At 35.6% G+C, this 72,089-nt stretch overlaps 3 protein-coding genes across 3 annotated transcripts; all 3 read left to right on the top strand.

Annotated features, from left to right (window-relative positions):
- The first annotated feature begins 36,007 nt into the window (after positions 1-36,007).
- On the top strand, positions 36,008-38,468 carry LOC127138086 (polygalacturonase QRT3). Its single transcript, XM_051064492.1, has 3 exons — positions 36,008-36,495; positions 36,579-36,815; positions 37,204-38,468. Exons 1-3 carry the CDS (start codon positions 36,277-36,279, stop codon positions 38,233-38,235), a joined length of 1,488 nt encoding a protein of 495 aa, XP_050920449.1. The 5' UTR covers positions 36,008-36,276; the 3' UTR covers positions 38,236-38,468.
- Positions 38,469-39,094: 626 nt separating this feature from the next.
- LOC127138095 (protein MAIN-LIKE 1) lies at positions 39,095-41,031 on the top strand. The gene is made up of 3 exons (XM_051064500.1): positions 39,095-39,424; positions 39,514-40,169; positions 40,264-41,031. Exons 1-2 carry the CDS (start codon positions 39,374-39,376, stop codon positions 40,090-40,092), a joined length of 630 nt encoding a protein of 209 aa, XP_050920457.1. The 5' UTR covers positions 39,095-39,373; the 3' UTR covers positions 40,093-40,169; positions 40,264-41,031.
- An 11,305-nt stretch (positions 41,032-52,336) lies between these two features.
- On the top strand, positions 52,337-57,484 carry LOC127138081 (cellulose synthase A catalytic subunit 4 [UDP-forming]). The gene is made up of 12 exons (XM_051064488.1): positions 52,337-52,574; positions 52,690-52,888; positions 53,229-53,347; positions 53,471-53,537; positions 53,741-53,891; positions 53,978-54,590; positions 54,867-55,004; positions 55,139-55,264; positions 55,355-55,567; positions 55,654-56,169; positions 56,267-56,617; positions 56,717-57,484. Exons 1-12 carry the CDS (start codon positions 52,506-52,508, stop codon positions 57,296-57,298), a joined length of 3,144 nt encoding a protein of 1,047 aa, XP_050920445.1. The 5' UTR covers positions 52,337-52,505; the 3' UTR covers positions 57,299-57,484.
- The last annotated feature ends 14,605 nt before the right edge of the window (positions 57,485-72,089 follow it).

The raw sequence follows: 72,089 nt of genomic DNA, 5'->3' as shown, positions 1-72,089 counted from the left end.
TTAAGGGGCAAATTGGGAATATGCCTTTCTGAGGATGTATAGCAACCAAGGATGTTAGGAATGTATTGTTTAATATCTCTAACTATTAAACAATTGAAAGTGTGCTCTGATTGGTCCACAGATCATAGCTATGTCACTTGCAGTAAGTGTGTTAACAAGATGTTAAGGGGATATCCTAACATGAGACAGCCTATGTACCTGCTGGAGTTCAAGAACGTGTTCATGCAGGAGTGGTTCAAGATGTCAGACTCAAAGTCATGGCATCTGATATGGGTGTACCTGTTGTGAAGCAAGAGTGTGTGTCTACTTGATCAAAGCTGTGAAGCAAGATCAAGTAGGTGGTGTCTTGATCAAAGCTGTAAAGCAAGATCAAGAGGGGGTATTCTTAAGTGTTGCTTTGGCAACATTTTTGACAAAAAGGGGGAGTAACACATGTGCCCCAGGACAACAGATTTGCTATGTGCTTGAACAGATATTGAAGACCCTCTAATCCAGAGGTTGTGCTGCAGCTTGATGTTCACCTTCTATGTGTGATGAGTGTGAGTGTGTGCTGTTTACTATCTGCGTGTGTGCTGCTGTTTAAAGTTTTTATTTAATTTCTGTGTGTGCTATGTGTGTTGCTGGTCTGAGTGTATTAGCTATGTTAATTCTCTGCTAGGACGTGTGTTTTCCGCTGTTGTGAACTCTGTTGTGATGCCAAGTTGTTTTAGCCAAAAATTTGCCAAAGGGGGAGTTTGTAGATGTTTGATTGGCTGCATTTTGTGTTAAAACACTAACTGGACTCTAATGTCTTGACTGATGTCATGACATGCTTTGTAGATGTTTGATTGGTTGCATGTTGTGTTAAAACACTAACTGTACTCTGATGTCTTGACTGATGTCATGACATACTTGAGTAGTATGCTGCAGGTTTAGCTAATACAAGATTTACTGAATGTCAACCTGGATGTTATGACATTCATCCATGACAACAGATACTGAACTATAGAATAGTTGGTTTTTCTGTTATAGCTCAGTATTAAGTTCAGTCTGTTTTTCAGAAGAATAACAGACCTGGCATATGGTCCATTGTCTAAATATCAAACTGGATGTGTTGACATTTATCTCTGAGAGTTGATACTGAAGTATAGACTGGTTGGTCTTTTACAGTTCAGCATTTAGTACAGTCTGTTTTCAGGAGAATAACAGACCTAGCATATGATCTGGACGTCAAACTGAATGTTGTGACATTCATTCCTGACAGCATATGCTAAAGTGTAGGATGGTTAGTTTTTTTGTTTCAGTATTTTTCTCAGGCTATTTTTCAGGAATCCAACAGCTGAGCTAAAATCCAGGAAACTAACAACTGAGCTACAATTAATGAACCTAAAAAATAGCCTATTTGTTAGCACCCTAATATGTGGAAATTAGGTTAACTTGCTTAACCTTAATTTTAGGAAATACAAGTACAAGGCCCAAGTGCTGCAATATAAAAGGATGGCAATCCTTCTTTCAGAATTCACGGTTTTTAGCGTGAAGCATTCATTGTTCCATCATACTTCACTGCTGTATTTTATGTGTGTCTTGTATTAGGTGTATCTTGTGAGCCAAGCAATTATCACCTAGATGATTGCATTGGACTAGGGTGTTCATTGAGTTGTAAGTGTTATGTCACTCTAAGCTTTTAAGCGTGAGTGCTATGTTTCTTGATTAAAGTTGTTAAGCACAATCAAGAGTTGTTTGAAGTATTACTTCACCATTGTCTTTAAACTTAATTAAAGGTTGTAATCCCTGTGGTGATTGAGGGGGAGTGAGTAGGAACTCTGGTCTTAGTTTAAGATTGAAATTGCATTGGGTAGGTATTAAGTGATAGAATTAAACAGGTGGTTTAAGGCCTGAATTAATACTGCTAATAGTGGATTTCCTCCCTGGCTTGGTAGCCCCCAGACGTAGGTGTGTGTGACACCGAACTGGGTAAACAATTCCTTGTGTTATTTACTGCACTTACTTTTACCTGCTGTTTACATTCCTGTCTGCGCAGAATCGGATGTCATAACATCCTGTGTGACATCGATAGTCGATTAACTAGAATTTCAGTAACCATCTTCCATAACTTATGTGACTTCTTGGTACCCCAATATCGCCTTCATGTGTACCCTCAATCGATCCCAATTCTTTCCATTGAGAACATGGAGATTTGTCGTGAGAGTTGCACCAGTTTGCACCATTGTGTGTGTATCGCAAGGCTTCTGATTGAACCGGGTTCTGAATACCATTTGTTAGAGTATTTGCGCACACAATCGATGATTATTCAGAATGCAGTAAAAAGAGATGAGTAAAGAAAAAATGAAATATGTTATTCAGAAGCTACAATCGATTGATACAAGAACTGGTATATATACAATATACGCAATGCAAGACACATGGATGTAACCATTGGACAACTGGTTACATCTATACAGTTTGATTATTTCTAACACACATTAATTAATTAAATTCTATATTCATAGTAAAAAATTATATAAGAATCATCGTAAAGAATATAACTATAGTGAAAATTAAATTTCTATGATAAAATAGTTAATAATATCTTTAAAGAAAATAATAAACTTTATTAAAATATGTACTATATATGTTAGTAAAAAATCACCAAAACAATTTGTTTTATTTTTTATATTAAAAATGACATTCATTCAAATGGATAGAGCACATCAAATAATACAAATTTAAAATTACTATAACTGAAAAGGATGAATCTAGGAACAAACTCATATCAAAACAAAATCAAAACAAAGCTAAATTATTATTTATTTATTTTAAATTTTCTTTATCACGGGCAAGCCCTCTTTTTTATACTGTTATTTGTCCCTACACGTTCAGAAAAAAGACAAAAATATTAATAATATTTCGTATATGATTGCATCAATCAGATCCCATGATTTCGTCTCAAAAACATAGGGCCTACCAATTATTTGGGGGATAAAATATTTAAAATAATATCAACCAATTAAATAAAAAAATTTGGTCGCAAAACGAAAAGAGTTTAAAAAAACAAAGCAGAGAGAATCTAAAATGGCCCTACTTGAATAAGCGTTCTTGTAGTGGTTGCTGTCCAAAAAAAGTCTAATTCACAATCCAGAACATAGCATCACATTATTTATGAAACCACTATGTCTATGAGAAAAACTTTTTCTCCTACATGAATTTTGATGTACATATGTACACTTTAATTTACAATTCTAATGGGATGGAAGGTTCTTTTAGTAGTAAAAAAAATAAGGTTGTTAAAATTGCAAATTAACATGTGAAATTATTTGATTTTAGAGGAATAAATATTAATTTTAAAAGTCTCGTCACAATAATTAGTTAAAGATATTCGATTGTAAAAACATAATTTTAAATCAGTAAAATTTCACTTATGCACTTTTAACTTTTAAGAGTTGAAGTTCGGACAATTAGACTATTATATAAAAAAAAATTGAGTTGTATTTGTAGTAAATTTTTATTTTAACAAATTTAAAAATAAAATAAAATTTATTTAATCTGATTTGCAGTAAATTCTATAAAATCAAAAAAATTCTTAGGTTAATGTAGAGCAATTAACATTTATGTAAATTTATGTTGACAATATATAATAGAAACAACGTATAAAGTTTGAAACATATTAGACAAGACATCCTGTTCCTCGCCTTCTAAGATGAAGTAAAACAAAAGAGTCAATCATGGTGTTGGATCTATCATGAGGAAAACTATTTCTCCTTACAATATCACTTCAGACGATAATCCTTGAAGTTTGATAAGTCAGATGCAGTTAAAGGGAGACAACTATGATGTATGAGCTTGTTCCCTTATAACTGTCATTCGAACAATAAAGAAGTTTGACTTTGTTCACATAACGGTTAACATGCATGAGAAGGGATATTTAGATCTCGAAGATAAATGGTCAAACAACTCTTTGTTGGTCTTTTGGATCAGGAACAACATTAAACCTTCACTTCGATCAACCATGGAGGTGGCGATGGATATGTTGAAAAACATTGAGGTGCAGTTCTCCATTATGAATGGACCTTATTTTTAAGATCTCAAAGTTGGATTTACGAATGAAAACAAAAATGTTTGACCATTGTGATATATTATGGCACGCTGAATAAATTATAGGAAGAGTTACCAAACTATGACAAGATCCATACATGCAAGTGTGGGTATTGTACTGGCTATCTCAACTCACGTTGAGAAAGAAGCACGAGCAAGAGAAACTTCATCAGTTCCACATGGGATTATATGATAATATTGTTCATACTTAAAATAACTTGTTAAAGAATGTAAAGAAAAAATAATGCAAAGAAGGCAAGGATAGTGTTGGAAAGTAAATGACAATGAAGATAAATTTCTAAAAAGAAAATATTGATTAAATTGCTTTAAGTAAAAATATGGTGCAATATCAAACGTACATTTTTCTCAATTTACACTTTCTCTACACACGGATACTTTGGACAAGTTGATAAATTTGTACACACTTGAACTCAGACGATCCTAACACTAAGACCTCCTATTTATACCAATCGAAATAACCGCTTCCAACGGCCTATTCACCAGATTGAGACAAGTGGTGCTCTGCATGTATGTAACTGTCAAATACGTCCCACGTATATCCTTAGCAGTTAGATAAGAACAAAGAATTCTCTCCCTCATTTGAATTTAAATCCTTTGTCGAACTACCACCAGTGACACTTCTCTCGAAAACATCTCCAAACCACTAGAAATATTTCTAAGTCCATATAGTATCTTTACTCTTGCATCAAGGTATCTTCGGATGGAATTTCAAAATGTATAGTTTTGTCGAAACATTCAATTTCTTAACAGGAAACTTTATTTCCTTAATTAATTCCCTTAATCCGCATCAGACGTCGAAATTGGGAGCTAATAAATATATATGAGAATGCCTGATACGATTCTCGTGCTCATAATCCTCTTTCTATACTAAATAGAGCATATATGACACTAGTTCAAGAAGAACGGTTGCACACATTAACTCATGTGGCAGAAGAGCACAATAAAGTGGTGGCATTTGCTTGAATGAGGTGAAGACTCGTGGTCATTGGTTCATACACAGCTAGATGGTTAAGTTTATCAAAACAATCATTTGTATTCTAAGGTGTTCTATGGCACGGGAGTTCAAGATCATGAGAAATGGATCTGATTCCTGACATGGGTTACCCTATTGCTTCTAAATATAGTGTGATGTTAGTCTCATTGTCCTGTAACCTTAACATCAAAATTTTCCCACTTGTGGTATCTCTATTTACGTATACGGGTAAACATAAAATTATTGCAGTTGGTTTTATTAACAACATCCATTGGGTTCAGGTGAAGCTGAAATCCGATTGTCCATTGCCTCCCATTACTGACCGTTAGAGAGAGAATTGTAGTGATGGTGTAAAAACATGTGAAATAGTATATGTGGAACATATAAGGCATTGGAATAAGATGACCGGAAGTAAACATAACTATTGTATTGATATTGTTGTATAGTTATGATTGTATTGATATTTTTGTAAGTTATGTTTATGTTATGATAATGTGATGCTAATTTACATATAATTCAATTTTAATTTAAAATTTTGGTTATGATTTTTTCGTATCTTCCTCTTCTCCCCACTATGCACACACAAAAAAAACTCTATTGTACCTACGCATACTGAACTTTTTGAAATATTCGACCACCAAAAATTATAGCGATAGAGGCATGTTTAAAATATCTGATATGCAATATGCTTTTTTTATCGACTATTTTAAAAATCCGGTAAAAACATATAATTTTATACCAATTTTTTTGAAAACTACGTTAATTGCATTAAAAAACTGGATTATATCAGATATTCTTAAATATCAAGTATAACTCTATAGATTTAATCCCGACAATTTTTAAAATTCCGTTAAAAAATATATATTATGTGTAAAATTTGGTATTTTAGGAAAGTATCCGGTAAAAACTCGTAAATTGAATAGAAAACATCACTTAATTGTAAAAATATAGTATTTTCCACCGAATCTTCGGGCAAACACGTTTTTCAAAAAAAATCAAAATATATTGATTTTAATGATTTAGGGGTATTATGGTAAAATTGTTGGGTATGTGGTTGTGCTGGGATCAACTTGGGGTGTAAGGTTGATTTTCCGACCAAAACACATATGTGTATATCACCTAGAGCTTTTCTAGCCATCCCACCTATTATTATTATCCATTGTTTCACCCTGTTGAGCCTGTTAATCATTTATTTCTGATATACCTGTTTTTCTCAATCCATGACCTTGTAACTATCCTACCCTGTTCAGAGTATGTGAGGATTGATTTCATCTCTACGTTTCTATCTAAGTTTGGGGTTGCTGTTGGAATAACAACCTTTAAGTTTGGGGCAGCTTTGCAGTAAGTGAATAGTAAGTGAATGTAGTATTAAAAAAAGAAAAAAGAAAAAAAAAACAACAACATGAAAAGAAAGAAAGAGAAAAGCGAAAAACAATAAAAGAACAGCTTTTGAAAAATGCTACATTCACTATAGATAAAAGGAAAAGAGGATTACAAAACCCTACAGGAATAATAGGAAAGAAACGTAGTGAGAGAATGAGTTCATGTACTCTAAACCAAAAACCTTTGTTCAAATTTCATACCCCACCTAAATCAAAGCCCCGTTACAACCCAAAAGACCAAAAACCGTTGTTCCAATTTCATACCCTACCTAAACCAAAGCCCCGTTACAACCCAAAAGACCTCAAAAAGTGTGTGTGATTGTACATGTTGATAGGATGAGAGAATTTATTCAAACTTCTGATTTGATATTGCATATTGTGATTTGAGAGTGATAACACTTTAACCCAGAGAGACTTGGTGAGAGTGTGATATAAGCTGACAGGTAAAGTCATATCTCTGAGGGAAAGAGTTTCTAGCTCGTTGGCTATGTGGAAAAATCAGAAAACCTGAAAAAACATCAAGAGGTCCAGTGCGAAAGATTTCAGCAGTATTGTGGTAAGAACTGTTTTACAGTAAGTTTGGGGTGACATGATCTTTGATGGTAATAAAATGTTACTTGAGGACAAGCAACAAGCTAAGTTTGGGGTTGTGATCAGTCACCATTTATGCTAGACATTTCACTATTTAACCGTAAATAAGTCAGGTAAATTGCGTAAACTGAAGCATTTTTAGTTAGATATAAGCTCAATTCTATAATATAAAGTGTGTTGTTACTTATGAGTTTCTTGAGGATATTTTACACTTTTGGGTATGTTAGCAAGTAAAAAACTAGTCTGGAAGCTCAGGGAATCAAACATCAGATGCGAAATTAAGCCCGAGCAAGAAAACGGAAGAAAAAACCAATTCTTGGAGAACCTGCTGTCCATACGCGTATGGCCTTACATGATACGCGTATGGACCTTCCCAGTACGCGTAGCATACGCATATGACCAGAGGGATGGAAAATCTAGCAAAAAGACAAGCTTCTGGTGATACGCGTATGAGACTGGTGATACGCGTACCAAACTGGGCAATACGCGTATGAGACTGGGCAATACGCGTATCAGAGACTGTCTTACGTGCAGTACGCGTACCAGACTGGGCAATACGCGTATGAGACTGGGCAATACGCGTATCAGAGGCTGTCTTACGTGTAGTACGCGTATGAGACTGGGCAATACGCGTATGAGACTGGGCAATACGCGTATGAAGCCCAAAATCAGGAAAACTCCAACTGAATAGCTATTTAGGGGGGAGAACACGATTTTCCAGGGGTTGGACAATTTTTTAGAGAAAAAGAGATGTGTTGGAGACCTGGAGACTCTACGATTATCAGAGGATTCATATGTTCAAGAGTTTTCCGACGATTGAAGATTGATTCCTCAAGAAATTCTGTAATGACAACAATATTAATCTTTGTTTTTATTTCGATTATGAGTAGCTAAACCCCCCATTGCTAGGGGGGTGACCCTGATTCTGAATGTGACAGATTTTATGTTTATGAGTGCATTGACTATTTCTTCTTTTCCATTGATTTGTTCTTATTACCGTTCTTTATGCTTTATTCGTCGGACCAACGAATGATGATTAATATGAATAGTTTAAGCTGGACAGCAATTATTCATTGATATGTATAAGAATTTTGGATAGTAAAAATAACCTAGGACTAGGGATTTTCTATCTGACCGGTAATTCTTGATATTCGAATGCTTGAGTATGAACTTAATTATTTATGGACATAGTAATTAGGTTACATAATCAAAGGTCTTTTCACTAAGGAATTAGGAATAGATACCCTTGAGGACCGGAATTAATTGGACAGAATTATTGTCTAAGCCTTCATAAATTATATCTGTTACAGGAAGTTTCATTCACCGAACCCTAGCAATCTTCTCTCATTTGTCTCTCGTTCAACCTTTTTACTTATTTTATTTATTTGCAATTGGTAATATAATTACTCACAACACAAAAACCAAAGGCTTTTGTCTAATTGAAACAATCTATAAACTCTGTATCGTCAAGCAGTCCTTGAGATCGACAAACGGGGAATTTCCCTTTTATTACTACAGTGAGAAAAATAGTACACTTGCTATTTTCCCATCAAGTTTTTGGTGTGTGTATTCGTACAACTAATAATAACAAAAGAACATACGCAAACCAAGATTGATAAAGACATACCTGATATCTCTCATATGATGATAAGTGTTTGGCTTTTTCTGATCTCACCAAGACGGGTTAAGCTGACTTGTTCTATCATACCTCTGAGTTCAAAGCTCATGTGCTCGTGGTTCTGATGTTAATCTTAACCAGTGCGTCCAATCATAAACAACAGTATCTACAGTCAAGGGGACTGAATGAGAGGACACCCAAGTATTTGGTGTAAGTGATCAAGATAACCAATAGCCAGACATAGTCACATATCTAACGAAATAAACAGGAAAATGTAGGTAAACAAAATCAAATTCATTAGATTAAGACAACCCATAATAGGTGATTACATCAAAGCAAAAGAAAATAAAAACTGACTCAAATGACATGAACAAATGCTAAATAAAACTAAAATTCAAATTTCAACTGACTCGACAAAATTAAAATAACAAAAAAAAATTCAAACCTCCCTTGGGTTGCCTCCCAAGCAGCGCTTCGTTTAACGTCGCATGGCTCGACGGGACATCTCATACTCAGATGAGTTTAACAGTTTCAATTGGTCCCCCTTCACCGGGATTATATGGTTTCAACCTCTGACCATTAACCTTGAAGGTATCGCCATTCTTCTCATTTAAAACTGATGTGGTTGCCCCTTTCTTTGGTACCACATGCACATGACTTACCCACGAGCTGTCAGAAATGGGGTAAATCATTCCCGAATCTAACAACTTTACAACCTCTTTCCTTACCACTTCTTTCATCGCTGGATTTAACCTCCTTTGTGGTTGTACTACTGGTTTCTGATTATCCTCCATCAGTATCTTATGCCTACATACTGTGGGGCTAATCCCTTTTAAATCCTCAATAGTCCAACCAATACCACTTTTATGTTTCTTCGGTACCTTTTCATCTTCTAATTCTGGTGAAGCTCTCAGATCCTCCCACCTGCGTGGTTTGGATTTCATCCAAGGGGGTTGTGTATCCAGCATAGCAAGCACTTCTTTTTCTTTTTCATCATCCTTCTCCTCAATCTCTCTGACCGACAGACTAAGAACTCTTTCCAACGGTAATTCAGGAAACTTTCTTTGAATTGTGCTAGTTACAATTTGATCAATTACTTCCACGGAGTGGTTTGTACACATATTCTCTTTATGTTTCATAGTATCTCGGACATCAATTCTGAGCTCTTCATCATATACCTTTAGGGTCAAGGTACCTCCCTCCATGTCTATCATGTATCTACCTGTTTCTAAGAAGGGTCTGCCCAGAATCAGAGGTATCTCTTCATCTTCTGGCATTTCCAAAATTACAAAATCAACAGGAAAAACAAATTTATCAACTTTGACCAGAACATCCTCAACTACCCCAAAAGGTCTCTTCACTGAGTGGTCAGCAAATTGAAGTGTCATTCTGGTATCTTGAACATTTCCAATTCCTAGCTTCCTGTAAATAGACAAAGGCATAAGGCTAACACTAGCCCCCAAATCAATCAGCACCCTTTTAAAGGACCTATCTCCAATGGTACACGGGATGGTCACAGAACCTCTATCTGGCTTCTTCACTGGAATCTTCATACCCTACAAAATAGCACTACAAGTTTCAGTTAGTATAACTGGGTTAGTGTCAATCGTGCGCTTCTTGGAGATGATGTCTTTCATGAATTTCGCATAGATAGGCATCTGCTCGAGTGCCTCAGAGAATGGAATATTGATTTCTAATTTCTTGAACAACTCCATGAATTTCTGAAATTTTTTCTCATCTTGCTTCTTCTTTTTGTTTTTTTGTGGGAATGGAAGCTTAATGATGGGTTTTGGTGCAGTGAGCTTTTCTTGTACCACCGGCGGTATTACAATTTCTTCCTCAGGTGGTGCCTTGTTTTCTAAGATTTCCAGGTCCACTTCTAGCAATTGATCTTCTTCTTCATCCTTCTTCTTAAGATCTTCAACAGATCTTCCGCTTCTTGTTGTTACCGCACTCACATTATGGTGCTCCCTCGGATTTGTCACTGTTGCACTAGGTAATGCGCCCGGTGTTTGAGAATTTGTTATCTGTTGTGCTATCTGACCCAATTGAATCTCCAGATTTTTGATGGATGCATTGGTGTTTTTCTGATTATTCCTGGTTTCTTCCTGGAATTGCATAACCTGAGTCGCCATATTCTCTATAGCAATCTCCCAATCCGCTTTCTTTGGTACTTGTTGCTGATAAGGTTGTTGTTGCGACTGATATTGTGGTTGGTAAGGTGGTTGTTGTTGTGGAGGTCCTTGCTTTTGAATATCACCTTGCAGATCCTTCCAAGAGAAATTAGGATGATTTTTCCACCCCGGATTATACGTATTTGAGTAGGGATTATTCTGCCTCAGGTAATTTATAGCTTGCACTTGTTCTGCAGTTGCGACACAATGCATGGCAAAGTATGGTCCACTACAAATCTCACAAATCATAGTCTGAACCGGTTGAACTTGAGCAACAGTCTGGGTACCTAAATTCATCGCTTTCAGTCTTCTTTCAACCTCAACTACAATCTGGTCTTCCATTTTCACTACCTGATTTGCAAGTTTCAAGTCAATTTTTCCTTCCGGCTGACTCACAGTACAGTCATATAATTCCAAATGCTCATTCGCTGCAATAGCTTCGATGATCTTTTTGATACCGGTTGCTGTTGAAAAATTAGACGAGCCACCAGCAGCTGTATCAATGAGTTGCTTCGTTCTCATCTTCAGCCCGTTTACAAAATTCTGCATTTGTTCAGTTGCATCCAGATTATGTGTAAGACATGCAACTAAACATCTCTTGAATCTTTTGTATGCATCTCCAAGTGTCTCTCCGTCTTTCTGTTTAAAATTCACAATGTCATACCTCTTACGGATATACACAGAAGCAGGAAAATACTCGTTCAAGAATGTTGTTTCCATTTGTTGCCAAGTAGTAATGCTTCCTGCGAGTAGGGAATAGAACCATTCCTCAGCATCCTCAGATAACGTGAATGGGAACATGACCAATCTCTTTGCCTCTTCAGAATGCCCATCAATTTTTAATGATGTAGTCATAATCAGAAACCTCTGCAGATGCTTGTTTGCATCCTCATTGATCTTTCCTGAAAAAGGTTTGCTTTCCAACTGACGGATAGTTGAGGGATGTAACTGGAAGTGAGCAACATTAACAGGTTGGTTAACAATGGTCAACCGCACTGCTGGATTATTCTGTCTGCCATAGTCACCTAAAAGTCTTTCCGCTGGAGGCGGGTCTGCAGCCATGTTAACAGTGTCTGGATGTGAATCTGTGTCTGACTCAGATTTTTCGGAGTGAACAGAGACTGGTTCTTCGGTGTCAGAGTTTGCCAGTTTTTTTCTTCTAGCTTCTCTGCGCTTTGCGTGCAATGTTCTCTCTGGTTCTGCGTCAAAATGAAAATTAGCTGAGGCCTTACCTCGCATACACAGATTAGACAGAAATTAGTTATAATAACAATAAAAAATTAAAATTAAACAGTAAATAAAATTTTGGATGCAGAGCAACAAAATTCTAATTGAAAATAAATTAATAAACTCTATTATCTTTGGCAGTCCCCGGCAACGGCGCCAAAAACTTGATGGGAAAATAGCAAGTGTACTATTTTTCTCACTGTAGTAATAAAAGGGAAATTCCCCGTTTGTCGATCTCAAGGACTGCTTGACGATACAGAGTTTATAGATTGTTTCAATTAGACAAAAGCCTTTGGTTTTTGTGTTGTGAGTAATTATATTACCAATTGCAAATAAATAAAATAAGTAAAAAGGTTGAACGAGAGACAAATGAGAGAAGATTGCTAGGGTTCGGTGAATGAAACTTCCTGTAACAGATATAATTTATGAAGGCTTAGACAATAATTCTGTCCAATTAATTCCGGTCCTCAAGGGTATCTATTCTTAATTCCTTAGTGAAAAGACCTTTGATTATGTAACCTAATTACTATGTCCATAAATAATTAAGTTCATACTCAAGCATTCGAATATCAAGAATTACCGGTCAGATAGAAAATCCCTAGTCCTAGGTTATTTTTACTATCCAAAATTCTTATACATATCAATGAATAATTGATGTCCAGCTTAAACTATTCATATTAATCATCATTCGTTGGTCCGACGAATAAAGCATAAAGAACGGTAATAAGAACAAATCAATGGAAAAGAAGAAATAGTCAATGCACTCATAAACATAAAATCTGTCACATTCAGAATCAGGGTCACCCCCTAGCAATAGGTGGTTTAGCTACTCATAATCGAAATAAAAACAAAGATTAATATTGTTGTCATTACAGAATTTCTTGAGGAATCAATCTTCAATCGTCGGAAAACTCTTGAACATATGAATCCTCTGATAATCGTAGAGTCTCCAGGTCTCCAACGCGTCTCTTTTTCTCTAAAAAATTGTCCAACCCCTGAAAAATCGTGTTCTCCCCTCTAAATAGCTATTCAGTTGGAGTTTTCCTGATTTTGGGCTTCATACGCGTATTGCCCAGTCTCATACGCGTATTGCCCAGTCTCATACACGTGCTACACGTAAGACAGCCTCTGATACGCGTATTGCCCAGTCTCATACGCGTATTGCCCAGTCTGGTACGCGTACTGCACGTAAGACAGTCTCTGATACGCGTATTGCCCAGTCTCATACGCGTATTGCCCAGTTTGGTACGCGTATCACCAGTCTCATACGCGTATCACCAGAAGCTTGTCTTTTTGCTAGATTTTCCATCCCTCTGGTCATATGCGTATGCTACGCGTACTGGGAAGGTCTATACGCGTATCATGTAAGGCCATACGCGTATGGACATCAGGTTCTCCAAGAATTGATTTTTTCTTCCATTTTCTTGCTCGGGCTTAATTTCGCATCTGACGTTTGATTCCCTGAGCTTTCAGACTAGTTTTTTTACCTGCTAACATACCCAAAAGTGTAAAATATCCTCAAGAAACTCATAAGTAACAACACACTTTATATTATAGAATTGAGCTTATATCTAACTAAAAATGCTTCAGTTTACGCAGTTTACCTGACTTATTTACGGTTAAATAGTGAAATATCTAGCATAAATGGTGACTGATCATGCTGGGATCAACTTGGGGTGTAAGGTTGATTTTCCGACCAAAACACATATGTGTATATCAAAGGGTGATCCTCTAATTCCATTGGAAATTTGTTAACAAATTTTTTTCTCATGAAATATATTTTAATTAAATATATGTTTGATTTAAAAAAAAAGAGAGAAATTTTAATTATATAAATATATATATATATATATATATATATATATATATATATATATATATATATATATATATATATATATATATATATGGTTCATAAGGAGGGGAGATAGAATTTAAAACCAATTTGAGAAAGATGAGGCAAAGATCATTTTACATTATCACTACTTTGCGTGTTTCAAGTGAACAATATTTGAGAAAGATTAAAAGTTTGTCAACATCTTTTATAACAACACAATATATCTTAGGTGATAACTTCGTGTTATATCCAAACTCATTTATTACATTTCATATTTCTTCACCTAAAATTAGAGGAAATTCATATTTTTAATGTTCACTCATTATTTCATTTTCTTTTCATATTTTTGCATTTCATTCTCTAAGTGTCTTTAAGTGCATCTGCAACCACATTCATTGATTTTTTTTAAGTTCAATTATTTATTTATTTGTCTCTTTGTTCTTAACTACTTTCAATTTCTTCCTTTGACTACTAAGGCGATTTTTTTAATCGTTCAATAACTATTAATTTGATTTGTGGAGCTTCACATCTTTTTTTAATAATTTTTTTTATATATAAAGATGAAGAAAAAAATCTAAAATTGTCGCTGGTCGAATTTTTATAAGTGATTGTTGGTTCCACATCAACGATGTACTTTTTACCGCGCACCCTTTCTAGGAACCCTTTGGTTGTCTGCATTTTGTGGTGGCGGGAAAGAACTCCCCCTTCATCTGATGCATTTAGTATTATGTCATTTACATATTGTGACTCTTGATCTCACACATTTCAATGTGTGAACACTCCAAAGCCAGTAAGGTTTACTTCCCAAAGTTGAAAATTTCACAAACATATTAATGTTTTAAAATTTTTTTAATCAATAATATATTTTGTTTTGAATATTTTAATACTCACTCTTTTTCAAAAATTTCAACTTCATAGACATAAATATTCATAAAATTGAGAAAATATTTTATATGACAAACGTGGGTGGCAAATTTTGATATGGGAAGAAACTATGAGACTATGAAGTTGTAAAATTCTTTGCGTCTCTTCCCACACTACTACTTGTTCCCCCAAATTAAATATTAAGGCACCCAAAGCATGATCGAATTGTTTTCAACAATTTTATTAATTTAAAGAGGGCAATCTTTTCATGGTTTCTCATATTCATTTAACTTATATACTCATGTTAATCACATCATGTTAACTCTTCCATGATTACATTTTTCATCATGAAGCTATGCATGATATATATAAAAACATAAACAACATTCAATTATATATACCAAAGTCAGTTTTAATCAACCAATATAGCCATCACTAGTGCGTTTTGCTAAAACCGTGCAGGCAAATTGTTTGTGTGTAATATGTTTCTTTTCCTAAAGATGGAAAAAGGTGTTTATACTTTATAAGACAAAACAATAAGATGGAAAAATGTTTGCGTAAAGATTCAAGTATGATGCTAAGATAGTTCTAAGGGCAAGTCCTGCTACCATTGTATGTATACCTGATAATTGTTTAGAGCACTAATAATGACAATTGGGACCATTCTTTAGAAATAATAGTTAAATCTTTCATCCTATTATTATTAATTCTGATCGTCTAAATACACTATCATTTAATAAAAATATATCATTTTATCATATCATACAAATAGTTTAAAATTTTTAATCTGACTTAACAGGATGCATGATTGTTATTGATTGACAGTGTAAAATAAATTTATATTATCAGTGCATCACTCATTTTCTTTTATTATTACCACAAAATCAATATGGGCATAAATATATCATATTTGGTTACTATCGTAAACAACAATAAACTATTTTTATATTAATTAAAAATAGTTAGTTAAATACAATTAATTTTTTAAACTGTATATAAAACACAAGTTAAAATTACTAAGATATATTTCACAATATTTACTTCATTAAATTACTATTATAAATCATATTAGTTTTTCTCTTTCATTGAACAATTCATATATAGATCACATAATCAACTAATAAACTAATTTATTTTATTTTATTTATAATAGTGACTAAAATAAGTAATATATAAATTATTAGCATTAACTGCTTTTAATTAAATGAAAGTATATTAGTTTAACATTAACATTGGAACGAATTGGAGTGGGGAAGACTGATGAAGCGTGCAAGTGGTGTAGGAGGTTGTTTGTGTGGGAGGAGGAGTTAATCGGAGAGTGTATTAAGTGGTTAACCTCGGTTGTTTTGTTGGTGGATGTAGAAGATTGATGAGTTTGAAATTTACATTCCTCTTCTTTTACATGGTCAGTTGTGCTTATAAAAAATTGTCTGATGTTGACAACAACAACAATCAAGATAATTCTCAAATTTTATAGTTGAAGACTGTGCTGCTTAAGGTGTCTATTTTTGTCTGATAGTTTTTTTAAATTGTATTTTGCCGAAGGACAATTTGGCTAGGCGACAGATTCTTGCTACGACTGATCAAAGATGTGTGGCGAATTGTGGTGTGGATGAAGACATATATCATTTGTTTGTAAAATGTGATTTTTTTGGTAGATTGTTGTAACGGTAAATTCATGACCATCAAGCTATGGATAAACTTAACGTCAATAAAACCAGAGTCGCCACCGCGCTTTTATTGTTTCCAAAGGAAAATAGAAAAGTACAAAGAAAACCCAAAGGTAAGAAGTTTTCAAATCAAAACTAATAAAATGTCAGAGATTACACGTAAGGGGGTTGGTTACACAAAGGGAAGGTGTTAGCATCCAAAGTGTCCTAGGTACTCTTATGGAGCCCTTTTTTATGTGTGCATATGTGTTTGGTATAAAAGATGTTTGAGAAAAATAGAGTGTGGAGATGAGAAAAGAATTCGTTGATTATATTTTTGTGTTTGACAAAACCTTCGGACTTGTGCCTACGTACCAACATAAAAATGAGGGATCAAAACCTCGTAGTTCGTGGTAACAATTTTAAAGTTGGCGAATTGCTTTTAACAAAAAGGTTAATAAGGAAGGCACAAAGGGCCAAAAGTTGAGTGAAGTTGTTAGTTCTTTTTTGTATTTTTGAAATGTTAAGTCGATATGATTAAGTTTATTTACAAATTTGATTTGAGAAAAAGTTTGAAAATCCATTGGCATAAGACCAAAGTTTCTATTTAAAATAAGGTCTAAGTTTGAAATCACAAGCAAAGAAAGTTTTTGAAAAGGGGGAGAGATTTTGAAATTTAAGAAGTGGGAGGAGATGAAGAGGCTATCCTAAGCACAAATTAAAATTTACGAGTTGAAAAGATCTGACCAATGGGATGCAATCCAACAGACAAGAATGTCATATAGAAAACTCACTTTTCCCTTGGACTTTGAATCAAGCAATTAATCATATGCAATTAGCAATATCCAGACATCATGAAGATCAATGCATCAAATAAAGATAGCCACATCCAAGCAAACAATTCCCATAGCTAGCAATATTCTTGGCCTTCTCATGTATCAGATGAAATATTCCTTGATCAACTCAGAGCAAAGCATCAGACACAAGATCAAAATAATGATTAAGCACAAAAATAGAGTAGTAGATGAATTCAAACAGAGCTCAAGGCTTGCACCAGATGAATGCTTAGTTCACAATAGCTTGGTCTCAAAATGTTGGCATTGGCTAAGTCCTTTTTGCACATGGAATGTTGCCTAATCCTAAGACCAATAGTTCATATCAAGATTAACAGTCCACCAAACATTTTTTAGGGTTTTTGTTGTTATTAAGTATTTTAAAGTCCTAAGACCACAAACAAAATCAAAATGCACAAACAATATATACAATCACAAGATATGACTCAAATGAGCAAAATGAAAATGACATAAACATAAACAAATTAAATGGAACGTAAATGGCAATGAATGATAAATGACTGAAACTTAAATTGCATAAAGTAAATGACTTGAAAGTAAAGCACTCATAAAAGAAAAAAGGTCAAGTTTCCATACAATACCTTAAACCAACAATCCATTCACAAGTATGAATCCTTAAACCAAGACATCTTCCATGAGAAGGGCTCCAACTTGGATAAATCAATAAGTATGCCACTAGCTCTCATAAAAGAAAAAAGGTCAAGTTTCCATACAATACCATGAAGAATGGGAGACTTACAATCTCACTTACTAGAATGATATGCCTTTAGGGTCAAATTTAGCTCTTTGTTAAGCAATCGTAATTGGACTTATGTAGAAGTCACAACTATCTGAGATTGGGCAATAAAAATATAGGTGTTAATGCATGTTAGAGATTTGGTATGATGAACCAAACTCCTAAAACATATCACGCACTGAAAGAAAATATCAAGAGGGATGAACCTATCTTAGTCATACTTGTATTGGTTCATCTGACACAAGGTCATTGATGAACCAATTAGCCTTAAGACATTAGAGATTTCATTGGTCAAATGAGGGAATGAGAAAGAATAGGGATGAAGATGAAGAGGGAGGGGAAGATAGAAACACAAATTGACCAAGAGAGGATTTTTATCAAATCAAAACCATTCATTCATTTTGGGAGATGAAATGTACATTTCATCAATCCCCTAAATCCAATGGTTTTGATCCAACAAAAGTCAAATCAACATTGACCAAGGCCCAAACACATAGTCAAACATCACAAGACCATAAAAATGGCTCAACATTATTTTTACACATTTAATCAGTTAAAAAATCAATTTAAAAAAGAATTAAAATACATTTTAATTTGGTCAAAACCTAAAATCTCTTCAAAATACCAAATAAATGGCCAAGAGATTTATCCTAGGTCAAACAAGGTCAAAGGACCTTAGACAAAAAATTTCATGATTTTTGAAAAGTCAGAAGTATTTTTAAACAATTAAAAATATGCATAAAAACATTTAATTCATAAAAAATATCAAAATTAATCCAAAAAATAGTTTTAATTCAGAATATGAAAGATAAAAATATTTAAAAATTTTAGGTGAAAGTCCCATATTTTTTGGATTAAAAATGAAATTAATATGAATTAAACAAAATAAAAGGATTAAACATAAAATCAAAAATTAAAATTAAAATAGAAAAAACAAGGGCCATCAGATCTTCCTCATTAATTGAGGTGGCAGATTCGAGGGCCACACACGCGTGTTCCATGGTGGACTCTAGTCAACTTGTTGTACGCGTGGTAATCAAATGCAACGGTCCAAATTATAACATCCAATCATGATCAGATGGCCAGGAGGTGTGCCAACACACCACCGGAGCTAGGGCTCCGGTCATCTTCTCCGGTGACCTCCACCGAACTGGTCCAACTTCATCTCAATGGAAAATGAAAAACAATGATACTATTTCAAAGAGAAAGTGCCCATGATCACGAATCTGGCCTCAAATTTCTCTAATTCCAAGTATATAAAAAGATACAGGGATTTGAATTTTGAGGATCATGAACCGAGTTGCTTCGATTTGACCTCAAAGCAACTTAATCTTGTTTCCTACATTGGTAGGATTTCAGCCAACCAAAAATCACAAAGAATGATGAAAAATTGAGAGAGAATCGAAGAGATGAAAATTCTGGAAAATCACCTTCGAGTGAGCTTCAAACTTGCTTGATCTTGCTTCCAATTGGTCTTGGCTTGACTTCATAAGCTTGTAGGAGTTGAATTGGATCAAGGAAAAGCTTGGACTCTTGGAGTTTCAATCTCAAAACAGAAGGAGATTTGAAACTCGATTTTCAAATGAAAACCTTCAACATTATCCTCTAAATGGTGAGGGTTTGGATTGCAGGTTCAAAACTTGGGCAATATGTCCTTAATTCTGAGAAATGAGGGTCTTATTTATAGGCAAGGAAATTGCTTTCTACACATTTCCAAAATTGACCAAAAATAGCAATTCACTTGCATGCTTGCACGGGCGTGTGATAGGCCCATCAAATGATGCTATCAGGTCCAAAATCCTTCATGTGCAATGCTGAAATCATGTCATGTGATCATGCAATGGAGATTGAAATGTGAATGTGAATTTCATCCAAATGAACCCTTGAAAGGAACCCATGCGTAACTCCTCCAATTCTTGGCCAAATGAGATCATCTTGGACTTTTTGGAAAGGTGAGATCAAGGGGAACAACTTTAATGTTGGACACTTTTCCATTTGAAGCTTGGATCATGATGAATTTTGAGGTAGAAGTTTGGAAAATCAAACATATTTGAAAATTTTCTAAGTACCAAGTCAAATGTTCACTTCTTCCACATTGAATAACTTTTGCTATGGGCTTCAAATGGAAAAAGTTCCTTCATAAAAGTTATAGCTCTTTCAAACCTCTTCAATTTGGTAACATATTTTACCTCATTTGGATTTGGCATGAAGGAGTTATGCAATTTATAAGTTGAGGAAAATCACTTGTTCAATGGTAATGACCCAAAATGACCTATAATGTTTCCTCTTGGAACATGCCCTTGCAAGTTGATTTTGAATTTTTTCAAAGAATAAAAGTTGGATAAGACCACTTTCATTTGATCATGAATCCTGAATGGACTTCATATTATACAAATTGAGAAAGTTATGATCCTTGGAAGTTGACCTCCTAACTAGGGTTCAAACAAAATGACCTATAATCTTTCATCATAAAAAATGACTTTCCAAGTAAAACTAGCTCTTGAATTAAACATGAAAGTTGTTTTTAATGTCATAAAGAGTAACTTGTATCTTGGAATCATTTTCATATGACAAAAATTGTAGGAGAGAGGGTCTAGGGAACCCCAGTTTTGACTAGTTGACTTTCTCTAGTCAATCACCATGAACCAACTTGAAAACTTGAAGTTATCTTGATATCTTGGACCCATGGAGGATCATATATGTATAAGATGATATAATATTAATTATCCCTTGAAATATTTGATCAAATGATGAGGAAACTTGCTGAGTAAGTCACACAAGATACCCAGATGAATTAGTGCTTCCAAGGAAAACAAGCTTCAAAATCTTGATGGATTCTTAATAGAAATGATATGTGTGTAAGACCCCAATTTTGACCCTAAGATCCCTCATGCAATTTCATCATAAGCATTAGCATTGGGATCATACATTGGCATCCTCCTTACCCCTCTTTCCTTGGGCTTGTTTTGGGAGAGATCGCCAAGCATTATGTGATTTCATCATACTTGTATATTATCATTTTACTAACCAAAATACCAAAAATATGTCTTTGCATTTGCCTAACTCTTTTGTAGGTAGGGCATGATCTCCATTGATCTATCAAGTTCATATCTAGGGTTTGAGACCCTCATGACAAAGAGTACAACCATGAATTGATCCAAGAATGGTTATGAGCATCATATATGAGTTCCATTGATTCCTACATGATATATTGATCAAGTGTTCTTCAAGAGTTTGAGGGTGATTTGTCTTGGAAACCCTAGTTTGAGTAGGTATCTTAAGTAACTTCTCCAACAAGCCATCTCACCAATTGATCAAATTTCTCAAGGGAAACTTCAAAATTCATTATCTTATGCATATATTATCTACCATGAGCCAATAAAGTCCAAAGAATTGAAGGTTAGCAAGTTGGTTGATGGTGGTTGGCCAGATGAATTCATCTGATCAAAACTGGGTCTCCCTAGACCCTATCTCCTACAATTTTCACCATATGAAAATGATTCCAAGAGAAACGTTACTGTAAATGACATCCCAAGCAACTTTCATGTTGAGACCTAGAGCTAGTTTTTCTTGGAAAATCATTTTCTATGTTGAAACATTATAGGTCATTTTGTCTAAACCCTAATTTGAAAGTCAACTTCCCAAGGCCATAAATTTCTCAATTTTTATGAGATGAAATATTTCCAAGTTGAAAAATCAAATTAAATGTGTCTACTTCAACTTTTATGTTTGGAGTGAGAGCTAATTCAACTTTCATGAGCATGTGATATGAGGTTACATTATAGGTCATTTTTGGCCTATACCATTGAACAAGTGATTTTTCCAAACTTCAAAAATGCATAACTCTATCATTCTAACTACAAATGACATGAAATTGGTGACCATTTTGAAGGTCTTTGAAATATATACAAATTTGATGAATATACTTTTTTCATTTGAAGCTCACATAAAAAGTTAAGCAAGGTGGAATATTGAGATATATGGCTTGACACTTAGAAAAATTTTCAACATGTTGAAATTTCCAAACTTACACCTCAAAATTATCCATGTTCCAAGCTCCAAATGAAAAAATGTTGAACATCAAACTTGTTCCCCTTGACCGAAGCTTTCCAAAGAACCCAAGTTCATGCATTTTGGACAAAGATTGATAGGTCTGCACATGGCTTTAACAGGGCTGCATCATTGGAAAGAATCAATTGCACAAACTTTAGTTCACAATGCCTTGCCATTCAAGCTTCATTCAGACCTTAATTGGAATCATTTTGGACCTTAATGCATTGCATCATGGGCCTGTACATGCCCATGCACTCGTGCCATCCACATTGCTAATTTTGGACAGATTTTTAAGTGTGCAAATATCATTCCCTTTGGCTATAAATAGAAGGCTTCTGAGCTTATTTGGATAACACTTTGCGCGCCAGCTTTGCCCCCATTGAAACCCTCTCATTCTAAAGGAAAATCTGAGAAATTTCAATTTGAAATTTGAGTTTGAATCTCAACTGTTGGAGATTCAAGAACTCCAGGATCCAAAGCCTTGCAACCTCTTTAATCACTTCCTGCTAGCTTCTCAAGTGTGATCAGATCGTGTTTGGAGCAAGCAACATCAAGAACTGCATAGCATTGAAGGAAATTTTCAAAAAACTTCATCTCTTCGATTCTCACTCAATTCTCTTAGATCTTTGGTTGTCTGAAGTCCTACCAATGTAGGCAAGAAGATTGAGTTGCTTAAAGGCCAAATTGAAACAACTCAGTTGATGCACCTCAAAATTCAACTCCTCATATCTTTCTATATATATGAAGTTAGTTAAAATTGAGGTGATATTCGTGATCTACACCATTTTATCTTTCAGATCATGTCCTCTTTTGTGATTTTTGATGTGGTGATGATCGAACCAGTCCGACCAAGGTCATCGGAGAAGATACCGGCCTTTGGACTCCGACGATGTGCTGGAAGTGTTCAGAGCCATTGATTTGTTTTAAAACGTTTTAATCTGGAGCGCTCATTGTGAATACCAGGCGTGTGGATGAGTTGACCAGCGTGTACCATGGAACGCGTGTTCTCCACCACTTGATCTGCCACCTCAATTAATGAGGCAGATCAAGTGGTCCACGTTTTTTTGTTATTTTCTGATTTTCTTTTATTCCTTTTATTTTCATTAATTCATATTAATTTTAATATTGATCCAAAAAATATGAGAGTTTCACCAAAAAATTTCAAATAATTTTCTCTTTCATATTTTGAATTAAAATTATTTTTTGGATCACTATTAATATTTTTCATGATTTAATTGATTTTGTGATTATTTTTAATTGTTTAAAAATACTTTTAAGTCTTTAAAAATTCTGAAATTTTTTTCTCCAAGGTCCTTTGACCTTGTTTGACCTATGATAAATCTCATGGCCATTTCTTTGGTGTTTTGATGAGGTTTTAGGAATTTGACAAACCATATTTAATTTAAATGTATTATTTTAGTCTTTTTAATTTGAATAAATGTCAATTAATTGTGTTGACCAATTATGATGATTTGTTTGAGTTTGACTCTTGTTGTTGGGCCTTAGTCAAAGTTGATTTGACTTTGTCAAGTTAATATCATTGGATTTAGGGGATTGATGGAATGTACATTCCATCTCCCAAAATGAATGGATGATATTAGTATGGTGAAGCAATGACGTGTTGATCAATCAAACTCTCGTTTCGTTCATTCAAACCCTCAATGATTGTTTTCCTTTGAGCGATCAATGGTCGTTTGCTTCTTGATCCGACATTAGTATGGTGAAGCAATGACGTGTTGATCAATCATACTGAATTAACAATCGAGATGTGTTTGACGGTCTGAAATTGGTGCATCAGGGTTAGTGACGACACAAGGGTTGTGTTGTCAGAGAGTTATGCGATTGGGGTTTGACTGCACAAGAGTTGTGCGTTCTAAACACTTTTTGGAACAATGTTAACCGGTTAACGCATATGGTTAACCGGTTAACGCAATACGAAATAATTTTTTTTGAGTTTTCAAACAGTGTTAACCGGTTAACACTTTTGGTTAACCGGTTAACGCAAGACGAAATTCAATTTTTTTTGAGATTTTCAAACAGTGTTAACCGGTTAACGCATTTGGTTAACCGGTTAACGCAAGACGGAAAACAGTTTTCCAAGACATTTTCAAACAGTGTTAACCGGTTAACGCATTTGGTTAACCGATTAACGCAAGGCAGAAAAGAATTTTTTGAACAGATTTCAAACAGTGTTAACCGATTAACGCAAGGCAAAATTCACCCGTTCGGCTAACTCAGTGCTTTAAAAGTATCAAGTGTTGATGCGAAAAGCGACATCGATTTTAAATGAAATGTTCATTAAAATGCGGTGATCGATCGTCGATATTTAATTTGATTTTAATTAATTAAAGGAATTAATAATAATAATAATAAAGTGTTTATTATTGTCTTGTGGTGATCGGTTATGGCCTTAGTTTTCCTTTATTCTGCTTTGGGTTTTTAAAATACGACCTGCGTGTCGTGCCTCTCTCTTAATCTCCCAAATGTAACTTCTTTTCTCATCTCACTCCCTCGTATGTAAAACGAGTTTCTTTATGTAATGTAATGATATGAAGAAAGCAAAGAAGTCAGTGCCAAAGGAGGACAACCTTGAAGATCTTGCTTGGAGAAGCTTAGATCGTTGTAGGTTAGCTTAGGTTCTCTCATTGGCTTGGGAGAACAATTGCGCTAGGGGCCATAACTGTTTCATTATGTATGTATGCATGTTGATGCATGTGAATGTATGTTGATGCATATGAGAGGCGATTTATATGATAAATAAGCCGGTGAGATCAAAAATTGCAATTCCCTCAAATTAAATATTAAGTTTATGCTTTCCAAGTTTTAACACTCATCAAGACTAATATCGGATAATGTAGGTTTCGCCTACGCGAGGTGCATGATCTATATATTAGTAAGGTGCGATGGGATAATTGTAATATCCAACTGTTAAAACAATGGGTCAAACTTAACTAAACAAATTATGAGAATATTATATATGTTTGCTTTCCAAGTTTTAGCACTCATCAAGACTGGTATCGAATAATGTAGGTTTCGCCTACGCGAGGTGCATGTTTTGTATTAGTTAAGGTGCGATGGGATAATTGTAATATCCAACTGCTAAAACGATGAGTTAAACTTAATTATAATTTTATTATATATGTTTAGAAGCAAGAGTTGGGAATGATCCATATGATGGATTAGAATAAGGAGTTATTCACCCAATTAAAATTTTTGAGAGTTATATGAGATACAATTGGAAGGAGTTCCTACCTAAATAACCTAGTTTTGTGTAATCCGCCTACACGGACTTAGAACGAAGTGAAATATGGATCTCGACCCACTAGAAAATCTTCCAACGGGATTTTCCGGATCAAATGATGAGGGTCATTTGTTTTGAGTAATAATAGTGGGAGCATATTTGATTAAAGGCCTAATTAAATATGTCAATGATACTTATATTTTCTTAATCCTTATGTAGATAACCATGACAACAAACACCTCTAACAACATCGTGCGATCAATCCTTGATAAGGAAAAATTGTCTGGGACAAATTTTCTGGATTGGCACCGAAACCTGAGGATTGTCCTCAAACATGATAAAAAGCTGTATGTCTTGGAGACACCTGTTCCGGAAGACGGACCTCCTAGTTCTGCACCTAAGGCAGAAAGAGATGCTTATAAGAAGCATGTCGATGATGCCAATGAAACTGCTTGTCTCATGCTGGCTACCATGAACTCAGAATTGCAAAAGCAATATGAGAACATGTCAGCGTTCGATATGATCGAACATCTGAAGCTGCTCTATCAAGAGCAAGCCAGGCATGAGAGGTTTGAAGTTTCAAAAGCCCTTTTTCAAGGCAAGTTAGCTGAGGGAGCCCCTATAGGTCCCCATGTACTCAAGATGATTGGGTATGTGGAAAACCTTGAGAGGTTGGGTTTTCCCCTCGAAAAGGAACTTGCGACTGATTTGATCTTGCAATCGTTGCCAGATAGTTTCAGTCAATTTGTCCTAAATTTCAATATGAATGATATGGACAAATCGCTTTCTGAACTGCTCGCCATGTTAAGAACTGCCGAGCAGAATCTGAAGTCAAAAGGGAAGTCCATTCTGATGATCGGAAATGGAAAGAGACAGAACAAAAGGCTCACTAAGCAGGGTGATAAAGGGAAAGGCAAGGAAGTTGCCAAACCCAAACCCACCGTTGCTGCTTTAAAGCCTAGTGGAGGCATAACAAAAGAAGGCACCTGCTTCCATTGCGGTAAGACCGGACACTGGAAGAGGAACTGCCCAAAGTACCTGGAAGATAAGAAGAATGGAGTAGAGACTTCAACTTCAGGTATTGTTGTTATTAATTTATCTACTTCTGCATCATGAGTATTAGATACTGGATGCGGTTCTCACATTTGTACAAATGTGCAGGGACTAAAAAGGAGTAGAGATCTGGAAAAAGGTGAAGTCGACCTACGAGTTGGCTATGGAGCAAAGGTTGCTGTTTTAGCCGTAGGAACTTATGTATTGACTTTACCTAGTGGTTTAATAATTTAGTTAGAGAACTGTTATTATGTACCTGCAATTAGCAGGAATATTATTTCCGTTTCTTGTTTGGACAAGTCTGGTTTTTCATTCATAATAAAGAACAATTGTTGCTCAATTTATTTGAATGATATATTCTATGCTACTGCACAAATGAACAATGAACTATATGTCCTTGATCTTGAAATGCCAATTTATAACATTAATACTAAAAGGATGAAAACCTAATGAGTTAAATCCAACTTACCTTTGGCATTGTCGATTAGGCCACATAAATGAGAAACTCATTTCCAAACTCCATAAAGATGGACTCTTGGACTCTTTTGATTATGAATCATATGAGACATGCAGATCTTGTTTAATTGGAAAGATGACAAAGTCTCCATTTATAGGAAAAGGTGAACGAGCTAATGATCTTTTGGCCCTCATACATACTGATGTATGTGGACCACTGAACATACCAGCCAGAGGAGGTTTTCAGTACTTCATCACATTTACTGATAATTTCAGTAGATATGGTTATGTATATTTAATGAAACACAAATCAGAGTCCTTTGAAAAGTTCAAGGAATTCAAGAATGAAGTACAAAACCAACTAGGTAAGAATATTAAAACTCTTCGATCAGATCGAGGTGGTGAGTATTTAAGCCTAGAGTTTGATGACCATCTGAAAGAGTGTGGGATCCTATCCCGACTCACTCCTCCTGGAACACCCCAATGGAATGGTGTATCTGAGAGAAGAAATCGAACCCTGTTAGACATGGTCCGATCCATGATGAGTCACACCAATTTTCCAAACTCCTTTTGAGGACATACACTATTGACATCAGCTTACACACTTAACCGTGTTCCATCCAAAAGGTTGAAAAGACACCATATGAGATATGGAGTGGTAAGAAACCACAAATGTCTTACATGAAGATTTGGGGTTGCGAAGTTTATGTGAAACGACAAATTTCAACTAAGCTTGAGCCCAAATCTGACAAATGCTTATTTGTGGGGTATCCTAAAGAAACAAGAGGGTATTACCTCTACAATCCTTCAGAGGGCAAAGTGTTTGTCGCTCGAACTGGAGTTTTCCTGGAAAGGGATTTTATTTCCAAAGGAATCAGTGGGAGGAAAGTAGAGCTTGAAGAAATTCAAGAATCACAAAGCATCGATACACCTATGGAGGAATTAGAGCAGGAAACACAAGTAGTTGTGTAAGAGCAACCTGCTCAAGTAGAACAAGACCAACGTAGGTCAGACAGGATACGTCACCTACCTGAGATATATGGATATCTGATCAAGGTGATGTATTACTCATGGATTCATCAAAAACAAAGATGAGCCTTGTGTCTACAAGAAGGTTAGTGGGAGCATAATCGTTTTCCTGATGTTATATGTAGATGACATATTATTCATTGGAAACGATGTCCCTACCTTGCAACGAGTAAAGTCTTGGTTGGGGAAATGCTTTTCTATGAAGGACCTAGGTGAAGCATCCTATATATTAGGAATCAGAATCTATAGAGATAGATCATAAAATGTTTGGCCTAAGTCAGGGTACATAGACAAAGTGTTGAGACGCTTTAATATGGATGATTCCAATGGTTATGTGTTTTGCTTAAATGGTGGCGCTGTGAGCTTGAAAAGTTCAAAGCAAGATACAGTTGCTGATTCTACAACCGAGGCCGAGTATATTGCTGCCTCAAGCGCAACAAAGGAAGTTGTTTGGATTAGAAGTTCCTTAGTGAACTTGACATAGTTCCTAGCATAGTGGATCCCATTGCTCTCTATTATGATAACAATGGTGCTATCGCACAAGCTAGGGAACCTAGATCTCACCAACGATCCAAACACATACTCAGGCGCTATCACCTCATTCGAGAGATAATAGATAGAGGAGATGTGAAAATATGTAGAGTACCTACACTTGACAATATTGCTGACCCACTTACAAAGCCTCTTGCGCAGCAGAAGCATGATGGCCATACTAGATCAATGGGCATTAGGGGAATGCCTGATTGGCTCTAGTGCTAGTGGGAGATTGTTGGTGTAAGCCCTAGAGGCCAATACTTTTGGTACTTGTATCGAATTATTTATTAATAATAAAAGACATTTTATTTATTATGGTTGATTAATAAAGTCCCTGGAATAGATAGTCCGTTTAATGTATTAAGTGTGACTTAATCATGAGAGCACATTGAACATAAGGACACTATTCTTAAAGTATCCGTAGTCGAGCTTTAGTGTGAAGTGGGATAACATTAAAGCGTTAAGACTATTATGTTTGTAGACTGATGATCACATCTCATGGATCATGGATAAAGAGTTATCAAGTCTTAAACATAGGTATGAATATTAGGAGTAATATTTATACCGGATTGACCCGCTATGAGAATACTATATAGAAATTTATGCAAAGTGTCATAAGTTATTCTCATGGTGATAATAGTGTATACCACTCTTCGACCTGAAACCACTATGGATCCTAGATGTAGAGTCGAGTGCTTTATTGTTGATCCAACGTTGTCCGTAACTGGATAACCATAAAGACAGTTGATGGGTACTCCACAAAGCATGCTGAGGGACATGAGTGTCCTAGATGGAATTTGCCCATCCTGCGTAACAGGATAAATGTCTATGGGCCCAATATTGAACTGGACAAGGGTGACACGGTTTATACCTTGTGTTCAATATAGACATAAAGGCAAAGGGGTAATTATACACATAATTATTATCACAGGAGGTTTTGTCAGATCACATGACATTTTCGTGTCTTGGGTAGCAGTGATGTGTTGCTAGATACCGCTCACTGTTTATTATGTTAAATGCGTGATTTAATATAATTGCCAACGTCGCGAAAACCTATAGGGTCACACACAAAGGACGAATTGATGAGAGATAGAGTAACTAAGGAACATCGTAAGGTACGGTGCACTTAAGTAGAATACGAAATATGGTAAGGTACCAAATACTTAAGTGATTTTGGCATATTATGAGATATGGGACAAAATACACTTAAGTGGGCTTTTTGGCTTGAAGCCCACACAAGTGGTTCTATAAATAGAACTCTTGTGCAGAAGCATTGTATGGGAATACAACACAACTGAAGAGTTGGAATTTCGTATCTCTCTTTCTCTCACTCAAAGCCTTCATTCATAACAGCTAGCACTGCGATTGAAGGAATCCGTTCGTGTGGACTGAGTAGAGACGTTGTCATCGTTCAACGTTCGTGATCGCCCCGTGGATCTGTATCCAAGGTTTTGATCGTTACAAGAGATCTGCACCAAAGGTTTGAATCGCCACAAGAGGTAACGATTCTATCACTGATCATGCCCATTCGTAAGGATCACTAAATGGAGAAAATTTTAAATTCCGCTGCGCCTTGGATGGCAATTCTCCTTCAGGTGCCACCCTACACTCCCCAGCAGAATGGATTCGTAGAAAGGAAGAATAGAACCATCATGAATATGGTGAGAAGTATGTTGAAAGGTAATTATCTACCCAAAGAATTATGAGAGAAGATGTGTCGACTGCAACATATATCCTAAACAAACGTCCAACGAAGAAGCTAGAAGGAATCACGTCAGAAAAATGTTGGTATGGTGTCAAGCCTAGCTTGAGTCATATGAAGGTGTTTAAATCTATACCACATAAATATGTGTTAGATCAGTTGAGAAGAAAGCTTGATGACAAGTTGAGTCAGATGATCCTGATAGGATATCATTCGACTGGATGATACAAGTTATTTGACCCAATGAACAAGCAAGTGGTGATCAGCAGGGACATGATCGTAAATGAGCTTAAGGAATGAGATTGGACTGAGAATGTTAAGAACGACTCAGTGAGAATCTTATGTGATTAACCAGATAGTAAAGTCGAAAGGGAAGTTCGACAAGCAGTCATAGGTAAAGCAGGCCCATGCAGACCTCAAAGAACAAGACACATGCCTGCAAGGTTGTAAGAATGTGTGATTACATCAGATGATGTGGTCAATGAAGAAGGTGAGTTGGTATATTATGCTTTCTACGCAAATGTCGAACCAGTCAATGCAGTTGAGGCATTGAAGGATTCGAAGTGGGTGAAAGTAATGAACGAAGAACTGAAGTCAATTGAAGTCAACAACACTTGGTCACTTGTCGAATTGCCCCAAGACAAGAAGGCAATCTATGTGAAGTGGGTATACAAGGTGAAGTTGAATCTCAAAGGAGAAGTGACTCAACACAAAGCGGGACTTGTGGCGAAAGGATTTCTTCAGAAAGAAGGAATCGACTTCGACGAAGTTTTTGCACTTGTTGCTAGGATCGAAACAATCAGGTTGGTTATTGGTCTAGCGAACATGAACAACTGGAAGATGTGTCAGATGGTTGTGAAATGTGCATTCCTAAATGTCCCCTTATAAGAAGAAGTTTATGTTGCACAACCATCTAGGTTTGTGAAACAAGGAGAAGAAAGAAAGGTGTACAAGATGCATAAAGTCCTGTACGGACTTAAACAAGCTCCAGGAGCTTGGAACAAGAAGATAGATGGATTTCTAAGGGAAAAGGAATTTGTGAAGTGTATAACTGAACATGGAGTATATGTAAGAAGAAGCAAGAGTGGATTGCTTATATTATGTCTCTATGTTGATGACTTGTTGATAACAAGTAGCTACAAGAAGGAGATCGAAGACTTCAAAGGTGATCTCAATAAGGAATTCAAAATTTCAGATCTGGTGATATTTCATATTTCCTTGGCATCGAATTATACAAGAGTGGTAGAAGTTTGATGATGAATCAAACAAGGTATGCATGCAAAATACTGAAGAGATTTTAGATGCATGATTGCAACCCAACTTCGACTCCAACTGAGCCCAGATTATAACTGTCGAAAAATTCAGATGAAGATGATGTCGACCCAACCCAATATAGAAGAGTTATTGGGTCACTTCGATACCTTTGTCACACAAGGCCTGACTTAGCATACAATGTAGGTACGGTGAGTAGATTCATGCAGAAGCCAAAGGTATCAGATCTAGCAGTGGCGAAGAGGATACAGAGGCATCTGAAAGGAACTCTCGACTATGTCATTTTGTTTCCTGCAACTGATGAAGGAAAAGAATGCAAACTAGTAGGATACACCGACTCAAGTTGGTGTAGTGATGCTGAGGATCGAAAATTCACAACTGGCTACGTGTTTATGCTAGGTGGTGCACCCGTTGCTTGGAGTTTGAGAAAGGAGCCAGTAGTGGAATTATCATCGTGCGAAGCAGAATTCATAGTTGCTTCCCTTTGTGCATGTTAAGCAACATGGATGGTGAATATGGTCGAAGAGATAACAACGAATAGTCTTTGAACAATTACCATGAAGATCGATAACATGTCAACTATTAATCTGGCGAAGAATCTGATAGCACATGGTTGAAGCAAACACATCGAAATGAGGTTCCATTATCTTCGAGAGTAGGTAGCAGATGGGAATATGAATTTGGAACACTACAAAACTGAGAATCAGATTGTAGACATCATGACGAAGGGAGTGCAGGTCGAAGTGTTCAAAGACGATGAGCTATGATGAATGTAGATAGCTTAAACACAACGAATTAGGTGGTATGTTGAATTGTAATTCCTTGTGTTGAAGTAGGTTGCTTCACACATGATTTCGACTTAGGCCTATTTTTAGTAGTGTTAACTATTTTGGGCTTTTATAGTTTTGGGCTTTGACTTAGGGTGTAAGATAACCTAAACTTATAAATAGAGGGAGTAACCCATATTCTTATTATGAACTCATAACATTGTATTCATAAAATTTTATAGTTGCAAAGTGAATAAAGAAGTTTTCCACAGGTTATGGGCAAAGAGAAAACTCTGTAGAAAATATTCTTCTTCTTCTCTAACGTTCTTTTCTTTCTTTCTCAATCGTTATTTTCTTTTCATTGTCATTGAATGGTTGATAACAATCTTGTTCATCAAGATTGATAGAAATTATCCATAGATTGTGGTGGATTCCCAACATCTGGTATCAAGAGCTCCATCCAGTTTAAGCGATTTGTGGGAAGAAAATCACAATGGCAATGAATCATCCAAACGAGCAATTTTCAGCGAATCTTTTGATTCTCAAGAACAATAATTATGAGAATTGGTGCAAGCAGATAAAGGTTGTGTTCTGTTATCAAGATATTTAGGATCTTGTGAAGGAAGGAGTAACAACGCTTGCAAAAAACGCGGCGGATCAAGAAATGGACCGACTTACTTGTATCGAAAGCCAACGACGCTAAGATGGTGAATAATAAACGTTTTATTGAAGAGTGTCAACGACGTCAGGGTGGTGAATAAGAAACGTTATGTGTGGTACAAGAGTTTGTGGAAGTAAGAAGAGCTTCCACTTGAGGGGGAACATTATGGACTCACACTTAAGGGGGGGGGGGGTGTTGAGAATGTATCAAGTATGAGTAGTGTGGATAATAGTCTCACATTGGTTACAAATGTGGAGACTTGAGCATTTATAAGTGAGAGAATCCATCCACCTATCACCTATGAATAATAGTCTCACATTGGTTGGAAATATGGAGATTTGAGCATTTATAAGTGAGAGAACCCACACATCTATCACCTTAAAATTTTGGGTGAATATGTGGTGTGTCTCCCACAAAGGTCTTGCTATAAAAAGAAGAAGTCCTACAATATCAAAGAAGAAGTCCCTTAAAACTTTTTATATACTCTTTAAGATATTCTTGACTAAAATAAAATCTTAAAATCCAAGGTTAATACCGTCGTTTAATTTAAATACTTGGGGTGTTGCAAAATTTGGAAGTAGTGGAACGTGGACGGGTGTCATAAATATCAGCATTGCTATTCTTACACTCTAACTTACACCTACATCGTATGCACTATTCACAAATACGGTGAACAATGTCGTGAACAGTAAACCCTTAAATGAACAATGGTGTGAACCGTTCATGAACAGTACCATGTGAACCGTGCGTGCACATGAACAGTACCCCTGTGAACAGTGTTCGTGTACTGTACATGAACAATGATTTGTATATTAAAATAAAGTTGGTTAATGAAATGTAAATAACTGGTTAATAAATTTATGAAGTTGGTTAATTAACACCCAAATATAAAAATAATTTTTAGTAGTAAAATAAAATTGGTTAATAAAATGTTAAATATTGGTTAATGAAGTTATAAAGTTGGTTAATCACACCGTACTCTTTAATAAAAAAATTAAAAAATAAATTTTTTATATATTTTTATAAAATAATATTTATTATTATAATATTTTGATGTATGTTTTGGTGTGGATAACATTTTTCCATAAATATTGTAACAAAAAGAAAATCTTAATTTTATATTATAACCAAAAAGATAATCTTCGATTAATATTAATTTTAGAAAACGAAAAGAATGAGGATAATTATATACGAGTATGGCTTTAAATTAGTGGGAGAGCACTACGGTACGTATGGGATTTCAGTTCAAAGGCTACATGTATTATTTTTTAATGAATATCCCTGAAGATATATTGGATATTTTTTTATTTAATAATAATTTAAAATAGAAGTTAAATAAGAAGTTAATAGTAGAAGCTATAATAATAGTTTTAATAAAAATTATTAAAATTAAAATTCATAAAAAAAAAAGTAGGTTATACTAAAATCAAACTTTACTTTTATATATTACTAGCGTTCAGACGGGTACTATGTGCCCGTCTGTCCGTTTTTTTAATAAATATACGTGAAAATATATACGATATTATTTTATTTAATGTTAATTTTAATTGAAAGTTATATAAAAAGTTAATAGTAGGAATTTAGGTGAAAGAAGATAATAGAAGTTAATAAAAGTTATTATCTAAGGGTAAAATTGATAAAAAAATATATTACACCAAAATCAAAATTTTCCATTATATATAGTTATAGATTATAGATGAACAAATGATACCATATTAAAGAAAAGTTAACCGTCCCTTTTATTTTTCCTATGCAAATAATTATTTTTATTATTATTACTAGTATTCAGACGGACAAACATAATGTGTGTCGGTCCGTTTTTCTAATGAACATGATATATTTTATTTAATATTGATTTAAATTAAAAATCAGGTAGAAAGTTAATAGTAGAAATTATAGTTGTAGATTCAAGTATAAATTATTATATAAGTTATTTAAGAGTAAAATTGATAGAAAAATAGACTAAATTAAAATCCAAGTTTTGCCGAAAATATTTTAGTCCTTAAAATTTAATTTAGAATGCTTTAAGATCTATAAAAATAAAAGTAGTTTTTCTTATAAATCTATTTAGATAGGATAAATATGTAATGACACAAAAATATATGTGTTTACTTAATTTTTAATTTTTCAATCAAAATAAGCCAATAAAATAGAGAATTTTTTTTTATAAATTATAATAAATAAGCACTACAAATTAATAAAACTAATGTATAAATTTGTAAAAAATAAAGTTTACTAATTAAATCTTTTCAAATATATAAACATATTAGTTATAAGTATTAAATTATAAGCTCAAAATATAATGTTGCATGAGTATAACTTGTCTTTCTAAGTGACCTTGATAAAATAAAGGGATATTAACTAATTAATATTTTTGACAAAAAATAACTCATTAACTAAAAGGTTAAAGTTTCATTTTTGGTCTCACAATTAATATTTTTATAATTGCTTAATAGACTGTCTCAATTGGGCTTAGCATTAATAGATTATGTGGTGTAGTAATTTGTAATAGACAAAAAAAATATAGTATAAATTTTGGTGTAGGAATGACATTATTTTATTATTAATAGATTATGTGGTCTGATTGATCCTCCCTACTTTTAAATTATAAAATAGACAATTTCTTAAACCATGTTCATTGAACTCTTGATCATTACAAATTTATAAGATTATTAATATTCTCATTTCTGCCAAAAAGAAAACTCTTAACGTGTTCCATTTCTTAGTCTTCAACATTGCAACACCAAAAGATAAATATTTAACTAATACTAGAGACAATATTCAATTAAAAAACATCAATAAGTAAATATCTCGTAATGAATTAAATTTTCCTTTAAAACCTTCTCATCCTTCTTTTCCTTCATATAGACAATTAAATTTAATTGGATTGATATTACTCTAACTTAAGGCTGTAAGTGGGAGGTGTCCCGAATCTTAAGGCTATTATATATCCTTCCCTCACACCCACTATTGCCCCATTAAAAAACCTTAAAAAAATTTCATCATGCCAATTTTATTTTATTTTATTTAAATCCTCCACCTTAAAATAAGTTTTCACCACTGAAAAACTATAATCTATAAAATTCAAAATACTAAAAATTCTCTATAAGCAATAAATAGATACCCACCAAATAATATTTTTGTCCTAATTCACCATAATGTGTGCTTTCTTTCTTCCTACTCCAAAATACCTTTTACACAAATGTCAAAATAGTACAAGGTCCCTAAAGTAAGAAGTTGGTAAAACTGCTTCCTTTTCTATGAAGTCATAAAACTTTACCTATCAACCTTCACTATAATAAATATGATGAAGGTGTTATGTGTATGAACCATTATCAAAATGTCCCTACACATTTTCTTATCAAATCTTAGTTAACATAACTTCTTTCCATGTCTTTGTTTCCCTCAACCCTATTTATATGGACACACACCTAGAATGTTTTTCCTCAACCGCTTCACACTAACCTTAAAAGAACCTTAATTAAAACTCTCACCAAATATACCAACAAAAATGACAAGAAAATCTCTTGTTTGTTCTTTGGTTCTTGTGATTGTTTCTTTCGTTATAGTTCATGTTTACGGTGAGAATTTTCATGTTAGGAAAATTTCTGATGGAAACTATCATGAAACGTTACGTAGATTGCAATCTTTGAAAGCCTCTTTAACAAGACATGATTCCATTGCTTCAACTCCTTCTTTCTCTCCTTCTCCTTCTTCTCTGCCAAGTGAGGTAAATAAACTCTCATGCACAACTTTGAGGTTTGGTTTTTATATGAGAAAATATCAAATGTTTGATGATTTTATGTCATGTAGGGTATGAGCAATCCAAGAGTATACCATGTGACATCTTATGGTGCAGACCCAACAGGAAGTTCAGATAGTACTGAAGCTATCCTTGCAGCCATAGCAGATGCAGCCAATGGTCCAAATGAAGGATATTTGATGGAAGGCATCAACAACCTTGGAGGTGCACAGATTAATCTTGAAGGTGGAAATTACTTGATCCGTAGGTCACTCACACTTCCGGTATCCGGCGTTGGAAACCTCATGGTACGTAGAGACTTTTTCTTTTGCTAACTTACCTCAAACACCATATTTTTGTTCATATAAATCGGATATCTCTGCGCGCAATTGTAAAAACTCCGAGTGTGGTAAGATCACTTAGGCAGTAAAACTGAGAAATATTGTCCTTTTTGACTAAATGAAAAGCATCTACCAAAATTTACATACCTCTTGTCATTATTTGACAATTGGCAGTGTTTTAAGACTTTAAGGATGTGCTATATTTGATTTTTTTTAGACAAGGTAGTCTCAATTTAGCATATTTTAGTCATGATGATGAAGTAGTTGGTCTAACTAGAACAAGAAATTGAATATGACTAGTTCTTATGTTTACCAATTCTACCCTTTTGACATGTCAAATTGATTTGAAAAACAGATACATGGAGGAACAATAACAGTCTCAGATGATTTTCCAAAAGATGGCTACATTATTGATTTATCATCAACTTCTTCTAATGAAAATGATGGTAAAAATTCACCTTCATCATCCTACAATTTTGAGTACATAACTCTCAAGGATCTTTTACTAGATTCAAACTATAGAGGAGGGGGCATTTCAGTCATAAACTCACTCAGAACAAACATAGACAACTGTTACATTACACATTTCACAACAAATGGAATTTTAGTCCAAGGTGGACATGAAACTTACATAAGAAACTCGTTCCTCGGCCAACACATAACCGCGGGAGGCGATAGAACCGAAAGGAATTTCTCAGGAACAGCGATAAATCTCCAAGGCAACGATAACGCTGTCACCGATGTTGTAATTTTCTCGGCTCAAATAGGAATCATGGTCACTGGTCAAGCCAACATATTCTCTGGTGTACATTGTTACAATAAGGCCACTGGATTCGGCGGGACAGGAATTTACTTGAAACTACCTGGTTTAACACAAACAAGGATTGTGAATTCTTACATGGATTACACTAGTATTGTCGCTGAAGATCCTGTTCAACTTCATATTTCGAGTAGCTTCTTCCTCGGTGATGCTAATATTGTGTTGAAATCTATGACTGGTGTTTTAAGCGGTGTTACTATTGTTGATAACATGTTCTCTGGATCAGATCAAGGGGTTGAAATTGTTCATTTGGATAAATCTAATAGTCCTTTTCATCAAATTGATCAAGTTATTGTTGATAGGAACGTTGCGAGAGGAATGAGTCTAAAGGCGACGGTTGCGAAAATGTCTATGCAAGGGAATGGAACTTTATGGAATGTTGATTTTAACAGCATTCTTCTTTTTCCTAACCTTATTAAAAATGTTCAGTACTCTTTAAGTTCAACAGGGAGCAGTTTTCCTAGTCATGCGATTAGGAATGTGTCGGATAATCGGGTTGTGATCGAAACGAATGAAGTGGTTACTGCGAATGTTTTCGTCGCGGTGGATCAGAGTATGGTAAATTGAAGAAGATTTGAAGAAATTGACATGAAAGGATAAGAAGTTGTGGATTATGGTTGAAGAGGGAAATGTGCATACATTTGTTTGAGAAGTGTTGCTTTATTTTAGTTGGTTAAAGTTAGAGTAAATTTAGTACCATACTAAACATTGTTATAGATTTTTAAAAGTATTTAGATTTGATTGAATCATAAATTATTCTGTATGTGATGGTTAAGTGAATTTAGATTTTCTCGGATCAATCTTTTTCCACTCATACTCTACGCACTGTTATTTAATAATTTTTCTAATAGTTCAACTGAAAGTATTAACGGATACTTTCCCCACCACCATAAATTTCTTTAATACACTTCGTGTTTATTTGGTATTACGTTGAGTATGACAAAAATAAGAGTGAATCGAAGGAGTATTTAATTTGCTACCCTCAATTTGAAACAGACACCTCCTATTGCTTATGAAAAGACAATACTTTTCTTATAAAATTCCATGGAATTTTTCAGAAATTTTAGACTTTCTGATAGTTATAAATTTTTTGTTTTTTATCTAAAATTTTGAAATTTTTGGTAGTTATAGTTTTCGAATTTTCGGTAGTTATAAATTTTTTCTTTTTTTACAGTAGATTCTGACATTTTCGGTGGTTAATAATTTTTTTAATTTTTCTTTCTTTTGCAGTGAATACAGAGGCAGAGACGACACTATTACAGACATAGCTATTGATATAGCAGCAAACCAAGCTAAGGCTGCTGAGACTGAGTCTTCCCAGATACGGGATGAATAAATGGTTCCAACCGGTTCACATCGAAAACGATTGTATGAGCAGGGTCAGTTTCGTGCATCTCATAATACTCGACGCCGACATGTATGATCAGTTGAGCATCTCAGAGATGAGGTGGGAGTGTCAAATGATGTTGTTGCAGATGAGGTTGTTGCTAGGGAGGTTGTTGAGGAGGTTGCTAAGGAGGTTGTTGTTGATGTGGTTGTTGGTGAGGTGGTTGTTGATGAGGTGGTTGCTACGGTGGTCTGTCCAGTTGTTGTTGTTGCCGATCCAGTCTCATATGTTACCACTGACACAAATGTTACAACTCCTTCGACCAAGTCCTCTATACACATTGATAGAGGATTCCCCGGAGGACCCATTGATTGGTTGATGCTTACTGAGTATGCTTACCATGTGGCGTTACGACTATGGCAGAGAGAGGTATATGCCTTTATGTTTACCTTTAATTTGTTTATTATTGTGCCATGAAAGCTAATTGCTAATTTTTTTTTTAAATTTGGTTGTTACAGGATCATATCCCATTGAAGGTGACATCACACAGGTCAAAGTTGAAGGACTTCCCGAAGATTTCGATGCCTGATCAGGTCAGACGAATTGTATGGTATTTTGAGCTCCTTAATTGTACCCACTGCTCCCTCACCATGCTCAATGCTCTACTACTTACTACGTTTGTTGAGAGATGGCACAAGGAGACATCTTCATTTCATCTTCAGTTTGGGAAGATGACTATCAGTTTGGATGATGTCTCCTCGCTGTTTTATCTCCCTATCAGGGGAAGATTCTGGACGAATCATGTTCTTAACTCGTCGTTTATATGTATGACTGCTACACAAGATTTAGGAGTTTCTAAAGAGGCTGTGCAGAAGGGGTTTGCCTTCAATAGGGACACTCATCTTTATATGTCTTGGCTTCAAAATACGTACGTCGAGCTTGTTGCAGCTGGGAGTTATGAGGTTGTCGCTAGGATGTACATGCTACATCTAATAACATGTACTCTCTTTGCGGACAATTCAGGTGTTTATATTGATATGTGTGCATGTTCAGTAGCCTCGAGGTTACCAATTGGGCTTAGAGGTGTGTTATATTGACCATTCTGTATATTGCACTTGGAGTGGCGATAATATTTGAGATCAGACAACTTGCTGATTATTTGAGTTTGTTATAGGTATACTTGAAATTATTATTTATTGTTGATTTCTTATTTAATTGTTATGAATAACATTTCTTATTTAGTATTTGTTGTGGTGATATGGTATCAGTGTTGGATATATGAGCATTTCCCCATCATTTGTGACGAGTGCAACATTCCTCAGTGGGGTCCCCACGAACGAAGAGATGGAGCGCCAAACAATCACATCCTGGTGGTGTTGTTGAGTACAGAAGGAAGCTCGATGCACTGACTGTAGATGATGTCATCTGGATACTATACACTAATCATATAGTCCACCGTTAGTTCGACGAGTCTTCATTATATTTAGGTTATATGCGGTGGGAGACCATGATTGCTAGACACTTGCTTGAGAGGTGTCAGCGAAAATATGAATATGTTCAAAGTATCTCACGACCAGTTCCATATAGACCATCTGCGGGCATTGATTGGTAGTTTTAGAGTAACTTCATCAGCTCAGGTCGTGTCATTAGAGAACGAGCAGTTCTTGTTCAGCATCCCTCGTAGTGTGAGGATGGTTACTTAGAGTGGTACCTCACTGTATCACACCCTTTCATCATCCCACCTATCGAGCCTACAGATGATGTTGGACCTTCTGATGTTGGGGTACCTGTCGATGACGTGTCACCGTCGCCTCCTACAGCTGACGTCGATGACCAACAATGCCTCTAGGGGATTGTAGTTATTATGGATAACCACATGGGTTTGGTAAACCCAAATGGCGAGGTTTATACTAGATTATCTTGGACTGAACACATAGCCCGTGGGGCCTATTTAGATATTTTTTGCGTATTATATATTATTTGTATAATTTATATATTACTCAGATATCTTCCTCAAAAACATTTGTATTAGATAATATTTTTGATCTTCCATTCATGCAACATCAGCATAAACTAACATTTGATAATCGATTATATAACTTAAACATAACTTTAAAAAAATGGTGATAAATAAGAAAACCTAGACACTACTAGATGATTCTGGACGTTTCATCATCTTCATTATGTCGTAAACAGACCTTGAAATCTTAGCATCTAACTCGATCGCCCCCTTTGTTAATCTACGACGAAATGATCTCCACATATCTTTCACATCTTGACCAGTCTTCAACTCAATAAGGTTGTATTTCACTCTTCCGTCAGTATCAATCCAATCTTCACAAAACTCAATCTTTCTCTCCTTTCTGTTTTTAGCATAAGGAAACAATTCATTCAACTTGGACATCAGGAAGGCGAGAGATGTGATGTCATCCGGAAGCCAGAACTTTACGGAAGGTGAAGCTTCGTTGAAGTACACTTCTTTCTTAATCAAAAATTAAGGATGAGATGTTTTTTGAGATGTTTTTATCCAATAACAGGTGATCCCCCTGTTTATACAACTTTGCATTTACTTTGAACCACACAAAACGGTCGGTGCAATCATAGTCATCCAAAACTGTCGGTAAAATTCTGAGCGTTTAAAATTTCAAACAAATAACACTATTAGAAATTTCACTTTGATTGAAATTTCCGATATCAAGTGGTAAATTTCAAAAAAATTGGAATTAATTAGAACTTACCACCGAAGCTTTTAAATTTTCGGTATATCAGAAATTTACAATACACTACTGGGAATTTTGTTAGCACCAAAGACTTCATTTTTTCCTACTGAAAATTTTGCACGAAAATTTATTTCACTTTTCAGTCAGGGAATATTTTAGTATTTTGAAAGTTTGGGGTTGCCAAGTATAATTTGGGGGATGGCAAGTTAAAATCTCGAATCATTGGGGTTTATACCCAAATCCAACTAAGAATTGTCTCAAGAATTTTTAACTGGAAATTGCTTCTTTATCCCAAGTGAAGGAAATGCACCATATGGAAATCCGAAAAATAATAATTAAAAGATATAATGATAACTAACATAGCACCACAAGAATAATATATTTTATAGTGAACATAAAGTATGCACATTTATGAATGTATATATATATATATATATATATATATATATATATATATATATATATATATATATATATATATATATATATATATATATATATATATATATATATATATATATATATATATATATATATATATATATATGAGAATGCTATTTTTATGTGAACATAAGAATGAATCTGAACTATTATATTTAAATAAATGGATGAGAGAAGATATAATTTTGATAGTAAAAAATATAATGTTTTAATTTAAGTCATTTATTTTAATAATGGAGGAGAGAGAAAATTGACTGAGAATAAAAATGACACATAACCTTAGTCATTTATTTTAAATGGTTCAGATTCATTCTCATTTTCTCACATACCCAAGGGTATAGTTAATAGACCAAAAATGGTATTTTGCAAAACAAAATCCATGTGTATTTATAAAAATATAATAAAAAATTAAAAAAATGTCACGTTGCCTGCCATGTCGGCAAATTTGAAAACTCCATAAGTGACACGTCACAAAAGGGATAAAAGAAAGTTAATCTAAACATTACAAGGGGTAATGAATTTCTTTTACAGGACTAAACCGGAATTCACTCATATTGCAGGGGGATGAAGTATATTTAACGTTATTCTATATCATTCATAGATGATTATTCTAGATATGTATACATATTTATTATACATGAAAAGTCTCAATCATTGGATGTGTTCACATTTCATTTAAGGTTGAAGTTGAGAATCAACTCAACAAAATAATTAAGAATGTCAAATCTGACCGTGTGGTGAGTTTTACGACAGATATGATGGTTTAGGTGAACAACATCCGAGGCATTTTGGGAAATACCTAGAGGAATGTAGAATCGTCTCACAATACACCATGTCAGGGTCATCTAGCATGAACGATGTAGCTGAAAGACGAAATTAGACTTTTAAGGATATTGTAAGGAGTATGATTTGTCATTCTAGCTTTCCAGAGTTGTGGAACTTTATTTTATTGGTGATATGTTTTTAAACAAGGACATTAACTTTTGATATGACAACTAAAGTATTATAATAAGTCAAGTATGAATGATTAGACAAATAAAGATGTAAACCTATCTTTAGGGTTCGATAAACTTGACAATCCCATGATGGCAAACAACGAATACAACTAAAGCCTCATCTCAAGCCACTCAAGCATGTGTCAACATAAAGAGTAATATCTGACAAAGGCTTGAAGCAACATATGGTGATCTCCTAACTTAGTATTAGCAATCTCTTATTTTAGTAATCAGTGAATGTTTGTAACAATAAAAGGACTTTGTTGTAAAAGTATGAGGATAAAGTACACACACACACACATACACACACACACACGCACACAAAACCCTTTTCAAAATACTTTACCAAAATAAAATACTTCGAAAAATATCTAGAAGTTGTGTCAGATGAATTAAGAGCATCCAAAATAGCTACATGCAATTTTTTGACTTAGCTAATCGATTATGGAATTTGTCTAATCGATTAGAAATGTTCAAACTTAAATCCCAAGCTATCTTGAAGGCTCTTTGATTTTGTGCAACAACTAGAAATCTTAAACTTCATTTTTTTAGAACATACATACAATTATTTACATCTTCTAATTGATTAGACATAAGTGTTAATTGATTAGATTGTTATAAAATGCGTTTAATAAAAATTCCTTTTTGAGACAACCTCAGGCCTATAAATAGAGGTTCCATTTTTCGTTTTAAATCATCCAGAATTGTGTTTTGACACTTTCATCTCTCATTATCATTCTCTCTCTCTCTCTCTCTCTCTCTCACACACACACACACACACACACACAATCTCCCTCTCTCTCTAAACATTTTTTTAAACTTTCTCTCACTATATTTTTAGACTAAGTGCTTTTATGAGAAAAGTTCTTTTGGAGTGAGATTACTTTTATAATTTTTGAATGAGTAGAATTGTAAAATTCACCAAGGGAACATTTTGTGTATACCTTGTTTGAATACTGTCTAATTAGGGATTTGATTGGGTTAAAGCTAAACCTATACAAACTTATGTTATGGTTGGGGTATTTCAATCCTAGTTTAGGTTAGAGATCAATGCGTATAAAATATCATAGGTTCTTGGTCAACCCGATGTTAAAACCAAGATAGGTTCGAGATCATCCCAGTGTTAAAATCTCAGAGGTTTTTGGTTACCCGATTAAAACCAAGGTATTGAGATAAAATACTATGGAACTTGAAGACTAACTGCTCCAAGGTTCGTGTTTGTGAAAAGAAGACTAACAGTTTCAATCCACCGTTTGGGAAGGAAAATTCGCCCTTCACTTTCAAGCTCAATATAAAGAAAAGACAGAAATGCATACATCCATCGTCTTGTATATTATAATTGAAGATCAATCACCATTTCCTTGTATAAGGGGGTTCATGAGTCTTTCCTGCTAAAAAGTCTCAAAGTATTATTGGAAACTCTCAAGATCAATTATTGGGAGGAGTAGGTCCTTTTATTTTTTACTATGAGGAGAGACACTGAAGACTACAACTTATATTCTAAATAGAGTTTCAACAAAGGTAGCTTCCAAAACACCTTATAAACTTTGGACTGGGCAAAAGGCTAGTCTGAAACATTTTCACGTATGGGAATGTCCAACTGAGGCAAGGCCTTATAGACCAAATGAAAAGAAATTGGACTCCTAAGTAGTGAGCAACTACTTTATTGGTTTTTCTGAAAGATCTAGGGGCTACAAATTTTACAATCCCAAATTAAGCTCAATTTTTGAGACGGGAACAACCATATTCTTTGATGATATTGAGTTTGGGGGAAGAATAAGGTTAATCCATAACCGATTCATAAAGTTGCTTTTGATCAAGAAAGTATGGAACCTCCATAAGACATTGTTGAATTTCCTCTTACTCAAGATGATTTGGTAATTCATGAAGAAAAAAAATAAAAATCATCAAGAACAAGTGTTACAAGAATCAATACCTTTGTCGAGATCCCCTTGAGAAAGGAGAAATTATATTCCTAATGATTACATAGTCTTTCTCCAAGAACATGAAGAAAATAATGGTATGATGGAAGATGATCCAGTCAATCTCCTCCAAGCCATGCATGATTCCAACTCAGAAAAGTGGATTGAAGCAGTGAAGGAGGAGTATAAGTCCTTGCAAGACAATAAAGTTTGAGAACTTATTCTGTTACCAAAAGGTGTGAAACCCATTGGTTGCAAATGGATTTTTAAGACCAAGCAGGATTCTAACTGTAATATAGAGAGGTATAAGGCTCGTATTGCGGCTAAGGGTTATACTCAAAAGAAAGGGATTAACTTTAAAGAGGGTTTCTCTCCAGTTTAATCGAAAGAATCTTTTAGGACAATAATGGCTCTTGTTGGACATTATGATTTGGAACTCCATCAAATGGATGTCAAGACAACATCCTCAATGGCAAGATTGATGAAATGATTTATATGGTACAACCAAAAAACTTTGTGTCGGGAGACTCAAAGAATATGGGTTGCAAATTGACAAAATCCCTTTAGGGACTAAACCAAGCGTCTCGTTAGTGGTACCACAAGTTTCATGAAATAATTCTCGCATTTAGTTTTAAGGTGAATGATGTTGAAGATTATGTATATCAATAAATTCAGTGGAAGAAAGTACATGTTCGTGGTCTTGTATGTTGATGACATATTGCTTGCTGCAAATAATATAGGCATGATGCAAGAAACCAATAAATTTCTACCAAGAAAAATTGAAATGAAATATCTTGGTGACTCCTCCTTTGTATTAACAATTTAGATACATCGAGACCGATCTCGTGGTATTATAGGATTATCACAAACAGCTATACCGAAAAGGTACTTAAAAGGTTTGACATCCAGGAATGTAAACCAAAGTATACTCCAATTTCTAAGGGAGACAAATTTAGTCTTAGTTATTGCCCAAAAGGAAACTTAGAAATTCAAGAGATGCAAAAGATTCCATATACGTCAACTGTAAGGAGTATGATGAATGCCCAAGTTTGTGCGCGTCGGGATATTGCGTTCATAGTTGGGGTGTTAGGAAGATATTTGAGAAATCCAGGAATGAATCATTGTAATGCAGCCAAAAACGTTCTGAGGTATTTAAAGAGAAAAAATATATTATATGCTCACACATAGTATGTTAGACCAATTCAAGATTATTGGATACTCTGACTCGGATTTTGCTGGATGTCATAATAGTAAAAGATCCACTTCAGGCTATTTACATGTTGGATGATGGTGCAGTTTCTTGGTGTAATGCCAAGCAAACTCTTACGGCTTCATCCACTATTGAAACTCCATTTATAACATGGTATGAGGCATCCAAAGATGGGATTTGGTTGAGGGACCTTGTCACTGGGTTGTGAATTGTGAAAGGAATTGAAAGAACACTTAAGTTATACTATGACAATAAATCAATCGCTCTATATTCCAACAATAATAGGTAGGGTGTACCTGGGTTGGGTCAACCAACAAAACTCAGTCAAACCCACCCAAAAAAGTCCAAAAAAGTGGGTTGGATCGGATAATTGGGTGGATATGAGTTTAAAAACAAAAAAATCCATTAAAAAATCGGATTTCGGGTAAAAGCATACTCAACCCCAAAAAACTCAATGACTCATTAATCAAACATTTATTATTACAATTTTAATTATTTTGATTAGTATTAACTTACTTGTTGCAATTTTAGTCTCTTACCATTTACTATTTTAATGAACCGTGACTTTGACTAATTTTGAATATTTTTCTCTTTGGTTATTTTGATGTTAATACAATTTTATGTCATCCAACTTTAGTTTGTTGTTAGAATTTTATGATAATTTTTATTAATTGATGTTGTCATTTATTATTTTATGATGCTAAAAGATAGTAAAAGTAAGTTATCTAATTTTTTTAAGAAGATAAAGATGTTGAGTAATTTTTATGAAAAAACATGATGACTCGTCATTTAGTCATTTAATATTAATAAAATATAAAAATTATTTGGGCAATCTACTACCCATCCCAACTCAACTATAAAAATAGTGAGTTTGCTCAAACCCGCCCATTAGTATAATGGGTGGTTATTTAACCTCACCCAAACTGGATTGTCCTATATGGATTGGATATTGGATTTGACAAAACTCAGCCCAAACCGGCCTACGTACACCCTAATAATATAAGCTCGATCAAGTCAAAATATATTGACATCAAGTTCCTAGTTGTTAAGAAAAGAGTACAAAGTAGACAGATGTCCATATAACACTTAGGGACAAACTCCATGGCAACATATCCTCTTACAAAAGGTCTTCTACTCAAGGTCTTTCACGAGCTCACTACTTACATGGGTGTTTTATGATTAAAGGAATCTTTAGTTTAGTGAGAGTTAGTCATTTATAGATTGTGTGTTCTATGTTTGGTTTTATGTATGCATACTCTGGTTTTAAATATGTTCCTAGTTTATAAAGTTTGATATTCGGCTACGTAATACTTTTTACAATAAGGTTATTGAATGATCTCACTAAAGTAAAGTATGACTAGTTAAAAATTGACATATACAGATCAATTTCATGTGATTTTCATGCTATACATTTCATGATGAATCTATATCATTTAGTTATGTCACTATTAGTGATCATTGATGAGTTTAATTATGATAAATATAACAAAAATCACTTTAATTATGTATATTGGCATGACTAGTGGACGAGATAATTTGGATATGCTTAAAGAATATAATGATAAATTTTGAGCTCCTAAAGTCTAACACATGTGTAGAGTTACATATGTGACTAGTGGGAGATTGTTAGAATTTTTATTCATAAATGTAATATTACATGTGTTAGGGACATTATTTAATTAGCCAAAAGTATAGAGGTCTAATTAATATTAAGTCTGTGACTAAAAGTACAAATGTAATGAAAGGTAATGTCATTGTGTAGATACCATAAGTCAATATCTAATTTGATAAGAGGTCAAGTTATAATATTGAAAGCTAAGAAATAACCGTAAGGTTATTTATATGGGTTGTGATCCCCATTTGTAGAGCAATTGAAATACACAGTTTATCATAATTCTCTCTTCATCCCCACCATAATAAATTCAAGGATCCTAATGAACTCTACAAATCAGAAGATCACATACTCATGAACCTCAGGGAATCCCAATGACAAACACAAGTAAATTTTCGCTTTCATTCTTTGAATGAATTATGGTATGGGTTTAAGGGATGTGACCCGATGGCATATTTGACTCATACAGATTAGTTTAGAGTTTTGTTCTTGATTTTTATATTGATAGAAACATAAGGTTATGAACAAATCTAACATGTCAGTCACAATTCAGGAAGCACATTTCTAGAAATATTAAAAGGGAAAATTAATAAAACAACAACATGCGTGTTCTTTTTCCTCATGGTCAAAATCCTTTTTTCTCTCAAAACCCTTAAAACATTATCCCATTCTTAATCAAATTTCGCACACCAAAACTTCATTCTTGTGTTCATCGCATCAAAAGGAACAAAAGAAGTTAGAATTAAAGGTAAAGTTCATGTATTTCATCCCTTATTGCTCACATTAATCTGGGTTTTGAGCTTAAAAAAGTACATTGCGTCCGAAAATACATTTTTGAATTCTAGATGAATGGCCTACGAAAGTGTACTTCTGAATTAGTTTAGAGTTCAATCTAAATAGTTTTTTTAATTAATATTTTATGTTATTGTTTGCTTTAGATATGTTGCACCCAAATGTTATCCTCAAACCTACTGTTTCTAGGATGCCAAACAATTTGATGTCAAGGTAGATGTTGACAACCAAATTACAAATGGACAAGAGTATGATGTTCGTGATCATATAGTCCAATGGATCCGCAATGAGACATCCAAATTGGGGTTCAACATGTTTCCCATTGTACTCATCGTTGATTCAACTTATAAGACCAACAAGTACATACTTTCACCATTGAAAAATGTTGGTTTTACCTCTACCGAAAAGACTTATTTCAATTGAGTTTTTTATTTTTGGAAAGCAAAAAAGAAGACAATGTAACTTGGGTTTTAGAAGTGTGTCGGACAATGTTGAAGGACAAAGAAAACATGTCGAAGGTCATTGTCACCGATCACAATACCACATTGATGAATTCAAAGACATATGGTCTCACATGTGCTTGTCTAATTTTAAAGAAGGTGAAAATTGATATCCCAATATGGATGGATGAGGTTGGCACTCAATGGAAAAGACCTAGTTTTGATGATTATGGTGTTATGAAGGATGGTAAATCAAATATATCTATCTTGAACGAATGGCAAGTGATTCAATAGATATTTTTGAAGAGCGATGAACACATGAAACTCCACATCAAAGAGAAACTAAGGAAGATTCTCTATCCAGAAACCACCATTGTAATTGGTAAAAACAAATGGTGCTCCAAAGAAGGTCAAACCATCACCAAATGACAACTCAACAATGCAGTCTCCTTCTTATTTCATGTTGACACACTTTATCAGAATTCTCCAACTCTGAAATCTCAAAAAAAGTGTTTTCAAAGGTGAGAGCTCGCATTAGAAAACCATATGCTACACCATCTTTTCCAAAAATCTAATACATCGAATATATGTTGGTTTTTATGCTCAAGTATAGTGAACGGATTGTCAATGTTTTGGGTAACTGTAACTGCAGTTATCGAGCTAATTCTACTTTTCTCGGTAAAAGAGAGAAGTATCATACATTTGTCCACCAACAACTTATCAAATAGTTAAAGGCACATAAAGAATCATACACATAACTATACGGAAAAAAGAACATTTCAAAGCAATTCATGAATCTCTTATTCCTTTTATTAGCAATTCGATACCAGAGAAAAAATGGTTGCACTTCCCTAAAATGGGTTATCTTTTAGCAAATGCGTATAATAAGGTGTGTATTAATATGAAAATATACGGGTTCTCAGAAACATTTTTTCTACTACGGACTGCTCCACCTCAAAATCCAATGGACCGTATTTTGTGTATTTTTTCAAAATCACTGCATTTTTCAAGTTTATTTGAAATCAGGATGCCTTATGCGACTGACATCACCAGAGTCGACAAACCATTCAGCAAGGGAAGATGGAACCTGGTCGGATCATTTTTTGGATATGATGCAAGAATTCCCGAACGAGATTGAAAGAGAACCAAATAAACAAAAGTCAAAAGTGAATCCACCCATAAATATATGTTTAGACGATGACACATTCTTTTGATTCATTTTAATTTTTATTCAATAATGTATTTATGTGGTTAGACATGTTTTATATGTAATCTTGGATTAATATTAATGATGTCAAAAATATACATTTTCATATATTTCAATATACGTTTCAATTTCCTAAGATTTTCTCAGTTTTTGTTTTCTATAATAGGTTATGTTTCTGAAACAGGCTATGTGTGAACAGTGTGGGGTGAATCTGAAAATACATTTTTTGGACTCACCCTAATTTTACAAAAAAAATAAAATACTAATAGGGGTTTATTCGAAAATGCATTTCCGAACTCATCCTAATTTCACAAATCTCATTAAACGAAATAAGGTATATTCGAAGATACATACTCGAAATATCCCTAGAGACAAAATTGGGTTTGTAAGGTCCATGTTGATCTAAAACGTGTATAAAAATGAGTTTCTCATCTCATCTTATTAACAAAATTAAATCACACTAGAATGAACATATATTGGCATGTCGCGTTTGTCTACCTCAACGTCACGAAGACGTCACTTGAATTTAGGGTCATAGAGTATACCTCTCTTGTAGATCAGAAATCCATCATGGAGAATCTCTTACAAATTACAATACTTAGGCAATTGAAGAGTTATGAAGCTCGAGTGTCGTTCACTCTTGATTGACAACGAAAGAAAGATTCACTTCAATAAGTTTGAGCTGAAGATGGATGAAGATTTAAGGATTACGTGGAGTACATTTCACTGTTACGAAACAAAAGGTCCAATCGAGGTGTATGCGAAGATTGCGAGATTGATAGAAAATATTTTTAAAATGTTGAAGTGTACTATTTGATGATGAAATATATTGTTCGATTTAGGTTAACGATTATCTATGTAATATTTGATTTTTTTTATGCATGACATAACAATTATTGATCTTAATTTATCTCTATTTTTTCAACTATTTCGTTTATGCATTTGATACTAGTTCAGTAAATTTCGGAAATACACTTCCGTAAGTTATACAAAGATGCATTTTCAAACTAAATTTTATCATAAAATTGAGATCTTGACTCAATAGCAAATGGATTGTGTGAATGGAGTGCGTCTGAGAATATATTTTTGAATTCAAAGTTAATTTTAATTTTTCACTGGGTGGATGAGCAATTCTTAAGGTAGGAGAAGCATCTCCTTTTAAGTTGCAAATTCAATCTTTAAAAATTGAAGAAGACGAGTTGTGGTTCCACCCTTCCTCTTTTGACAATTTGACCAAAATATTTTTTAAAATGAAAAAGCAAAATTGTAAAAGTAAAAGTAAATATTTTGGACTTTCCAAACAATATTGTAATATTTTGGATTTTTTTTGTTAAATTGTCTAAATATTTAGAAGTATTTTTATGTTGTTGCGTTTTATATGTTTTTATTAGGTACAAATACATATATTTTAGGTATTTCTATTGGATTTTTGAAATAATCAGAACTAAAGACTATGTTTTACTACAATTTTTCAACATATCTCACTATAAATTAGTATGATTATATCGATTTTTTTTTAAAAAATTCTGATATAAATACTATGATTTATATCGTTTTTTTTAATATTTGATAAAAATACATACTTACAATGTTCGATTGTGAAACCTTGGATTTGTTCCATTGTGAAACTTTGGATTTTAGATCTTATATTGGATTATTAAACTATAATATTTTCCCCTTAAATTGAGAGCTAAGAAATGTTAGATGTGACATTATAACTCCTTTATATCCAATGTGTATCATGAACTACTATTAAGAGCTAGAAAGAAAGAAAAAAAACTCCTCCATAGAAGGTCTTTATTTTTTCTACTTATTATCATGATCTGAAAATTAAAGGCTAGAACGTGACATTATAACCAGCATAATTATGTAAAATATAAAACAAACAACACGTATCTTATTGATCATGCCATGTAAGAAGAACTAGAAAAAGACACCACCTTTAAATCCAAGCAATGTTATTAAATAAAGAAAAGGCTTCCACAACAAACAATATAACGTTTCTTAGACTCAAACCTATGATGCTATGACCCTCCAACTCACAGTTTGGTACAGATGAATTGCCTCTACCATGATCTTGATGTTTTACTCTCAACCTTTCATTTCTTATATAACTCTATTTTTGTACACTCTTCTTTCTATCTTCTTTGTTACCAACTTTGGCTTTTGCCATGGCTTCAAACACCATGGCTGGTTTGATCACTGGCTCGACTTCTCATTTCTCACATGACTCTGATGAGGTATTCTCTTCCAAATTGCATGTTTTTTTACTTTTCATTATATATGTTGATATGTTTCATAGTACTATGACAAATATTGTTCTTACACTTGCATGTGTTTTTGTTGTTTTTGCAGCATAAGCCTCCTACTGCTAAATCTTCGTCGAAAATATGTCGTGTTTGTGGTGATGAGATTGGATATAAGGAAACTGGAGAGCTTTTTGTTGCTTGTCATGTTTGTGGATTTCCTGTTTGTAAACCTTGTTATGAGTATGAGAGGAGTGAAGGGAATCAATGTTGTCCTCAATGCAACACTCGCTATAAGCGCCATAAAGGTTAGTTACCTTCAATCAGATCTCAGTGTTTAGATATATGTCATATAATGTTGTTTTGTAAAATACATATTCAAATATTGAGTAGTAAAATGTGATTGGATGTTATGATCATAGCTATCTAAAAATTTTTAAGTTTTTGGAGGTGTTGTATAGGTTAGTTACGATTTAACATGACATAACAGTTAGAAATTGTATTTAACCATGGTTGTTTGTTACAAATATTCTAAGAGGTCCTATTTAGGTACGGTTTAAAAATGACAATTTTTTTACTCTGAACGGTAGTCTACTTTACATGTCCTCAAAGATGGCACTGGTTATGATGATGATGACTTCCTTGCAGGTTGTTCGAGAGTGGTTGGAGATGAAGATGAGAACCTTGATGGAGATGATTTTGAAGATGAGTTTCCAATCAAGAAGCCTCACAATGATCTAGACCAGAACCGCGGTGTCAATCATGTGGTAATTTCTTTGAATGATATGAAAGCAGATTCATGAATATGAAATTAACTTGAAAGAATTAACAGAAATGAATCAGACAATTAGTATTGATTGAAACAATGTACATGCTGCGATTGTTTTCAGGAAAATTTGGACTACAATCAACCGAAATTGAATCCTAATGGTCAGGCTTTTTCTTATGCTGGAAGTGGTAAGAATATTGTTAAATTTTGAAAAGAGAATTGTGTATACAAATTACTAATTTTCTTTTATTGTATATGTCAATGTCCGAAAATGATACTGGTGATCACGTTTAATTTATTTATTTTTTAAATTATTTCTAGTGTCTGTTTCGTGTTTCTGGTGTTTGTGCTTCCTAGGTTATTTCACATACTCCACTCTATTGTTATGCAGTTGCTGGCAAGGATTTTGAAGGGGAGAAGGAATCCCTCAGCAATGCAGAATGGCAAGAGAGAGTAGAAAAATGGAAAGTAAGGCAAGAAAAGAGAGGTCTACTAAACAAAGAGGATGGCAAAGAAGACCAAGTTGAAGAAGATGAGTATCTGTAAGTCATCACTTCTACTCGAAAAGAAATCAAGCATTTCAACTTGTAAAAGATTGTTCTCTAAATTTTGTTTGTTTTTGTGACAGTATGACTGAAGCAAGACAACCATTATGGCGCAAAGTTCCAATAGCATCAAGCTTAATCAATCCATACCGTATCGTAATTGTGATGAGACTAGTAATTCTAGCATTCTTCTTCCGTTTCCGAATCTTAACACCGGCATACGATGCATATCCTTTATGGCTCATATCAGTCATATGTGAAATATGGTTTGCACTTTCGTGGATACTTGATCAGTTTCCGAAATGGTTACCAATCACGCGCGAAACTTACTTAGACCGTTTATCTATAAGATTCGAACGTGAAGGTGAACCGAACCAACTTTCGCCTGTCGATGTTTTTGTTAGTTCTGTTGATCCTTTGAAAGAACCGCCTATTATAACAGCAAACACTGTTCTGTCAATTCTTTCTGTTGACTACCCTGTTGAGAAAGTCACAGCTTATGTCTCAGATGATGGTGCTTCTATGCTTTTATTCGATTGTTTGGCCGAAACTTCCGAGTTTGCTAGAAGGTGGGTTCCTTTTTGTAAAAAGTATAGTATTGAACCAAGGGCGCCAGAGTACTATTTTTCGGAGAAAATTGATTACTTGAAGGATAAGGTTCAGCCTACTTTTGTCAAGGAAAGAAGGTCTATGAAGGTGAGCTATAAAGATATGATTTGTTAAGTGTTCATAGCATAAGCGCTTATCATATAAGTGCTTATATATAGCTTGTTTCTATAACATAAGATTAAAGAAAATCAAATTGTTTACATATAAGCTATCTTGGAGAACTTACGAAACTGGGCTGAAAACGTTTTATGAACATGTCATAATGTAGCTCTTTTCATAAGCTCTTCCAAACATGTCATAAGCTGTTTACATAAGAATCTATGAGAGGCTTAGAATAATTCTTTTGTGTTTGACACATGACAGAGAGAATATGAAGAATTTAAAGTGAAAATTAATGCTTTAGTGGCAAAGGCTTTGAAGAAACCAGAAGAGGGTTGGGTTATGCAGGATGGAACTCCATGGCCTGGGAACAACACCCGCGATCATCCAGGAATGATTCAGGTTTGCCACTTTTCATCATCTTAATGCTAAGGTGTCAGTTCGGTAGTAAGAGTTTGATTTTATAACCTTTATGGGACGAAATTCAAATTCCATCGAAGATAGTTGTGACATAGTCCTGAACTTGCCTTTTGCAGGTTTACTTGGGAAGTGGTGGTGCACTAGACGTGGAAGGCAAGGAACTGCCGAAACTCGTGTATATTTCGCGTGAAAAACGTCCCGGTTATCCACATCATAAGAAAGCCGGTGCCATGAATGCTTTGGTAAGCTGAAATACTTTATTTTGTTTTGTTTAGTTCCTGCAGAACTTAGATTTCAGAAACCTGATCATGACTTTTGTTTATCCTCAAAAGGTTCGAGTTTCTGCTGTGCTTACAAATGCACCATTCATGTTGAATCTTGATTGTGATCACTACATCAACAATAGCAAGGCTCTTAGAGAAGCCATGTGCTTCCTAATGGATCCTCAGCTAGGGAAGAAACTCTGCTATGTCCAATTTCCTCAAAGATTCGACGGTATTGATCGACACGATCGATATGCTAATCGCAACACTGTGTTCTTTGATGTAAGTACCATTCTCCTTAACTTAACTCAAAAAATTTATGTAAATGCATTTTAAAAAATGACCCTTAAATGTTATTTTTATCACAGATCAATATGAAAGGGCTTGATGGAATCCAAGGTCCAGTTTACGTCGGTACGGGAACCGTGTTCAACAGACAAGCATTGTATGGATATGAACCACCAGTTTCTGAGAAAAGGCCAAAAATGACATGTGATTGTTGGCCTAAATGGTGTTGCTTTTGTTGCGGTGCAAGGAAAACCAAATCGAAAAAGAAGTCCGGAACAAATGGAAGAGGTCTCTTCAGTAGAATGTACAAGAAGAAGAAAATGGGGGGAAAAGATTATGTTAGAAAAGATTCTAGTTCCATGTTTGATCTTGAAGAGATTGAAGAAGGACTTGAAGGGTATGAGGAGCTAGAGAAATCATCACTCATGTCACAGAAAAGTTTCGAGAAGCGATTTGGACAGTCCCCGGTTTTCATTGCTTCAACTTTGATGGAAAATGGAGGACTTCCTGAAGGCACAAACACACAATCATTGGTTAAGGAAGCCATTCATAACATAAGCTGTGGCTATGAAGAGAAGACTGAATGGGGAAAAGAGGTAAAATTACTTGCGCTTTGTTTGCGTTTTTCGTATATTTTGAACCAGGATTGTTATTCTATGAGTCATTTTGAGAACATTTTTGTTTCATTTACAGATTGGATGGATTTATGGCTCCGTCACAGAAGATATATTGACTGGATTTAAGATGCATTGTCGAGGATGGAAATCGGTATATTGTATGCCAAAGAGACCTGCTTTCAAGGGATCTGCACCAATCAATCTGTCAGATAGGTTGCATCAAGTTCTGCGATGGGCTCTAGGTTCTGTCGAGATCTTCATGAGTCGCCATTGTCCACTTTGGTATGGTTACGGAGGAAAATTGAAGTATCTAGAGAGGCTCGCGTATACGAACACCATTGTTTATCCTTTCACTTCAATCCCTTTGATTGCATACTGCACAATTCCAGCCGTGTGCCTCCTCACCGGAAAGTTCATCATTCCAACTGTAAGTAAACAGTTACAAACTTTTGTGATCATACCGCGCTTTGTTTGTGTATGCGCTTAAAATATGTATTTATATAAGGTGTTTTTTTTTGTTGTGTAGCTGACCAACCTTGCTAGTGTTTGGTTCATGGCATTGTTTATCTCCATCATTTTAACGGGAGTACTCGAGCTTCGATGGAGTGGAGTTACCATCGAAGACTGGTGGAGAAACGAGCAATTCTGGGTGATTGGAGGTGTATCAGCGCATCTTTTCGCTGTGTTTCAAGGTCTGCTCAAGGTTCTTGCAGGAGTAGACACAAACTTTACTGTCACGGCAAAAGCAGCAGATGATGCTGAATTCGGAGAGTTATATCTCTTCAAATGGACTACACTTCTCATTCCACCAACCACTCTTATAATCTTGAACATTGTCGGAGTTGTGGCCGGTGTCTCTGATGCAATTAACAATGGTTATGGTTCTTGGGGACCTTTATTTGGGAAACTGTTCTTTGCATTTTGGGTCATTGTTCATTTATATCCTTTCCTTAAAGGTCTCATGGGAAAACAAAACAGGACTCCTACAATTGTGGTGCTTTGGTCAATCCTTTTGGCATCAATTTTCTCATTGATTTGGGTTAGGATTGATCCTTTCTTGCCTAAGCAAAATGGTCCTATACTCAAACAATGTGGTGTAGAATGCTGAGAGGCATGTGGATGTGTTGTTTTGAGTTTATTTTGTGCATGTTTTCATTTTCTCATTTGCTATATTGAATCTTTTGTATTTCAAAGAAAGGTTACCTTGTCTTTGTATATAGGATAAAGGATACATTTGAGTCTTGTATTGTAACTCTTGTCAATTTTTGGGAAAACATATTCAGAGTTTTGGCTATTGTTGATTGTTGTTTATCTAATGGAATTTGTTCTTGAGAAAAAAAAGGTTCAATTTTGACTTACTATAAAAGAATGTTCTTTTAATATAAAAAGAAAAAGAAGCCCGTAAACTCGAATAGTGATTATTATCACATCGTCTTCAAATTTAAATAAAAGAAAAAAAATTGACACTTTAAAATTTTATTAACTTCGCATACAACTTAAATGATAATTATGATTATGGTAGACAAGTGTAATGATTTGATTTTTTTTTACGTCTTATTTCTTCAACCTATCATCTTTAAAGTGATTTTTTTTATTAATGTTAAGTTTAGGTTTTAATAATTTGTAGTTAGTACTAATAAAAATATTAGGTCTTCAAATATATACTAATTTCAAAACTCACATCGCATTGAACTCAAATAATCTATGTTAATTTGATTTATTCGTGCACAAGAGTATAATGTTAGAAAAAATCAATTTAAATCAAATGGGTCAATACTAGAATCATGAACGAATTATTATTTTTTTATAGTATTTTAAACACTCTTAAATTGTCTTAGAGTTTGTACGCAGGAATATCCAGAATAATTTATTATATGTTCGAGTTTACATAAGACCGGTCAAAACTCAAATGTAGAGAAGATGAAATCTGAAATTTTGTGTAAAGATTATAGGCTTTTCTAATGTGTGTTTTAGAATCTGAAATGCTTATTTTATAGGCTAAAGTGGTATTGTTTCACAAGATTGCGACCCTTGATAAAACACACTTTCAACAATATATTTTGCTAAATGTTGCATTATTGTGCCTGCAACAACATTTTTCAAACTACATTGTTTCGCTTACAACAACAGTATTAAAAAGTTATATTATTTCGCATTCTGCAACGCTTCACGAAATATTGCCTTTTTCTGAATTCAAAATACTAATTGTCTACTACAATACTTCACGAAGTGTTGCCTATTTTCAAAATCAAAATACAAACTTCACATGCATATTTTCTTGTCATTTTGAAACACACCCATGGTGATTAATTATTATTAATTACAACAATCCTCACTTGTTCTAATAATGACAAAATTAATTTAAGCAAAAAGAGAAACAAAGAATGTTAATACAATTAAGTATCTTTCGATTTGAACTTAACCTTAGTAAGGACAACACAAAGTTTAATCGGAATGTTAGGTAGCAATGATTTGAATCGTTATCCCTTGTGATTAAATCGGTGTTAGCTTTTACACACACTCTATAATAGTTCTTCGCCTACATCTCTTGCCTATCACTGTTTATTGCCATGTATTTTTCTTGTTTCATGAATTTTTCGTGAGAGAATCTCCAATTCTCACTTTGAGACGACACTGTCTCTAAATTCACATAGGTGAAGTTCATATTGTATCTATTTTTTTGAGATACGTATTCTCGAGATTGAACTTCATTAAGAGTTTGAAAAACTCAACCCTCAATATGCAATAGTCAACATTATTAAATAATGTCGCACAAACATCTAAATCAAGGGTTTGTTGTTACCCATTGAATCTTAGGTTAAGATTTTCTTAACTTCAGATTGGGTTGCTAACATTTTTCTTATTCAAGGAGTTTCAACCAATATCTCTCGAAGTAGTCTTTACTAAATTTGTGGCCAGTGATTTACTAAATCCCGGTGATGAAAATTAAATTCCTATTTAAAATTTATTATTCTTTGTCATTTATTTTTCATTATTGAACCTCACAATTGGTGATATACCTTATCCATCGATGTCAACATCGTATGCAATATCCAACTCATATATGAAATAGTGGTCATCTATGACGTGAAAATTTATCAAGTTCTAGTATGGTTTAATTAGATTTGTCTTGAAAAAGCTTCTTATCATCCTTAATACACTTCTTAGTCTTATTTTATGGATATATTATTAAACCATTGGCCACAGATTTAGTATATGTGGCCAATAATCTTTACTGAATTAATTTCCAGGAAACAAGTCAAAGATAATTATTGAAATCATATACTCTGATATGTGTGGTCTTATCTAGGTGGATTCGATTGGAGGTAACATATATTTTGTCACATTCATAGACGATTTTAGTCGAAAACTATGGACTTACCTGATCAAGAAGAAAAGTGAAGTGATTGAGGTATTTGTCAAGTTTAAATTTATGGTCGAAAGACAAAATGGTCGAAAGTTCAAGATTCTGAGGACTGATGATGCTGGAGAATATGTGTCGAAAGACTTCGACACATTATGTGAGAAAGAAGGGATTGTGCATGAGGTGGTGCCACCCTAGACTCCATAACAAAATGGAACTGTTGAAAGGAAGAATATAACCATCATGAACATGGTAAGAAGTACGTTGAAAAGCAAGCATCTACCTAAAGAATTATGAGGAGAAGTTGTGTCAACTACAACTGAAGGAGAATTGCGATCCAAACCGCAGCAAAAATTTAAAAAAAAAAATTCTCCTTTAGTGATCCTTATGAATGGGCGTGATCAGTGATAGAATCGCTACCTCTTATGGAGATTGAAACCTTTGATGCAAATCTAAGGAGTGGTCACGAACGTTGAATAGTAACAACGCCTCTACTCAGTCCACACGAATGGATTCCTTCAATCTCAGTGATAGCTGCTACGAATGAAGTGTTGGTGTAAGCCCTAGAGGCCAATACTTTTGGTACTTGTATCGAATTATTTATTAATAATAAAAGGCATTTTCTTTATTATGGTTGATTAATAAAGTCCCTAGAATAGATAGTCCATTTAATGTATTAAGTGTGACTTAATCATGAGAACACATTAAACATAAGGGCACTGTTCTTAAAGTATCCGTAGTCGAGCTTTAATGTGAAATGGGATAACATTAAAGCATTAAGACTATTATGTTTGTAGACTGATGATCACATCTCATGGATCATGGATAAAGAGTTATCAAGTCTTAAACATAGGTATGAATATTAGGAGTAATATTTATACCGGATTGACCCGCTATGAGAATACTATATAGAAAGTTATGCAAAAGTGTCATAAGTTATTCTCATGGTGATAATAGTGTATACCACTCTTCGACCTGAAACCACTATGGATCCTAGATGTAGAGTTGAGTGCCTTATTACTGATCCAACGTTATCCGTAACTGGATGACCATAAAGACAGTTGATGAGTACTCCACGAAGCATGCTGAGGGACATGAGTGTTCTAGATGGAATTTGCCAATCCTGCGTAACAGGATAAATGTCTATGGGCCCAATATTGAACTGGACAAGGGTGACACGGTCTATACCTTGTGTTCAATATAGACATAAGGGCAAAGGGGTAATTATACACATAATTATTATCACAGGAGGTTTTGTCAGATCACATGACATTTTCGTGACTTGGGTAGCAGTGATGTGTTGCTAGATACCGCTCACTGTTTATTATGTTAAATGCGTGATTTAATATAATTGCCAACGCCGCGAAAACCTATAGGGTCACACACAAAGGACGGATTGATGAGAGATAGAATAATTAAGGAACATCGTAAGGTACGGTGTACTTAAGAAGAATACGAAATATGGTAAAGTACCAAATACTTAAGTGATTTTGGCATATTCTGAGATATGGGCCAAAATGCACTTAAGTGGGCTTTTTGGCTTGAAGCCCACACAAGTGGTTCTATAAATAGAACCCCTTGGGTAGAAGCATTCAGTCTCCAGATAACACAACTGAAGAGTTGGAATTTCGTATCTCTCTCTCTCACACTCAAAGCCTTCACTCACAAACAGCTAGCACTGCGATTGAAGGAATCCGTTCGTGTGGACTGAGTAGAGACGTTGTCATCGTTCAACGTTCGTGATCGCCCCGTGGATCTGGATCAAAGGTTGATCATTGTCAGAGATCTGCACCAAAGGTTTGAATCTCCACAAGAGGTAACGATTCTATCACTGATCATGCTCATTCGTAAGGATCATTAAAGGAGAAATTTTTATATTCCGCTGCGCCTTGGATGGCTATTCTCCTTCATGAAGGTTTTGAATGAGTGAGAGAGAGAGAGAGAGAGAGAGAGAGAGAGAGAAAACGAAATTTCAACTGTATAAATGCTTTCGCACAAGGGTTCTATTTATAGAACCACTTGTGTGGGCTGCAAGCTAAAAAATTCACTTAAGTGTATGTGGCCCATATCTTATGATATGCTAAAATCACTTAAGCGTGTGGTACCTTACCATATTTTGTATTCTACTTGAGTGCACCGTACCTTACGATGTGCTACAATTCACTTAAGTGCACCGTACCTTACGATGTTCCTTATTTACTCTATCTCTCATCAATCCGTCATTTTGTGTGTGACCGTGTAGGTTTTCGCGACATTAGCAATTATATTAAATCATGTATTTAACATAATAAACAGTAAGCGGTATCTAGCAACATATCACTGCTACCAAGACACGAAAATGTCATGTGATCTGAAAATTCCTTTTGTGATAATACTTATGTGTATAATTATCCTTTTGCCCCTATGTCTATATTGAACACAAGGCATAGACTGTGTCATCCTTGTCCAGTTCAATATTGGACCCATAGACATTTATCCTGTTACGCAGGATGGCAAAATTCCATCTAGGTCACTCATGTCCCTTAGCATACTTCGCGGAGTACCCATCAACTGTCTTTATGGTCATCCAATTACGGACAATGTTTGATCAGCAATAATGCACTTGACTCTACGTCTATGGTCCATAGTGGTTTCAGGTCGAAGGGTGGTATACACCACTATCACCATGAGAATAACTTATGACACTTTGCATAACATTCTATATTGTATTCTCATAGCGGGTCAATCTAGTATAAATATTACTCCTAATATTCATACCTATGTTTAAGACTTGATAACTCCTTATCCATGATCCATGAGATGTGATCATCAGTCTATATACATAATAGTCTTAATGCTTTAATGTTATCCCACTTCACAACAAAGCTCGACTACGTATACTTTAAGAATAATGTCCTTATCTTTAATGGGATCTCATTATTAAGTCACACTTGATACATTAAACAGACTATCTATTCTAGGGACTTTATTAAACAAACATAATAAAGAAAAAAGCCTTTTATTATTAATAAATAATTCGATACAAGTACCAAAAGTATTGGCCTCTAGGGCTTACACCAACAACAACATACATTTTGAACAGATGTTCGACATAAAAGCTAGAAGGAATCACGCCAGGAGAATGTTGGTATGGTGTCAAGCCTAACTTAAGTCATATGAAAGTATGTGGATCTATAACACATAGACATGTGCTTGATCAATTGAGGAGAAAACTTGATGACAAGTCAAGTCAAATGATCCTAATTAGATATCATTCAAATGGAGGATACAAGTTGTTCGACCCAATGAACAAGTGTCATACCCCAAAATTTGCCCGTTGATATTACAAAGCATTTTCCAAGACCCTCTTACTTGATCTGCAAGGCACTGATATCAAATGGACAAAAGCCCAACTCACAACAGGCCTAATCCAAAGTGGCCCAAAATAGCTTGCTCGCTAGGCGAGCAATTCCTTCGCCTAGCGAATATCTCAGCATGCCACTCGCCCAGCGAAGCACCAGGTCCAGAAAAAGCCCAGACCTAGCTTGCTCTCTAGGCGAGCAATCCCTTCGCCTAGCGAAGCTTGCGAAAATTTGAAGTTTTGGACCTCATTTTAAGCCCATTAGGTCACCACCACTACCACTATAAATACCAGCTCCTCTGCCACGAAAAACAGACGGACGGACGAACACACACACAGACCCAGAGGGAGAAACACTGAAACCCTGCTGATCCAGAGAATTCGGAAGACGGAAACCCTGAAGGCCGCTCACCCGCTCCGAAGCTACCGCCGCCCAACTCAATCCGGCTCGCCAATTCAAGGTTGCAATTCGATTGCAAACAGGTTTGCATCACTATTATCGCTTTATTTTCTTAATTTGCATGTGATATCGCTTTATGTTCTTATTTTGCATGTGGTACCGCTTTAGGTTCTTAATCTGCATGTGATTATCACTTTATGTTCTTATTTTGCATGTGGTACCTCTTTAGGTTCTTAATCTGCATGTGATATCGCTTTGTGTTCTCATTTGGCATGTGGTACTGCTTCATGTTCTTAACTTGTGGATGATATTATAAATGAATTCATAAACATATTTGAAGTTTTGCATGTGAATTTAAGTGTGCCTGAATATTGTGAATGCTGAACCATGTAATTATGTGTTGGATGCCATAAGCCATGCCGCAGGTTGAGGTCATACTGTTCTCAAATTCCAAACCCGTGGTCGCTCGCTAGCTCATCGCTAGGCGAGCCTGCAGCGAGCCTTCGCTGAGCCTTCGCTAGGCGAAGCAGAGGCGAACGGGACAGTGGCTGTTTTGTCTCTTTGTTGTCCATTTTATGTTCATCTAATCATGATTCTGCATTATTTGGCTTAAATTTCTGACTGTTATATTTATTTTATGGGGCAATTTCCAATTGTATTTTGCCTCAATGCTCTAATCCGTGTGTTGCATGATGTAAAGGCTAGCATACTTCCAAAGAAATAACCGGCTAGGCATGCCGCTTTAGGTGTGGACATTCTTGAGGAGATGGCTTTTGGATGACCTAAGTTTAATATGGAGATTCATCTTGAATCACCAAGCTTGATTTTTAATGTATTGATTTCATTGATTTCCTGTAGACCTAATTACCTAACTGATTACGGCTATTTAATTAATTGTTAAAATCCGGACTTTAAATAAATGATATCGGACCTCTCTTTATTACCCCACGATTACGTAATACGGTCATGTCCCGCGAATATGGGGATATCCTTAGCAAAGACCCTTCGGTTAAATCATCATAGTCCCTCGGATGTTGCCTTCGAAAATACGATTTTGTCCCTCGATGACCCTTCGGTGTAGCCTACGGTTAAATGATGATCGTCCCTTCGAATGCTAAGGTATCCTCACTACTGTTGCCTTCAATGACCTATCAATGACCCTACGATGACCCTTCTACATCCCAAGGATAAAACTACTTACTTCTCAATAGTCAGGACAGTTTTACCCTCATAAGGATAGGAAATGCCCGGAAAGACCTCGGACAGGTATAACCTTAATTGCTCATTCATAACAAAAAAATACTTTTCACACCTCACACCTTTCAAACATCTTTTGGAAAATCATCACTTAGCATACATCCGTACTAGGATCATTGCCGAGTTATATTTTTCTAAACTACTTTCAAAAACTATACGAGATAACCACTTTGTATACATTCATGCAAGAATCATTACAAAGTTAAATTCTCATTTTCAAAACATTTTTCACACATTTCTCAACCACCTTTTTCAAACTAGAAAACATAAATGATTGAGCAATTAAGAGCCCATGGATAACCATGGATACAAAGGGTGCTAATACCTTCCCTTTGTATAAAGTACCTCCCGAACCTAAGAATTTAAAATTAAGGTCTTTCCTGTTCTTTTCCACCTTTCCTTATGGGATAAAAGAAAAGTCGGTGGCGACTCTTGCTAACCGCGACATTGCGATTAAAAATCCAATAAAGTCCAGTTCACCGTATGACAGAACTGGCGACTCTGCTGGGGACGATTAAAGAGAGGTCCATCTTAAAAAAAAAAAATCATTTATGTTTTAAATTGTTCCTTCGTTTAAGGGATTGTTTGAGTGAAAGATCCTACACCCGGATCTAGTGTACCTTAGGTAAGTAGCAATAGATCATCACGACTATCCGGCGTATACTGGAATGGTTAAAATGATGGCTACGGTTAATGTGACACTTTGGTTGTCCTGATGTTCCTCATGTTACTTGAGGAAAAATTTGTCTTCCGCGTGGTGTCATTAAAGCATTAACCAGACCTTTAGAACCCTAATTGACTCATCCTAGCCATTAGAAAGTAGTGAGATAACTGACTTCGGTTCCGACTGGGGTTGGTTGAGACTCGATACTACACTCTTTGAGATTGGACTTTAGGGAAGCTTTGGTCAACCACTTGGTGTTGCACTGAAGTGGACTTAAAGAAAGGTCAATGATTGGAGATCCTTCTAGAACCCGGTTACTATTCTAGGACAGGTTGAACCAACCAAACTTCAGTGGGGAGGGTACTTACCTATGGAACTCATGCAAGCCTTAAAACCTAGGAATGATGGTTGTATGACTTGCTTGTGCTTGTTGTTTACTTAACATTATAACATACATAACATCATCATAACATCATGGCATTGTACTAACCATTTCGAGGACTTAGGGATTTAACTTTTCTCTAGTTCGTAAAAAAAAAAAAAAAAAAAAAAAAAAAAGAGTTTCCTTTTTTGGTAGTTTATGCAAAGTTAAATTCCAAAAGGCCTTGAAAACATTTCATGCATTGCATGGCATAACATAGCATAACAGGTACTCTAAAGGGATCAGTGTTCTCACGGTTTTCCTCCAAACAGAAAAATGGACCTCGAACAAATTGTCAAAGACCTCCAGGCTCAGAATGCTCAACTCCAGAAGATAATCTTGAACTTATCCAGGGGGCAGAAGGAACTGAAGGCTCTCTTGCTCGAGAAGAAAAAAGACAAGAAATCTGTGAGGCACACTAACCCGGGAAGAAGGCAGTTTACGAAGATCAATATGACTTTAGCACAGGCACTGCAGGGTATGCTAAAAGCAAATTTAATTACCCTCAGAGATCCTCCTGCAAAACCCAACACTACTTCTCCTCGTTATAATCCCAATGCCAGGTGTGCATATCACTCCGATAGCCCCGGGCATGATACAAACAATTGTTGGTCGTTGAAGAACAAAATTCAGGATATGATCGACGCCGGAGAATTCGAATTTGATCTGCCTGAGACTCCTAATGTCATCACTGCCCCTCTGCCTAATCAAGATGAGACTGTCAATGCTGTGGAAGATACTGATGACGATTATGACTTGGATAGCTGGATTTTCCCCAACAATTGGTGACGGACTCGACAATTGGAAGGCTGAAGACACTATCCCGATTTCCTTTAGTCGAGAGTAATTGTTATTGCTATTTTAGTATTTCAAAAGCATTATGTCTATACCCGGGGCATAATAGCTAATTTTAAGGGTTTGTCATTTTCATAAGCATATTCATATTCAATAAATCAATGGACTTTTTGCATTCAAATATTGCGCTCTTTATCTTTCCTGTCATTTTTCAAACAAGCTATGTTTTCTTGCACACACTCACGTAACAATTTGCCGATCCATATCCACTCTGGATCCTGTTGGTAATGACTCTGCTACTATTCATTATGACTTTGAAAATCCGATCTACCAAGCCGAGGATGGAAGTGAGGAAGATTGTGAAGTCCCTGGTGAACTTGTCAGACTGTTACTACAAGAAGAAAAGACCATACAGCCGCAGGAGGAATCAATTGAAATTGCAATGGGTACTGAAATAGACAAGAAAGAAGTCAGAAGTTTCTTGGGGCACTCGAATTACATTGCCCGATTCGTTCCACACTTGACTGCTACCTGCAAACCCATCTTCAAATTACTAAAAAAGAAAAATCAAGAGATGGTATGGAATGATGAATGCCAAGAAGCTTATGACAAAATCAAGAGATGGTATGGAATGATGAATGACAAAATCAAGAAATATCTCCAAGAACCTCCAATTCTAATGCTACCAGTTGAAGGAAGACCTCTAATCATGTATTTGACCGTGTTAGAAAATTCAATAGGGTGTGCTGGGGCAACATGACGAGTCTGGTCGAAAAGAGCATGCCATATACTGCCTTAGCAAAAGGTACCGGCTGTGAAACAAGATACTCACAGCTCGAGAAAGCTTGCTGTGTTTTGGCTTGGGCTGCTCGCCGACTAAGACAGTATATGTTGAATCATACCACTTTATTGATTTCTAAGATGGATCTTATCAAATATACATTCGAGAAACCTGCTGTCTCCTGAGAGAGTTATCACTGATAATGGTACTAAACTGAACTCTACACGCAGTTCAAAATAAAGCACCATAACTCTTCTCCGTACCGGCCAAAGACGAACGGCGCCGTGGAGGCTGCTAACAATATCAAGAATATAATAGTAACATACAAAGACCGGCAGGAGATGTTACCTTTTGCTCTTCATGGTTACCGCACTTCGACAGGGGCAACCCCTTTCTCTTTAGTCTATGGAATGGAAGCCGTTTTACCAGTGGAAGTTCAGATTCCCTCTCTAAGAATCGCGAAAGATGCAGGCTTAGATGAGGATGAATGGATTCAAACTCGACTCGATCAGATAAATCTGATTGATGAAAAGAGACTTGCGGCTGTTTGTCATGGGCAGATATATCAGAAATGTATGACCCAGGCATTTAACAAAAGAGTTAAGAGACAGGTGTACCAACTTGGCGACTTGGGGGTCAAGCGTATCATTCTACCACAAGGTGATCCCAGAGGCAAATGGACTCCCACACACGAAGGGCCATTTGTAGTTAAGAAGGTATTCTCTGGTGGAGCCATGATACTTGCTACAATGGATGGCGAAGAGTTCCCGCATCCTGTGAACGCTGACATAGTTAAAAAATACTACGCATAAAAGAGACCCGCTAGGTCGACGTATCTAGGCAAAAGTAAGGGCATCCCGGCGAATCAAAAGGGTTCGGGCAAAAGATAGGGATAAACATATAAAGACGTACACCCGGCAAGTCGAAAACCTGAAAAGGCGGCTTGGGCAAAAAAGGGTATCCCGGTGGACTGAAAACCTGAAAAGGCGGTCCAGGCAAAACTTAGGGATTAAAGCGTATGACTATGCCCCGTTCTCTGTCTGCTCCAACCAAGTTCAAGGGACTGAACAAGCCAATCGCTTCTATCCGACAGCAGGAGATGAGATGCTTGAAGACATAATGACAGTGGTGGAATTAGAATCGATAGGACTTTTTCTGCATAGCTTTCTCTTTGTTTGCCTGACAATTTCCTCTTACTAGGATTTTTGTCTCCTTGTACTCAAATTGCCTATGTATAGGCCCTCTTTCAAAATCAATGCCATTTCATTTCGGAAAAAATGTTGTTATTTTACTTTCTCTGTTTTGTTTGCGTAAACATCCATTGATGTAACTTGAATTGATATATGCATTTGAATATGATCAATGTTTACCAAAAATACATGCCTAGAATAGTAATAGCAATTACTACACGGCTTCAGGATCAAGGAGAAGGTCTAATCATGCTTTCCAATGAATCCGTTGCTAATTCGATTCCCCGGCAACGCCAATTATTCCCCAGAAGAGGTCGGCACCACCATACCGAAAGGTCATCTCTTCCATCCCCAGCCAGGCTCTGTTGAGTGTTTCCACCATCAGACAGAAATCAAATATCCCCCAGCTAAGGAAGGGTCATCAATACAAATATCTCCGACCAGAAGACTGAGATTTATTTCCCCAATAGAGTCCCCTGGAAGAACGTTTCAGACACATAGGGCATTCATTACATCACTTCACATCACATACCTACATACAATGTTCATTCCGCATCATATACATTACATCATTTCATAACATATACATGCATACAATGTTCGCATTAATTTCAGACGCATAATTCACTCATTACATCATTTCACAGCATACGCGTGCATACAACATTTGCATCTCATGCATCATGACATGGCATGAAGCTAACCTTATTTTTCAGGTTAATCATCCTCCTGACACAGTCAAAACAAAGGTCCATTCAGACGGACATCTTTATCAATTACACTCAAAATTTAACTATAACCCTCAGACACTGCCTCACATACGGTATATTCCGAGGTGTAGTCTAGCGTACGACTACTTTCTTCTTCAGATACATCTTTCAGATATACTCCATGTCGACATTCATTCTGACATCCTCCTAACGATGGCATCTATAAGCCCATCCCAAATATTCATTGCAAATACAACATATACAAATACTATCAGATATAGCCTAGCATACGGTTCTTTCTGATTCAGCCCAACATATGACTCCTTCCACTCAGATACGATCTAACGGACGATCCATTCTGATCTTCAACTATCCCAACACGGTCTAATGTACGACCCAGTTGGACCTTCACTTCTCAGGTACTGCCTAGCATACGGTCCATCCTGATTCATCTCAACATATGATTCCTTCAACTCAGATACGATCTAGCGTACGATCCATTCTGACCTTCAACAACTCAGATACGATCTAGCGTACGATCCATTCTGACCTTCAACAACTCAGATACGATCTAGCGTACGATCCATTCTGACCTTCAACAACTCAGATACGATCTAGCGTACGATCCATTCTGACCTTCAACAACTCAGATACGATCTAGCGTACGATCCACTCTGACCTTCAACAACTCAGATACGATCTAGCGTACGATCCATTTTGACCTTCAACAACTCAGATACGATCTAGCGTACGATCCATTCTGACCTTCAATAACTCAGAGACAGTCTAATGTACGACCAAGTTAGACCTTCAAATCTTCAAATACCACTCAAAGACAGTCTAATGTACGACCAAGTTAGACCTTCAAGTCCTCGGATTCTGCCCAGATACAGTCTAATGTACGATCAAGTTAGACCGGATTTTGCTCAGTGATAGTCTAATGTATGACCAAGTTAGACCGTCAAGTTCTCAGATGCTACCTCCGGACAGGTACATTTCTGAATGGTGGTCTAGTATACGACTACTCCAAGTTCTCAGATGCTACCTTCGGACAGGTACATTTCTGAATGGTAGTCTAGTATACGACTACTCCCTTTCTCAGATGCTACCTTCGGACAGGTACATTTCTGAATGGTAGTCTAGTATACGACTACTCCCTTGCTCAGGTGCTACCTTCGGACAGGTACATTCCTGAATGGTAGTCTGGTATACGGCTACTCCCCTTGCTCAGGTGCTACCTTCGGACAGGTACATTCCTGAATGGTAGTCTGGTATACGACTACTCCCCTTGCTCAGGTGCTACCTTCGGACAGGTACATTCCTGAATGGTAGTCTGGTATACGGCTACTCCCCTTGCTCAGGTGCTACCTTCGGACAGGTACATTCCTGAATGGTAGTCTGGTATACGGCTACTCCCCTTGCTCAGGTGCTACCTTCGGACAGGTACATTCCTGAATGGTAGTCTGGTATACGGCTACTCCCCTTGCTCAGGTGCTACCTTCGGACAGGTACATTCCTGAATGGTAGTCTGGTATACGGCTACTCCCCTTGCTCAGGTGCTACCTTCGGACAGGTACATTCCTGAATGGTAGTCTGGTATACGGCTACTCCCCTTGCTCAGGTGCTACCTTCGGACAGGTACATTCCTGAATGGTAGTCTGGTATACGGCTACTCCCCTTGCTCAGGTGCTACCTTCGGACAGGTACATTCCTGAATGGTAGTCTGGTATACGGCTACTCCCCTTGCTCAGGTGCTACCTTCGGACAGGTACATTCCTGAATGGTAGTCTGGTATACGGCTACTCCCCTTGCTCAGGTGCTACCTTCGGACAGGTACATTCCTGAATGGTAGTCTGGTATACGGCTACTCCCCTTGCTCAGGTGCTACCTTCGGACAGGTACATTCCTGAATGGTAGTCTGGTATACGGCTACTCCCCTTGCTCAGGTGCTACCTTCGGACAGGTACATTCCTGAATGGTGGTCTGGTATACGGCTACTTCCCTTGCTCAGGTGCTACCTTCGGACAGGTACATTTCTGAATGGTGGTCTGGTATACGGCTACTTCCCTTGCTCAGGTGCTACCTTCGGACAGGTACATTCCTGAATGGTGGTCTGGTATACGGCTACTCCCTTGCTCAGGTGCTACCTTCGGACAGGTACATTCCTGAATGGTAGTCTGGTATACGGCTACTCCCTTGCTCAGGTGCTACCTTCGGACAAGTACATTCCTGAATGGTAGTCTGGTATACGGCTACTCCCTTGCTCAGGTGCTACCTTCGGACAGGTACATTCCTGAATGGTAGTCCGGTATACGGCTACTCCCTTGCTCAGGTGCTACCTTCGGACAGGTACATTCCTGAATGGTAGTCTGGTATACGGCTACTCCCTTTCTCAGGTGCTACCTTCGGACAGGTACATTCCTGAATGGTAGTCTGGTATACGGCTACTCCCTTGCTCAGGTGCTACCTTCGGACAGGTACATTCCTGAATGGTGGTCTGGTATACGGCTACTCCCTTGCTCAGGTGCTACCTTCGGACAGGTACATTCCTGAATGGTGGTCTGGTATACGGCTACTCCCTTGCTCAGGTGCTACCTTCGGACAGGTACATTCCTGAATGGTAGTCTGGTATACGGCTACTCCCTTGCTCAGGTGCTACCTTCGGACAGGTACATTCCTGAATGGTCGTCTGGTATACGGCTACTCCCTTGCTCAGGTGCTACCTTCGGACAGGTACATTCCTGAATGGTGGTCTGGTATACGGCTACTCCCTTGCTCAGGTGCTACCTTCGGACAGGTACATTCCTGAATGGTGGTCTGGTATACGGCTACTCCCTTGCTCAGGTGCTACCTTCGGACAGGTACATTCCTGAATGGTAGTCTGGTATACGGCTACTCCCTGGCTCAGGTGCTACCTTCGGACAGGTACATTCCTGAATGGTAGTCTGGTATACGACTACTCCCTTACTCAGATGCT

Source organism: Lathyrus oleraceus, chromosome 1 (genome assembly GCF_024323335.1).
Source record: "Lathyrus oleraceus cultivar Zhongwan6 chromosome 1, CAAS_Psat_ZW6_1.0, whole genome shotgun sequence".
Classification (NCBI taxonomy): domain Eukaryota; kingdom Viridiplantae; phylum Streptophyta; class Magnoliopsida; order Fabales; family Fabaceae; genus Lathyrus; species Lathyrus oleraceus.
This window is presented reverse-complemented; position numbering and strand designations above follow the sequence as displayed.

Coding starts and splice junctions, on each gene's coding strand:
- LOC127138086 (XM_051064492.1), top strand. CDS start 36,277: ATGACAAGAAAATCTCTTGTTTGTTCTTTGGTTCTTGTGATTGTTTCT. Junction 36,496..36,578: donor CTTCTTCTCTGCCAAGTGAG/GTAAATAAACTC, acceptor TATGTCATGTAG/GGTATGAGCAATCCAAGAGT. Junction 36,816..37,203: donor CCGGCGTTGGAAACCTCATG/GTACGTAGAGAC, acceptor TTTGAAAAACAG/ATACATGGAGGAACAATAAC.
- LOC127138095 (XM_051064500.1), top strand. CDS start 39,374: ATGCTTACTGAGTATGCTTACCATGTGGCGTTACGACTATGGCAGAGA. Junction 39,425..39,513: donor TACGACTATGGCAGAGAGAG/GTATATGCCTTT, acceptor TGGTTGTTACAG/GATCATATCCCATTGAAGGT.
- LOC127138081 (XM_051064488.1), top strand. CDS start 52,506: ATGGCTTCAAACACCATGGCTGGTTTGATCACTGGCTCGACTTCTCAT. Junction 53,892..53,977: donor GTTGAAGAAGATGAGTATCT/GTAAGTCATCAC, acceptor TTTTTGTGACAG/TATGACTGAAGCAAGACAAC. Junction 54,591..54,866: donor AGGAAAGAAGGTCTATGAAG/GTGAGCTATAAA, acceptor GACACATGACAG/AGAGAATATGAAGAATTTAA.